We start from the raw sequence: 71,222 nt of genomic DNA, 5'->3' as shown, positions 1-71,222 counted from the left end.
CCAGTGGGGACAAACTTGCAGGGCTGAGCAGGCCAGGCGTGGCGAGGAGTGCTCAAAAGGAAGGCCCCCAGCCTGCAGACAAGTGGCCCAGGGAAGAGGAGGCCAGAAACATCTTAGGACTCTGGGAGGAGAAGTGCCAAAAAAAAAATGTGTACGTGTGTGTCAAAGTGTGTGAGTGAGAGAGAGAGAGAGAGAGAGAAATGAGGTGGAGAGGCGCTACCAATATTAAGCCCGTCTTTAGTGTTTAAGGATGTTAGATACTCTTCTTAGCACTTGACATGTATCATTTAATTCTCACAACAACCCAATGAAGCAGTTACTATAATTTCCATTTTACAGATGAGAACACTGAGACTCAGAAAGGTGAAGTGACTTACTCCAGAGTTACCCAGCTCATGAGTGTTTGGGGATTTAGCCCAGATCTGTGTGCTGTGTGTTTTTCAGCAGGTGTTGAGCTGCCTGCCTCCTAGAGAATTTGCCCACGAGGAAAACCAGGCTCAGGGAGATGACTTACCCAAGGTCACATAGGCAGTAAATGGCAGAGTCAGGATCAGAATCCAGTCTGTCTGCCTCCTAAAGCAAGTGTTTCCACAACACCAGGCCAAGATCTCCTTTCTAGCCCACTCCACACATCCCCCAACCCCGACACACGCAGCAGCAGACAGGCTCACAGTGCCAGCCGGGCTTCGGGGTGCTCCTGGGTGCTCCTCTCCCTCCTCTCAGCCTGGATCACGGGCAGTCGGGTCCTGGGAGAGCTGCTGTGGATGTTCCCAGCCAGCAGTGAATCACTAAGGGCAAGCCCCGTTCTGGAGACATGTGCAGCCCACGGGGGAATTAGACCTTAACCCAAAGGAATGTGTCTGTGATGGCGGAATTTCAGGCAGCTGAGGGTGGGGGTGGGGGTCCCTCACGTCCTACCACCCATGAAGAGGGCTGGCTGCGGAAACCCTAGGAGAGAGGTGGGTGCCTCACCCTCTGCACCCCTATAGATGGGCAGGCTATCTGGTGCGGTGGAATGGGAAGACCCACACACCCGCTCCCCCCCTCCCGCCCCCCGCCAGGGTTAGAGGGCAGTAGGAGACCAGAGACAAATCCTGAACTGCCCTTGACTAGCCTGTGTGTTCCCTAGGCAAGTCCCAGCCTTTCTGCGGTTGTTTTCCCATCTGTCAAATGGGAACGCCGGCCTCGCCCTGCCCTTAGCGGGAAAGATCCGCTGAGCTAGGAGCCTGGAGCCGAGGCAGGGTCAACCCTGGCCCCACGTACAAAGTACTGGTTGGGGTGGGGGGTGTATTGCTGAGGATCAGTGTCTCGATGAACCAGCCCCAGCACAGCTCCGCGCCGGGTGCTCGAGAGGGGCTCGGGACCGCCAGTTCCCCGAGGGGCCGGCCAGCCTCGCCCGCTGGGCGGCTCCTACCTGGCTCAGCGCGGCCGCCGCTCCTCTCCCGGGCAGCCCCGGCACATTTTGCGCAAACCTGCCCTCCCCGTCCCACCCCGCGCCAGACCCCGGGGTCACGGCCCGAGGAGGCGCACGGCCGCTCCACCGCCCCACGGGAGCCTGACCCACGAGAGGGCGACTGGGGCTCCAATTTAAATACCTCTCCCGCCGACCCGCCCCACCACGCCCCCCCTCGGCCCGGCCGCGGGGTCCTAGCGCCCGGCCGGCGCGCCCCCGCGTGACTCGGTTTATCCGGAACCCGAGAGGGGAGGAAACCGCGAGGCTAGGGAGCGGCGGGTCGAAGAGGGCAGGATGAAAGGACGGGGAGGGAGAGGGGTCGCTAAGGAAGCGCTGTGCCACCGAGGCCGTGCCGGGCCGCCGCACGTGCAGTTCGTGGCCCCGCGGGGTCCGGAGGGGCGGGTGGCTCGAGCAGCCGCCGCAGGTCCGCAGAGGAAATCCGGCCTGGCCCCGATTTCCCCCGCTGTTGGCGCCGCCGCACTTAGGGGAGGCAAACAGGAGAGGTTACGGCGGGGCTGAACACGGAAGGAAATGACCCTTCACTGACCCTGGGGTGGCTGGAAAGGGGGTTCCCCCACACCGCAGCCATCCCCTCTGGTGGGTCCACAGTCCCCCCTCTGGATTGTAGTGTGGTGTTCAGAGCCTCCTCCAGCGGCTCCTGGACCCTCAAGCAGCTGTGAAAAGGTACCATCTTAAGTCTCCAGAATTCGGGTGGAGAAACAAGTTAGGGATGGGGTCGTCGAGTATAAATCAAAATCACCTGTCTGGGACTAGTAAGGTCCCCATTTGGGGAAACTGCGTCTCAGAGAGGTTAAGTGGTACGTCCAAAGTCACACTGACTATAAGAGACAGGGATTTCAGCCCAGTCTTCACAAAGCTAGCTGTGCTGTGCTTAGCCACTCATCCATTGCCTATTTTTGCAACCCCAGAGACTGTAGCCCACCAGGCTCCTCTGTCCACGGGATCCTCCAGGCAAGAATACTGGAGTGGGTTGCTATGCTCTCCTCCAGGGGAACTTCCCAACCCAGGGCTAAGCCCTGGCCAAACTGGATCCCCGTTTCCAGCACCACCTTACTCAGGTTGTCTTCAAGTGCTATTCAAAAAGTAGCACTGTGGTATCATTGTCTTTTACACATCTTCCCCAAAGCCACCTCCTCTTCTGGATGCCTCGACCCTGCCAAATCACAGCTGCCCTGCCCTACTGAGTGTGGACCTGAGGGAGGAATGCCAAGCGGAAGAGGGTCACAGCTATCCTCCAGACCCCGGTTCTGAGGGTAGTAGAGAATTCCTCTTCCACAATGTTTCCCTTCCGTGATGGTCACCAGCCCTGAGAGTAGCACAGGGTGTCCCATTTTATAGATGGGGAAGGGACCACACAAAGCCTTGTGGTAAATCAGGGTGAAGCTGGACTTAACAAGCTGAGTTCCTTGAATTCACAATGGCAGCTGCCTTTCCTTCCTCCCATCTGACTTACTGTGGGTACAGGCCTGGGCAGATGGGGACAGCTCAGAGATGACAATCTGTAAGCAGTAGGGGAACAGGGTGGGGATGGGGCAGGGCCTAACACAGACTCAGAGGAGGAGATCGGCAAAGCTTTGCTAAGAGGGGACCTGAGCTGCTAGGAGAGCGTGGTATGAAAGGTCACAGGACCTGGGAAGGGTGTCCACACCTTCTCCTTTCTCGCCACCAGGAACCTCAGATCTATGCTGACGGAGAGCCCTGCTGGTCATCACTAATATTCCCCCCACCTACCCCCAGCGCTAGTCCTCATCTCATCCAGTGGAACCTCAGTTTCCCCATGAGTAGAGTGAGAAAGATAGTAGCTTCTTCTCAGGTTGGTGCCTAGACTAAGAATAACGGACCCAGCCTGGGGCCTGCACCCAGTAGTTGTTAGGCAACTTCTGGCTGTCTTTATTTTGCTGATTAATGATGCTTCCGCCACTCCCTGTGGGCTTCCTTTTCCAAATCCTTGTCCGAGGGGCCAAATGCCCAGAAAGTGCCTCACAGCAGCCCTACAGCATGGGCAGAACATGGCAGAGCTGGAATCAGAGAGTTCTCAGGCTCTCCCACCCAACCTGCTCCCCCCATGTTCAGTGCCACCTCACTTTTCTCTGAGCTGCTGCCAAGCAGAAACCGCTGGGCTGGCACAGAGCTTTGGCTGGGGCTGGGGTAGGGCGGGGCTGGGGCTGTGGCGGGCTGGGGGAGAGCCACTCTCCTCCTCCCACATACCTCCAAAGACTGTGTTTGTGGTTAGTCACTTCACAGGGGTCCACCTCACTCAGTGCCTAGATGGGGCTCCCCAGGAGTTGGAGACAGATGGGCAACCAAGCGAGCCTACCCGCTGCAGATGCCTCTGGGGACCAGGGCCTGAAAGTGGGAACCCCATGTGCTCAGCGCCCCTTCCTTCATCTCTTCACGTCTTCAGCGGTCACATTGCTGTGTGACTTTTGGCACATTGCTTGATCTTTCTGACCTCAGTTTGCTGATCTGCAACATGAGAATAATAGTAACACCTGATGTTCTGGCTTATTGTGAAGCCCAAATCGCAGAAACATGTGTAAACATCTGATGGGGGCCTGGCCTGTGATCCTAGCCCAGGAAATATAACCTCCCTTCTGTGGCAGGTCCCAGGGTCAAAATGTCCAGGACCTACCCTTGTAGAGCCCCCAGACCAGATGGGAGGCAAATGAGAATGTAGGATGATGGAGTCCAGAAGTCGTACAGGCCAAGTCCGGGAGTCGAAACTGGATCTGAAGGGGAAGGATAGGGCGGGAGTGAGCGGGGTCAGATTTTCGTGGCAGCCGTGTGGAGGGTGACTTTCTTTTAAAGGCCACCAAAGCCAACATTCCATCCAATGTTGCTTGGTACCTACTTGCGCCCCTCCAACAATTCTCCTTGACAGCCCTTCCAAGGGAGGCTCAACTTCAGTGTGTTGGTATTTTTGTGGAAATGCTTCTGTTCCCTCAAGCATCTGTCAGTGAAGATAGGAGACACATCTTTTCTTGTGTCTCTAGGACTACCATTCTTGAGATGAGAAAACCCTCCCAGGCACCAAGGCAGGCTCAAAGTTCCCTGGGAGGGTTTCTGAGACCAAGCTGATACCTGAGGATCCCAAGTAGGAGTGAATGGCCCAGGCAGGCAATCATGTGCACAACCTGTGTGACCTTGGACAAGTCGCTAAACCTCTCTGAGCCTTTCTGGCCTCATCTAACCATAGAAATGGGATGGGAAGGACTGTGGCACCCTGGACCCCCAACCTAGTTTCTGCTGCCCTTTTTACTGAACACCCGCTGCAGGTCAGTCCTTCATCTCCTGTGGCAAATGGGGGTAAAGATAACCACAGACAGCCTCAGGTATCTTTAGTCTCAACTACTGACTTGGAAACTGAGGCTTAAAGAGGTTAAATAACTGGCCCAAGTCACACAGCTTGGTAACGAGGAATTGAACCTGAATCTCCAGACTCCCAGACCAGATTTCAGTGCAAGAGGTTGGCTCTCCTCACTCTCGGCCCTGCCCAGCACCTCTGTGGGCCCTGGGGAGTCAGGGAGTTCCCTCATCAGCCCCTTTTGGGGCCTTGCCTTCTGTGGGAAAACCCTGGGTTCCCCAGTTCTTCTTTGCCCAGCACCCCCTTGCTCCCTAGGGCAGCTAGGCTTAGAGCATACCAGCTCTGGGCCACCCCATAGGGACACCCCATAGGCCACCCCCCAGAGGGACAGTAGAATAGGAGAGAAAATACTGGTGGGTGTCAGCTGTAGGGAGTTTGTGAGCCAAAAGACAACATAGGGTGCTTCAGAAACAAATCCTGATAAAGAGACAGCTGGAGTGTCCCGTCCTCCGAGAACTAGCCGACGTGTTTAACGGGAATAACGAGGGCTTGCAGGACCGGGCGAGGTGCCAGGTACTTTACTTGTGTCGTCTCCTCCTCACAGCCACCTGACGAAAGGAAGACAATGGTTGCTCCCTTTTTACAGAAGAGAGACCGAGGCTCAGAGAGATCCTGTGACTTGCCCATGGTCACACAACCAGTAGGGCGGGGCATGGCAGCCCTTCCCATCGAGTCCTCAGGCTCCAGGGCCCCTCTTGCGTGGCCTGCTTGTCTGCTTGGAGCCATCCATGCAGGGGAGACAGGCGCTGAGAGCACCCTGTATACCCCACGGCCACCACTCAGGAGGCTCCTGGCTCTGAGTCCGGTCAGTGAGAACCAAGGCTGAGGATCTGGAGGCTCCCAGAGACCCCGAGGAAGAAGGGGGGGTGTTAGGTGAGAAAATTTGAGAGTGAGTGAAGCCGGCAGGGCAGGATCAGAAGCGTCTCCACAGCTTGACTGTGCTGCTCTGTGGACCATGAAACCACAGCTTTCTGCAGGCCTCGGGCTGCTGGGAACCTGAGGGTTTGTCCCTTAAAGCCTCACAGCTTTTTCGTCTGTTTTAACCATTTGAAGGTTAAACCGCACGAATGCTTTTCTCAAGGGTCCAGAGTTACCAGGACAGGCCTTGGTTAGGGTCCATGAGGTCATAAAGTGTCATGTCCAGGTTAACACATCAGCGACAGAACCAAGCCCGGGTGAGACAGCGGCAAACACATGAGCACCCCGAAGGCAGCGTTAATTAGTAGCGAGGCTGCAACCGGGCAGCCCCCTCCCCCAGCAAGGGAACTGGGCAGTCATTCTCTCTCGGCAGTCTCGATTTCTCATCTGTCAAATGGGGACAGTCATTCTGCTCACTTCAAGGGGATGTTGAGAGGATGACTTGTAGAAAGCCATGGAGTGGGGGCCGGGTCAACGTGACTGACATGATCTTTCTCACATAAAAGTCTGTGGAAGATCGAAAGGACCTGTAGACAGATGGGGTACCCAGTGGTGGGAGACAATGACGGGGACGGCCTGTGTTGGAGGGACCACAGCACTGTGGGCTCAGGACCCAGGTGTGTCCCAGACCCTCAGGGGAAGGACTGTGGCCTGGAAAGGACAAGCCATAGTTGGGGGACCCTGCTTCTTGGGGTTCTCTGAAGGTCCCTTTCCAGATTCGCAGCTCTTTCAGACTTTGGGTTCCCCACTGTGCTGAACCCCTGAAGCCCCAGGTCCTGGCAGAACTCAGAAAGTGGCTCACCTGGACCCTGAGGATTCCCACAGATAATGGTCACCTCCCGAAGTTTCAGAGAATCATGCCTGCCTCCTGTACTATCACTCCTGGAAGGAGAGCAGATTCTAGGCCCAGAGAGTGTGAGGATGTGGCCTGAGGTCACACGTGAGCTGAGGGGGTGATTCCCCTCCCCCACTCCACTTTCCTTCACTTGCCTCATGTGAGGTATTTCTGGTTCAGCAATCTCTTCAGAGGCCTTGCCCAGTTCCTCCTAGAGTATCAGAATCTCTGAGGGCTTGTGAGGACAGATTGCCCCCGAGAGTTTGCTTCAGTGGGTCTGAGCTGGGGCCTGGAACCTACATCTTGAGCCTCCTCCCAGGGGTGCCGATGCTGCCAGTGTGCAGGCGTCCTTTGAAAAGCCCTGAGTGGGCATGGGGCAGACAGGCTGTCCCCTCACTGTGCTGCTAACTTCGCCTCTCTGTGAAATGAAGATAGCACCAGCCCCTCCCCACTGAGTTGCAGAAATGAAGGGTTGAAATATAAAGGTTATGGTTAACAGGATTTTGAAGCTTTCTCACCAGGAGTGAAATTCTGAGATGGGTGTGAAGCCTCTGTACTTTTGAGAAGGGGATGGGCTGGCCCAGGCAGCTTTCTCAGGCAACTTTCATATTGTAACCCATTTAATCCTACAACACTCAGTGAGATAGATATGGTTATTATTATTATTATTACCTCCATTTTACAGATGACATATGAGAAAACCCAGAGAGGTTAGGTAATTAACTCTATTTTGCACAGTCAGTTTTGGATGAGTCCACTCAGTGGGGCTCTAGGGTCCACCTACTTAATACTCTATTGTAATTGTCACCTGGTGGAGCATTCATTAGCCAAAAGAGCTTGTCATCTAGAATTCTTAAAATTTATCATGACATCCCCCATGTATGTCGAGTTGTATGTTCCCTCCTCTTGGGTGGGGCAAGGAGGGACGTGAAGAGCGCAAAACTGAGGAAGAGAAGCAGCCCAGGTTCCAGAGAGGGACTCATCTGTATTCCCGTCCTCCCTGTTCTGCGCACTGCTGTGGGACTTTGGGCTGGTGGCCTCACCACTGTGAACGCATTCCATGTCTGAAGTGGAGGAAACATGGATGGACAACGGGGGCTGTTGGGAGAGTGAGCCCCTTGGTGTCAAGTGCCCGCCCGCCCACGGCACTCGCCCATCTGTGGAACTACTCGTGATTCTTAACCAGGCATTGTTTTCCATTGAGGGCAGCAGCTCTATTTTCTTCAGGCTAGTTTAGTTCAGGGTGGGAGTCAAGTGGTTCAGGAAGCTTCTCCAATCTGTGCTTGAGGGATGTGAGGAGAAGACCTGCCTAAAATGTAGCTGTGGCTGCCCCTCTGGGGCAGTGAGACGAGGCAGCAGTCGCATCCTGCCAGGGCACAGGTGGGGCCCCCGGGGGCTGGGCAAGGGGCCGGAGGCCTGGCCACATCCTGGGCTTTCACCGGGAGTGTCTTCCTTCTCCTCAGTATAGCTCTCGGCGATCCTTTCTTGTCCTGTTCACATTGCTTTCCTCCTCAAGACCATAGGGGGAATTCTTTCCTAGAATTCACCAAGTACTGATCTTTAGTGGGAATCTTAGGCTTGCGGGGGCAGTAACTAGCTCAGGTCACCCAACCAGGAGATGGTGAACTGAGTGCTGGAACTCTGCGCCTTCTGCTGTGTGGGGCTGTCACATCTCCCCCCATGACATCCCTCCTCACACACGCTCCCTCCATAGACACAGACACCTGCAAAAGCACCCTCTCCCCTCAACACACACACACACACACACACACACACACACACACAACCTTCATAAATACCCTCAACGACAACATGGACGCCAAGGGCCACACCTCCTGAAAATAGGAAGCATGCATCCACCTCACACAAAAATGTCACATGGACACAAGTATTTCGAACATATATGTCCACAAATATTTCAGACATTTCAGAGACACCCTCAAAAGTCACACAGCCACCACACACAGGCACAACCCCCCACAAATTCAACACTCAGATGTCTACCATGCATGCTGCATCACAAGTCTGCACACCAAACCTCTACGATGTATACACAGTGCGTATATCTCCCATGCAAACACCAGTCACAAACTCTCCACACACGTCACCCACAAACATACTTCATATCCCAAGTATACAGTGAAGACTTCAACTACCCAGATTCCCAAACTCCCTGCACACACACACAGGACATAGTGCACAGATAAACACACCATATGTGTGTGTGGAGGTGCCCATACACAGACCCAAGCGCCCGCGTGTGCACACACTCATGGGGCAAGACTGTGATCTCAAATTGCTCACGACACTGATTTTCTCAGAAGCAGACCACACACAAGTCGAGTGGCTCCCAAGAGCGCTGATTCCCGGGGGTGTGAAAGGGAAGAAGGGGGAAAGGCACAGTGAGACTGCCGTGGCGCCCCAGGGGTCCTGTGACTCATCCCTGTGGGCTGCTGTGGCCTCAGGACTCTAGGAACTTGGAGGCTGGGCTGGGGCTCCAGCGTGCAGAAGGCTGGATCCTGTCTCCTGAGGAGGGAATGCCCGGCCCTGTTTCCAAATCCAGCCCGTCTCTCTAGGTCTGGAAACTTGGGAATGGGTGTTCAGCCTTACTGACTCCTGCTCTCTGGCCTTCCTCTGGGCTGTGTGGCTTCTTCCCGTTCGCCATCTCTACCCAGGGGGCAGGAGACTTGGGTTTGAGACCTGAACTAGACCCTAAAAATCAACCTCACTTCTCCTGCATCAGGGCCCACGTGGCCTCCTGGGGGATGGGCTGTGCTCTCTGCTGACGGAGGCTGACTCTTGGGAAATCTGAACAGCCCCTCTCCCTGCAGTTTCTCCCATCAGTATTGACACGCCCTTATTTCACAACTCCCTGTTCCAATTCAAAAGAGGGGCAATGCCAAAGAATGTTCAAACTTCCATATATAATTGTGCTTATTTCATATGCTAGCAAAGTAATGCTCAAAAATCCTTCAAGCTAGCCTTCAGCAGTACATGAATAGAGAACTTCCAGATGTATAAGCTGGATTTAGAAAAGGCAGAGGAACCAGAGGTCAAATTGCCAACAACTGTTGGATCATAGAAAAAGCAAGGGAATTCTGGAAAAACATCTACTTCTGCTTCAAAGGCTAAAGACTTTGACTGTATGGATCACAAGACACTGTGGAAAATTCTTAAAGAAATGGTAATACCAGACCACCTTATCTCTCTCCTGAGAAACCTGTATGCAGGTCAAGAAGCAATAGTTAGAACCAGACATGGGACAACAGACCGGTTCAAAATTGGGAAAAGAATACATCAAGGCTGTATGTTGTCACCTTGCTTATTTAACTGATATATAAAGTACATCATGCAAGATATCAGGCTGGATGAATCACAAGCTGGAATCAAGATTGCCAGGAGAAATATCAACAACCGCTGAAATACAAACGATACCACGCTAGTGGCAGAAAGAAAAGAGGAACTAAAGAGTCTCTTGATGAGGGTGAAAGAGGAGTGACAAAAAAGCTGGTTTAAAACTCAGCAGTTAAAAAACTAAGATCATGGCGTCCAGTCCCGTCACTTCAGGGCAAATAGAAGGGGGAAAAGTGGAAACAATGACAGATTTTATTTTCTTGGGCTCCAAAATCACTGCAAACAGTGACTGTAGCTATGAAGTTAAAAGATGCTTGCTCCTTGAAAGAAAACTTATGACAAACCTAGACAGCATATTGAAAAGCAGAGACATCACTTTGCCGATAAAGGTCCATATAGTCAAAGTTTTGTTTTTTTCCAGCTGTCATGTATGCATGTGAGAGTTGGACCATAAAGAAGGTTGAACTGTGGTGTTGGCGAAGACTCTTGAGAGTCCCTTGGACAGCAAGGAGATCAAACCAGTCAATACTAAAGGAAATAAACCCTGAATATTCATTGGAAGAACTGGTGATGAAGTTGAATCTCCAATACTTTGGGCACTTGATGCAAAGAACGGACTCATTAGAAAAGACTCTGATGCCGGGAAGATTGAAGACAAGAGGTGAAGGAGACAACAGAGGATGAGATGGTTGGATGGCATCATCGACTCAGTGGACACGAGTTTGAGCAAACTCCAATAGATAGTGAAGGACAGGGAAGCCTGGCATGCTGCAGTTCATGGGATGGCAGAGTCGGACTCAACTTAGCAACTAAACAACAACAACTACAGGCCTCCCAGATCCCCGCCAGCCCCTGCCCACCCTTCCTCTAGTCTTCTCCTGGCTGAACCTATCAAGGCTGTTTTCTACTCTTGTGACCTCCATTTCCCCCACTCACCTCACTGCTTTCTCCACTGTCTCCAGCCCTATCATTCCACCCAGCTTACCCCCAGCCTCCACATCTGGAACTGATATGGACAGACACTCTTCCATCCCTAGCTCCTTTGGTCACTTGACTGCATTCTTCTCTGCTGCCTGCTAGAGTGGCTCCTTGTAACACCCTCTCCTGGTCCTCTTCCCGCCTCCCCATCACCACCTCCTGTATCCTTTTGTGGCAACTCATCCCCACCCCCTCCTCCTTGGCCTCGCTCATTTCTCTTCTCACCCTTCTCTCAGGAGAGCTTCCTGCCCCAGGGTCTCCTTTTCCTGTTCATCCAGCCAGCCGTTCACCCGCCACATGGCGGCCAGATGGAGTCTCTCTAAAACACAGGTTTGACCAGGTCACTCTGCTGCTTGAAACTCTTTGATGGCCCTGGGGGTCCAAGCATATGTCACATTTCCCGTTTTCCTGTCTCTTTCACTACTCATGAGGCCAGAGTCCCTATCAAGCGGCCACATACATCCTCCGTTGTCCTCTCTCTCCTTTCCGGTTTTCCCAACTGTGTGCAGTCATCTGTCAAACTCGCCTCTGTCTTCTCCCTTCTTCCTCCCACTTCCATCTCTCCCCTCTGTCTCTGTCTCTATTGAAGAGCTGGCAGAGGGGAGGACTGTAAGAACTAGCTAAGGGGCTCCCATACAAGAAGAAGGGACTTCCCAGGGGGACAGTGGTAAAGAATCTGCCTGTCAGTAAAGGAGACATGGATTCGATCCCTGGGTTGGGAAGATCCCCTGGAGTAGGAAATGGCAACCCACTCCAGTATTCTCACCTGGAAATTCCATAGACAGAGGAGGAGACTGGCGGGCTACAGTCCATGGGGTCACAAAGAGTCAGACACGAACGAGCATGCACACATGCATACAGAAAAAAAGGGGGGGAAAAAAAAGCTAAGCCTTCTAACTGAAAGGGTGCTTCATGTCCATGAAATACAAGTCCAGGGGCCAAGAGAGGAGATATTGTGGCTGCAGACGTGAGAAACCCATGCTCTCTTGGGTTGCTCACAAGGGGAGCCTTGAAGACAACCTGTCCAGTTCCCAAACTGGCTCTTTAAAAAGCTTCTGGACAGTCAGAGTTAATTCAATCTCCCTCTGCCCCACTCACACTGCAGATTCCAACCTTGACCCCTGTCCACAAAACACTCAGCTCCTCCATCCACCATCCAGACCCCTGGCTGTTGGTCTTGGCTTCACCCGGGTCCCCAACCTCAATGCCTGCCCCTCTGGACCTCACCCCAGGACTCACACCACTTCCTTTGGTTGGTCTCACCCTGCGGCTGGTGACTGAGACTGTCACTGTGTGTGCGTCACTTTTTTCCATGTAGTGTGTGGCTGCGGCTGACAAGGAAATCAGGATGGTGTGTGTTCCGGGGGCTTTGGAGTTAAGGTCCAGTCCCACCACTGACTTGCTGGATGACCTTGGGCTGATTTCAGTAACTTCATTGAAAATATGAGGGGAATGTGTCTACCTTGCATGACTGCCTCAGGTCCTTCTTTACAGTGAAGCATGGCATATTAAAAAGCAGAGACATTACTTTGCCAACAAAGGTCCATCTAGTCAAAGCTATGGTTTTTCCGGTAGTCATGTCTGGATGTGAGAGTTGGACTATAAAGAAAGCTAAGCGCTGAAGAACTGATGCTTTTGAACTGTGGTGTTAGAGAAGACACTTAAGAATCCCTTGGACAGTAAGGAGATCCAACTAGTCCATTCTAAAGTAAATCAATCCTGAATATTCATTGGAAGGACTGATGCTGAAGCTGAAACTCCGATACTTTGGCCACCTGATGCAAAGAACTGGCTCATTGGAAAAGACCCTGATGCTGGGAATGATTGAAGGCGGGAGGAGAAGGGGACGACAGAGGATGAGATGGTTGGATGGCATCACTGACTCAATGGACATGAGTTTGAGTAAGCTCTGGGAGTTGGTGATGGACATGGTGTGCTGCAGTCCATGGGGGTCACAAATAGTCAGACACTGAGAGACTTAACTGAACTGAACTGAACTTAAAGACCCTCCTATGGGCTGCCTACAGGGGAGCCTTGAAGACCTGCCCAGTGTTTAGAAGGCCTGAATCAACCCTTCAAAAAGGCTCCAGGCTCTGGTCCTTTGATCAATCTTGCAGTTGCTCTTTGGGTAATTACCAGTGGAGCAGGAAGCTGAGACTAGCTGCTGGTTGACTGGGAGCAACAGAGGATTACAGGGAGGGACAGCGGGAAGAGCTGGCAGCTGCCAAGGAGGGGCCTGGGAGAGAGAACTGAGGTTCAGAGGAGTTCATGAAGCTTGGCTGCATGAAGGGTAAGGACATACTCTCTTCTCTGGCTCCCAGGAAATCTCCAGCAAACTCCACATGTCTCATTGCTGCACTGGGAGGTTGGGCCTGATTTTAGGGCTGTATCAAGTACTGAGTGTGGGCTCAAGGTGGACAAGCGGAAGAATAGAGCCTATGCCCATGACTTAGCTCCCCCCAGGCCAGGCACCTAAAGACAACTCTGGAAATGGGCCAAGTGGTTGTTGCGATGTTCCTCAGACTGGAAGGGTTTTGCCCCTGGACACAGTGGTGACAGGGCAAGGTTACAGAGTTTCCAAACTATTGATCCCTGGTCTTAGGGGCATTATCATAATGACTAATAGGAATGCATTTACAGTAAAGATCCTCTAGGTTGAAACTGGGGGTCTGAGCAGTTTAAGGGGACAAGACAGGACTGGGCACGGGGGTGGGAAAGTCTGGGCGTTGGGGGAGATGGTGGGAGGGTCCCCTGGCAGGAGTGCTAGGAAGGGCCCTGGTCATCAGCAGTGGAGGGCATGCTAAGTAGGAAAGCGACATGGTGAGGGCTGCCCAGGGGGTCAACTGGGGTCGGCACGGGCTAGTGGGAATGGAGGCCAGAGGCTGACGGGGAGGCTGCGGCAGTTGCCAAGGACCCAGATGATGGGGCCTAGACTAAGGCAGACTTCATCATGGTAGGTGGGACAGACTTGAGGATTGATTATGGGGGGTGAGGCAAAGGGTCATGGGAAGGACAGGAAAGCAAGGGTGGTCACCTATGGTCCTGGGCAGGTAACAGGGAAGGGTATAGTCAGGGTGATCTGCAGCTCACTGGGGAGATGCCTGACAGGTGGCCAGGCACTAAGCTGAAGCCCAGAAGGAAGGCCTAAGTCAGCAGTGGAAGAGAACTGCCAGAATTACCACTCACTCTCATCTGAGGGCGTGGTAAGCTGCATGAGGCCGTGTCCAACAGAGCCCTGGATGAGGTTAGCATCAGCTTTGTGTTATTTAACAAGAAATTCAAATGGCTAGAGACTAGACAAACCTCCGACACATGCCGACGTGGGCCGGGCCTTTCTGATGGTGACAGATGCTGAGTTCTGTTGTCCTGTCCATCCGTCATCAGGGAGATCCTCTAGCACGGCTTCTCCGTGTGGTGGGGTCCTGCCCATCACTCCCTCCTGGGCTGGAGGGCTGAGCCCAGAGACCCTGGGCTTGGGGAAGGGTTAGGGATCTTGGGGTTGCAGCAGGGGCTCTGGTTCTTTTGGGAACAGCTTGCCTGCCCCCTAGTGGACTTCTGAAGAGTCTCGAGGACTCAGGGAAACTGGGAAAGGAGTCCACCATCCATGTCTTGACTGGGAGACTGGAGCCCCAAGTAGGAGTGACTTCTACAAGCAAGTCTGGAGACAGAACCGGGACAAGAGGCAGCATGGCCGGCCCGCCAGAAAGCACCCGGGCTTTGTCGTCTCACAGCCCCAGATGAACTCAACAGCCACTGTGGTGAAGGCACCCATTTCCTAGGACTGCAAGGACAGCTCCCTGAGACAGTACACACACAACATGCCAAGTACACGTGAGGCCCTTCCCTCCGCTCTTGTCACTTCATTCCCCACCCCCTTGTAAGAGTGTAGACTCATCTCTAGTCTTTGAATGAATATGAATTTCCAGGCAGGTGTATTTCCTTAAAGCAATGCTCACCTGCCATCACTGTGGCCTTCTTTACCTCCCCTGCCCTGTTATATTTCTTCTTCTGCTGAAGTCACAGAAAGGGGGCTTCAACCCAGCCATGCCCTCAGGAAGCCCCCAGTGTGCAAGGACAGGGCTGGTGACTTGGGGGATGCTAAGAGGGCAGAGGAGGTGCCCTTCCTGCAGTACACAGGGGTGGAAGGGAGGGTTTCAGGGAAGGCTTCCTGGAGGAAGTGGCAGAGGAGCAGAGGCATGGAGGGTACAGAGGAGCTGGCCAGAAGGGGTGGGAAGCAGAGGGGCTGGGGAAGAGCACCCAGGCCAGAACAGAAGCTGGAGGTAGGGAAGAGAGACAGGGCAGCCAGGGAAGCCACGGGCTGACACACTGCCCATACCTACACAGTGGGGAGGATCCTGCCTGAACATTAGACTCAGCAAGCCCAGATGCAGACAGAGCAGAGGAGAAACTAGGCAGGAGACTCAGGAGCTGGTATTGCAGGAACAGAGATTGTTCATTGAAACCTCTGGGCTAGCTAGTTCATCAGTTTATTCATTCATCAATTCAGCCTCCCAATGTGCACCTCTGCCTGGGCATTAGAGGAAAGCAATGAACTAGATAAGGTTCCTACTGACGTGAAGGTCAGGCAAGGCAACTACTAATTACATACAGAGGGAAGTTAGGAAAAGGTTCTAGTTTTTTTTTTTTTTTTGTCAGGCCTATGGAATCTTAGTTCCCCCACCAAGGATTGAACCTGGGCCATCAACAGTGCGAGCATGGATTCTAACCACTGGATAGCCAGGGGATTCCCAGGAGGTAGCTTTTTAGGTGGACACTGAAGGATGTGTTCACCAAATGTTGAAAAAGAGATAAAGTCATTTAGGTAGAGGAAACAACAAGAGGTGGCATCATAAAGGGTTTGGGGAAGAGTCAGAGGCCTGACATGGCCAGAGTGTCAGAGTACAGGGAGCTGATGCGGCAAAGACAGCGTGAGGAGAGCCTTGAATGCCAGGCTAAAGCATTTGTTGTTTCCAAGGAGACCATCCCAAATTGTGCCTGCCTGAAGGACCACGAACTGAACCACTCCAGACCAGGCCCCGCAAGGACCTTCCAGAGCCCCGTGGCCCCATTTGTCATATCAAGAACCCCAGTCCCCAGAGAGGCCAGGGGTGTCCCATTGCTGGGAACTGACCCTGAGGGACAGGAGGATGGCCCCAGGCTGGTGGGGGAGAGGAGGGGACTTCAGGGGGACCAGCTGGCACTGATTCATCATGAAAGTCATGACTTGGGGCCCCATCTCTGGGGTTCCATCTGAGCTTATGCACGGAAGCCCCATGCAAATGCTAGGCCAGCTCCTCAAGAGGGGAGGGCCAGTTCTGAGCACCTCCTCAGCCTCACCTCATCCACAGAGAAGACAATCACTTGCCCCTGAGGCCACCCCTTCTGCATGTTCTCCAAGGACCGTTGCTATCTCTCCTGGCTTCTGTAGCAGCCAGAATGTGCCGACGCCTTGAATCAGGAGACAGAGGTGGCATGGACAGGTCCTTTGACCCCTCTGAGCCTCTGTTTTTACTTCTAGAAAGTGGGTAAACACCTCCTATCCCAAGAGTGGCTGTGGTTAAGATAATGTGTGTGGAAGCTCCAGGCATAGGGGCTGGCCCACAGCAGGCAGCTCGTGACTATAAAGTAAATAAGCCCCAAAGCCTCTGGGACAGAGGAAACCAGCTCAGCCCAGGAGGGATCACAGTGCAGGAGCCAGGTGGGTACTGGCTGTCCCTCTGGGTGACCGCATCCTCTACTAATGGGGGGAGGCTAGGGAGAGATGAGGACCCCAGAGTCGCGGGGGCTATTCATAGCACCAGAGTTTCTCCCTGGAGCCCCCAGGTTCTACCCTGGAGGGTCTGAGTAGAGGCCTTTGAGAACAGAGCCACCTTAGCCCTCCTCAGCACGGGCAGCTCTGCTCTCCCCACACTACCATCCTGGAGGGCCCAAGAGCAAGGACACCCACCCATGGCCGGATCCAGACACCCCCCAGACATATACCCACATACACAAGGCAACACACACCAGCAGACCCACTTTATAGGCATGGACACAAATATTGGAAGTTTAGCTGCCATTCCCAGACTTTGGTGCCCAGACAGACACACCTGGACACGTGATGCACACAGCGAAGGCAGCATGCATGCAGACACACCAAGGCACACACATTATCAGTGCACATGAACACAGATGCACAGCTCACACACAGACATCCGTAGACAGGCACACACATGCAGACACAGTCACGTGCATGGAAACACGATCACCTGCCTGCTCGGGGCCCCCGAGTGCTGACATCCACACAACGTACATGAAACCACCAGGTCTGTTTGCACACGTGCACCCTGAGTCACGGCTGCAGCACCCTCCCGGGGACCCCAAGCTTTCACTGCTGCCTCCTTTGACCTTTAGCAGCCCCATAAGGCAGGTGGGGTGATCCCCAATGTGCAGTGAGGAGCTAAGGGCATAGAGGTGCCCCCACAGACCAGCTTCTGGGAGGAAAGTGGAATGGAATCCTGGTTTGAATTCTGGTCTTGTGTCTCCCCACTGCTAGCCCTCCACTGACCACCTGTGTGCCCAGGGGTACGCACAGAGGTTCACACCAAGGGGCCTCATGGCGATTAGGCCAGAAGCTTTTTACAGATGAAGAAGCCGAGGCCTGGAGAGAAAACCCATAGGCCTTCTGTGGGCTCTGGAGAGTTCAGTGGAGGAACCCGGGCCATGCTTCTGGCCAGGCCACAGGGGCACGGCACGCGGAGACACCGTCATGCACAGAGCCCTGGGCACGTCCCAGGATGGGCAGGTGGACACCCTCCCTTCTCAGCCCTCCCGCAGGCTTGCTGGGGCCCAGTTGTGGCGTTTCCAGTCCTTTCCATGAATTCTCACAACAACATGGGAGGTGAGGGTGACCCATCCCGTCTGGCATTTGAGGAAATTGAGGAGTAAAAAGATTAGGCCCAAAGTCGTGCAGGTCAGGATGGCAGGGGCATCTCGCAAAGCGGAGTCTAATACTTTCCACCACACAGCAGCTCATGGCTCCACACACATCACCCACATCCCTCTCACATCTACACACACACACACACTCACACACACTCGGCACAGCCCCCAGCAGAACATTCTCCCCACTACTCCCAGTTCAGTTTTAGTACCAGCTCCGCCCTCCCAAGGGGTCTCTTGAAGAAGGACAAGTTTGTTCAGGGCTTAACCTGTCCCCTGGCCGCCCCCCCTCCCCTCAGTCAAGGAAATGAAGTCCATGTGTGTCTGGTCCGGCTGCTCTGAAATCAGCCTTGGGGGTTTGGAAAGTAACCCTTTGATGTTGGAAGCCAGTTTAATGACCTAGTTGTGGTTTGGTTTGTTTTTTTTTTTTCTTCTGTAAGACAGAAGTCTCATTTTCCTAAGAGCCCAGGAATTATCACTCTCCTCCTTACCCTTCCCTGAGATCTTGGGAGCCCAAAACCTGGACTCCCAACACAGTGCTCACAGAGGTTAGGCCAGCTAGGGAGGAGAGGCGGGGAAAGAGGCAGCTCGCTCTGAACATTTGCTGTGCACGGAGCCCTGTGTTAGGAACGAGCCTCGTGTGGGCCTTCTCCAAACCCATTTTAGAGATGACAAAGCAGAGGCTCTGAGAAGTGATGTGACAGGAGCGGGATGACCTCCTCTCTCTGGGCCTGGGCACCGCGACTGTACGATGGTGACAGCATTCTCGATGGAAGGAAAAGTGAGCTCCATAATGAGCTCTGAGAGTCAGAACCCTTTGTCAAGAACAAGGCACAGCATGAAAGGAAGGGACTGTTTCTATTTTTTATTGTTTCTGTGTCAAGAGGCAAGCTTACCCATAGGATTCACAGAGGAAAGCATCAGTGGCTATCGCCCTAGGGCACATATTAATGAGAGCCTGTTGGCTGCCGGAGAACTCAGCAAGGGCGTTCGTTGCAGGGAGTGGAGGAGGGAGAGGGCCTGGGGGTGTCCAAGCACGGGAGTCTCTGGGCTGGCACCGGCCCCTGCCCCGCTCCATCCTGCCACTCAGGGCCAGGTCGAGGCCCTCCCCGCACCCCAGGGTCCCGCTGCGCTCTGGCGGGCTTTGGCAAAGGCCACCTTGATCTCTTGGTGTATGAGCTCCTGCCAGGCATCCCTAGGGGAAAAGGATAGACAGGAATAATAAACCCACCACCCAGAACAACAGTAGTGGGCATTCAGAGCCCACAGCCGATTACAGGAAGCTCCCTCACTGTCCTTGGCGCCTCCTGATCCCTGCAGCAGCCCAGCCACGGGCACACCACTGCCGTCCACACTTCACACTGTAGGGGACGGGGCCCAGGGAGGTGAAGAGCCGCTCACTCATTTACACGTGGGTCCAGAGGCCTCCCAGGAGTTGGGCGGCTCGTCCCAGCTCTGTGCCCTAATGCTTTGGGGTGAGGAGCTCTGTGGTCTGGGGTTATAACACAAGTCAGAGCGGGGACACTGGCTCCCCAGCCTGCTCACACTTTCATTTTCTCACCTGCTTCCCAATGCCCAGAGGAGTGTGGAATGGGGTCATTGGCTGTGCACAGAGAAGGGAGCAAGGTGGTGAGTGACAGCCAGGGCCTCACAGCAGCTTGGCAGAGCTAGTTCTGAGCACAGTTGTCAGGGGTAGAGCAGAAAACGGGTCCCGGTGTGGAGTGTCTCTGTGGCAGGTGACAGGAGGCCCTTCTGTGGCTCTGCTGTCTAGATCATGGCTATATCAAATCATGAGGTGGGGGGTTCCCCATCCCCTGATCTTGACCAGCTTCCCCAAACAGCCCTCAAAATAAAGATAAGTAACTTAAGCCGATACAGCAAATACAGAAAGTAAGGATAAAAGCATTGTTAGAAAACTTGACTTAAAAATCAAACTATTAAAAAAAAATCAAGTTATAGCATACAGTTCAAGCAAAGATTTGGTAACTGCCTCATACACACAAGTCCAAGACAAGTTCTCACCCAGCTGGTCCTTCCTGCAGAGATTCTGTGTGGCTGTCTAAGCATCTCTCCGTGTGTCTGTGGGTCTATCTGTCTGTGATCTCACCCCCCAGTAAACGGAGGGGTACGTGTGGTGTTTCCGCGTGTATACGTGTCTGATGCTCGCACAGGGTGGAGGGTGTGTGTGCCCAGGCGGGTGCACTTGTGTGCTTAGACTCCCGTTCCCCCACCTGCTGTATCCGAATCTGTGGGCCTAAGTGGTGTGGGATTCTTCCCTGTCTCCAAGAGGCCTGGAAGGTTCCCAGGTCAGGTCGAGCTCACTGGGCCTAATCTCCGCTCTCTTTCCTCCCTGAGCCAAGAAAATGAAAACATTGCTGGCACTTTCTAAAGTTTCTGGCCTGGAGTGGAAAAGTCATCAGCTGAGAGAGCTCGGGGTGACACATAGCTGCCAGACCTGCTGGCTCCCACTCCCAGGATGAGGCGGCAGGGTCGGGAGGGAGAGATGAGAACTCACCTCCCTGGGAGTCTGTCACCTGCAGACCCGCAGGCGGATCGGCCAGCCAGCCAGACCCTCCTGGGGGAAGTTCCATAAATGCATCAGCAAGGAAAGTCAAGGAGTAACAAGTGCTTCAGGGACACAAGGCTGGGAGATGGGGATGGGACGGCAGCAGGGCCCTGATAGAGTGTGTGGTGAGAGCCTCTTCGTGAAGGAGGCAGCAACAGAGCTGAGGCCTGCAGCAGAGGGAGGGACCAGGCACAGGGCCCAGCGAGAGTGAAGGCCCTGAGGTGGGAAGCTCGGTCAGTGAGTCTTAAGGGGCCTGAGGGAGGCCCCGAGGTGGTAACTCACAGACAAGGTGCTAGAAACCTGAGCCCACGGGGCAGGCGCAGGCCCGACAGAGCAGGGCCTCAGAGGCAGCATGAAAGAGTTCAGGTAGGAAGACCCGGAGGGTGTTAAACAGGGAAACGCCACATGAATCATATGTGTGTTGTTATTCAACGATCACTCTGGCTACTGGGCAAAGATGGATAAGGGTGAAAGTTGAGAAGCCCCTGCAGCGGCCAAGAGAGGAGGTGATGGAGAAGGCGTCAGCTTGGGGCTGCGATGGAGGCAGGGCGGCAGAACTGGCTGACGTCTCCGGGACAGGGTCTGGCTTTCTGACTGTGGATGGCGAGGCCACCCACCAGAAGAGAACTCTGGGGGAGACCAGGCCTCCGGTGGACCTGGCGGGTCTCAGGTCCTGTGACAGCTCTAGAAGGAACTGTTGAGGGGGCAGTGAGAGCTCCATGGGCCTGGAGCTCAGGGAAGTTTGGGGGCTGAGGCCCGGAGGGAATAGGGGTGTCATCAGTGTCAGGAGAGGAAGGGCCACCTTGGGGAGGAGCTCTGTGCAGCCCCAGCGAGGAAGGGCTGGGGAGAGGAGAGGAGTAGCGAGGAGCCCAGGGAGGAGGAGATGGAGATCGGGGCGCACAGACGAGGGGCCGAGGAGGCCTTGGAGAACCTTTCTAGTAAGAGGGAGGTGGGGGAAATGCTACTGCGCAGTCAGGTTGGGAACTAAAACTGCCCACGGAGCTGGTGACATGGGTGCAGGTCACCAGTGACCTCACAGAGCCTTCTGGGCAGGTGGGTAGAAGTCAGGCTGCGGGGGCCGGGCTGGAGTGGGCGATGAGGAAGTGAGGTCAGCATCAGCAGACGGGCCTTCTGAGAAAAGTGTCTGCCCGTGGAGGCAGAAGCAGGGCCGGCACTGAGGATAGTAAGCTCAGAGGATGGTGGCTCTTGGAGGCTGGAGAGGCGGCTGGAGTAGAGGGCCAGGGTGCTGCAGCCCTGGCCCAGGGGAAGGCCCTGGGAGGTCAAGAGCCTACTCCAGGTCCCAGAGCCTGGCCGGAGCCTGGTCCTCACCCAGCAAGCCTCTGCCAAGTTGAAGGACCCAGGGCTCTATGGAAGTTTCTGTGAACACAAGCTGGTTTTGCACCCAGCAGTCTGGAGTGTCCTCTTTTTTTTTTTTTTTGAGGTGCACCTGTGTGTGTTCTGGACCCTGAGGGCTTCTCTATAGGTCAGTGTGTGTGTTCCCTTCTTCCTTCCTCGCTGGACCACAGGGATGGAGATGAATGGGGCGCTGCCTGCCCCCGGGCACGGCTCTGCCTGGGCTCCCTGGGGTCCCAAGGCCTGGGGCACCCCAACAGCGAGGGTAGGAAATGGCCACTCTGACTGCCCTCAGCCTCTGTCCACACCAGCCCTTCCACTGGAGGATGTGCCGCCGAGGCTGCTTCAGCACTGATCTTTTTCCAGGAAGCCCGTGTCTGTCCCATATGGGGTTTCTCATCTTTGAGAGATAGCTGGGGGGCACAGCCTGGGGTGGGGCCTGTCCTGGAAATGCTGAGAGGAGCCAGTTGGAAGATCTAATGAAGGGAAGGGCCTGCTCAGGAAGCTCTAATGTGGTTGTGCTGTGGGCCCCTGATGGGGCTTTGTCCATCCCCAGGCCAGCCGCCCACTGGTGGAATGAGCCCATGGGCCCCTGTGGTCCCTAGGTCCTCCTCATTTCTAGGAAACTAATTCTCAACAAGAGGCAGCACCTGTGCCCTTTGGCCTATGCAAACTGCCTGTGGCTCCAGTGGAAGGGAGTGAGGAACAGCATGTCGCTGTAAAATGTACTTGCTACCCCCCTACCAGGCATCCTTGGTAGCTCAGCAGTAAAGAATCTGCCTGCAAAGAAGGAGACTGAAGAGATCCAGGTTCAATCCCTGGGCCGGGAAGATCCCCTGGAGGAGGGCATGGCAACCAACTCCAGTATCCTTGCCTGAAGAATCCCATGGACAGAGGAGCCTAGCGGGCTATAGTCCCTGGGGTTTCAAAGAGTCAGACATGACTGAAGCGACTTATCACTCACTCACTATCATTTATAGGAAGTGGTGGGGGCTTCCCTGGTGACTCAGATGGTAAAGAATCTGTCTACAGTGCAGGAGACCCAGGTTCAATCCTTGGGTGGGAGAGATCCCCTGGAGGAGGGCATGGCAACCCACTCCAGTATTCTTGCCTGGAGAACCCCATGCACAGAGGAGCCTGGCGCAGTCCATAGGGCTGCCAAGAGTCGGACGTGATCGAAGCGACTGAGCACAGCACAGCACCCTCCTACCTCACCCGCGTTGCCCTCAGAGAGGGACGTGGGGTCACAGAGGGCAGAGGACAAAGGGAAGAGCCCAACTGCAAGGCAAGCACCAGCTGTCCGAGAATCTGCTTCTTTTGACCTCCTAAAACGTGAGGACCTTTGATCTGTAAATTCCTCATCTGCAGAAATAGTCTGAATGGTGACAAACGCCCAGTGATATCTATCGACGTGTCACCTTGGGCTTCCTTGGTGGCTCAGATGGTAAAGAGTCTGCCTGCAATGCAGGAGACCCAGGTTTGATCCCTGGGTTGGGAAGATCCTCTGGAGAAAGAAATGGCAACCCACTCCAGTATTCTTGCCTGGAGAACTCCATGGCAGAGGAGCCTGGCCGGCTACAGTCCATGGGGTCGCAAAGAGTGGGACACTGAGCAACTAACACTTTCACTTTCACCTCTAACCGGCTCAGAATGGGAAGAGTCTCCATGCTCAGCGACAAGAGGGAGGTTGAGCCAATCGTGATGCCCATATGCTGCAATCCGGATGCTATAAGTAGAAGTGTGTGTGTAAAGTGCTCTGAATAATACAGGAGGGCGCTCAGGATGCTGAGCAGAGAACACAGACCAGAATGAGAAGTTATGGAGACAGAATGATCTCATTCATGAAAAACCTCCCAGAAACAGGCTGGCAGGAACCATGCTGAAGTACTAACAGCGGCTGTCTCTCAGGAGCGGAAAGATGGAGATTATTTAGTCATGAAACAATCCTGTGTTTTCCAAGTTTGGCACACTAGGCAGGTAATACCTTTATAATTAGAAAAATAACAAGTATCAAATTTCAAACAAAAGAGGCCAAGCTTTGGGGGGAAATTCCTCTTACTCACCCTGGTTTGATGTCCAGAGGTATGGGGAGGGGTCTGGGGAAGCCCGCCTTCCCTAGCAGCCAGTAGGTCTCCTCGAAGCCCTCCCCCTGGAAGAGAGAGGAAAGGAGCTTAGCAAACCTCCTCAAGCAGAGAGCAAGGACAGAGGCGTGATCCCCACCCCTGGGAGGAGAGCAGCCTAGAGCCTGGAGGCAGACTGTCTGGGTCCAAATCCTAGCTCCGCCACCTGCTAGCCGTGTGAATTTGACCAACTTACATTGCCTCTCTGTGCCTCCATTTCCTAAATACTTCAGAGAGTTGTTGTGAGGATTAAATGAATTTATGTTTATCCATTAGAGAAGTAAATAAATAGTGAATCTTGAATTCTATGACCAGCAGACATGGAACGCTAAGATCCCAGGATTCTGTGATCTGTGAGTCTCCCAAACAGCCAAAGGTTCCACTGGTCTTCCCTGGGATGGGGATGCAGCTTCCTGGAGGTTAGGAGTGGAGGGGCCGCGAGGGGTACAGGGATCATGGCTGGCTGTCCTAGAAGTTTCATGTCCCACCTGGCCCAGGGATGGGTATAGCCCCTTGGATCCCTCAGTTCAGGCCAAAGAACCTGAGGTTGGCATGCTGCCCTCCCCACTCCCACTCTGCATCCCCACATGTCATCAGAATCCTCTGCTCCTTGGGACTTCTAGCACCCACTCCCCTGAACAAGACATGCCTGCCCTTCCTCCAGCTCGCTCTCTCATAACCTCAGCCTCCAGAGCAAAGTGACCCATTTACACTGGCCCTCTCAGGCTAGGTGACCCTGGGCAAGTTACTGCTCATCTCTGAGCGGCACTCTTCTGCTCTGACATCTCACTGTGTAATGAAGTCAGTCCTGTGGGGCACCCAGTTGGTGGGGCCCAGTCACAGCCCTGGGCCGTTAAATACCTTGGCTGCTTCAGTCACTCGGTAGGCCTACCTGAGGAATTGGGGAAACAAAAGCGGGTAGGGTAAGAAGAAAAGTCATTCATAGAATGGCACCATTATTGAATGTGAATAAAAAAAAAAAAGAATACAGAGGTGACAGACCAATCTCTGCCTTTTCAGGACTGAGGGGCAGGGATAACCCAACATCACTCTGTAACAGCAGAGGGTCAGCCATGGGACTAGTGGGTGCACAGAGAAGACAGGATACTTACTGTTGGGGGGAAGGAAGAAGAGTATTCTGGGTCAGGGCAGGCTTCAGTGAGAGCTGAGGTCTGTGCTAAGGTTCTGAAGGATGAGTAGGAGCCCAACAGTGCTATGGAGAAGGCACAGGCTTTGGAGCCACCAGGTCTAAGATCAACTCTGTGACTTTGGACAGCTATCTTTGCATCTCAAATTTAATTTCCTCAACTATACAGTAGGGACATGGATCCTCCTTTCATTTCTGTGGTAATAAATATGTTAATATCTGTTGGACATCAGTATGCTGCCCGGGTGGACCTTCAGTAGAAGTGACTTCTCTGCCCTGGCACTTCTCCTCATGAGGAGCCAAATGAGGGTGAGTCTCCCAGGGAGAAACGTTTCCACGGAACAAGGGGAGTAAGAAGGACACGGAAGGTGATCAGCTCCCGGGTCGGCCTTGCTTCAGCGACATCAGTCAGGTGAGAATCTCTCCCACTGCCCACAGAAACTAGACCCCTGGAGACATTTCCAATCAATCCCAGGAAAGAAAGTCTCTCACCTTTATCTCAGTCTGGCCCCTGATGTCAATTTTGTAGCCTTCATCCAGGCTGAGCAGTGTGTGGACTGTGCTTCTGCTGACACGAATTCTGTATGCTGAGGAGAAAGGCAATAGTCAAGTTACTACCTGGTGACTGCGTACCTAGTGTTTGGTAAAATCATTGAGCGTCTGTAACAGTCCCCAGTTCCAGCCAGCAAGGCACACAGTTCTGATTCTTGCAATGCCCTTTGCCTGGCCCTCTTGTCCCCCAGTAGACTGTTGGGCACTGAAGCAGCAGTCTCAAAGAAAAGTAAATTACATGGATTGAGTGTTAAGAAGAACACAAGATGAAGTCAGAACTGCAGGGACATAATCTCTACTTGTAGGAAAGTCTTTGAAGGCTGATGAGTGCAGATAAGCAGTTATTTTACTTTTAAGGGCAGGACTCCCCACTAAGGCCACCACATCTGGTTAAGCAAGATGTGTATGAAGTGACATCAGAGAGCACACGGTCTCTGCAGCCAGAGCGGAGGCTCAGCTTTTGCACTTCTGTAATCAAGCCATCAGAGTGGCTCCTGCTGCCAGCAAGTGGCTAAAATGGCATTTTAGAAAATCAAAAGGGGTCCACTCACTCTGTGTGTGTGTGTGTGTGTATGTGTGTATGCTCAGTCGTTTTTGATTCTATGCGACCCTATGGACTGTAGCCCACCTGGTTCCTCTGTCCATGGGATTTCCCAGGTAAGAATCCTGGAGTGGGTTACCATTTCCTTCTCCAGGGGATCTTCTCCTGCGCTGCAGGCAAATTGTTTACCACTGAGCTACCTGGGAAGCCCATTCATTTTAAAGATGGGGAAACCAAGACCTAGAGGAAGAGCATTTTGGCTCAAGGACACTGTGCACCCTGGGTCCAGCTGAGGACCCAGGTTTCCTGCCCCTCAAGTCATTGTTTTTCCTGCTAATTCTCTCATGAGATCATCACAAAAGCCCTGTGCTAAGTTATATTAAAAAAAAAAAAAAAAAAAAAACACCACACACTTCGTCTCCTTATACTGTAGTGGCTTTACTGGTAACTAGAGTACGCTGCCACCAGCTGGTGGCTTGGTTACTAAGCACTGTTTCAAACAGCCAGGCTGTAGTAGGAGTTATTGAGTCCCTCCCTGTGCAGGATAGAAGTATGAGACACTCACGCGGTCCTGTAAACTCCATCCGGGATGCGGTGTTAACAGTGTCCCCAGAGAGGCAATACTGAGGCATGGTGAGACCTGCGACCCCCGCACACAGGGCCCTGAAACTCACATGTGCCCAGTGAGCTCCTGGATCCAAGAGAAGTCCCTACAACAGCCTTGTCCTTCTCGCCCTTCCCCCTAAACTTCTGTCCCCACCTTACATTTGGGGCTCCAGCTAGAGGGTAAGGATGAAGCTGTATGGCATCTCCAACAACACCCAGAGAGGAGATGACATCTGTTCCTGGCTCTGGCCTGGGGGTAGGAGGGCACAGAAAAATCTAGGCTCTGCTTTTAGGGAGCCCTCAGCCTGGTAGGGAGAGACGTGTAAACTATAATCAATGTCATGAAGAGGGAAGCACCAGACCTGTGCCAGTCCAGAAAGGTGACTCTGACCCAGCCCTGAGGACTTCCTGGAGGAGGCAGTATATAAACTGTGTCTTGAAGGATAAGAAAATGAGTGGGCAGGGAACAGCAGGTGCAAAAGCCACAGAAGCACAGAGCCCACAGGCCCGTGGGAAACTGCAAGTGGCTGAGTATGGATGGAATACCAAGTGGGAGATGAGGCTGCAGAGATTAGCAAGTGTCTTGGAGGCCATGTTGGGCTGGGAAGTTTGGACTTTATGGGGTAGGGGCATGAAAAGGATATACTATAGCTCCAACTCTACCTTCTGAACTCATGCCACAAACCTTTCCTATTCTCAAGCTCATTCTCTATTCTGAAGACACCGTTCCAGTTCCTGGGGACACAGATATGTGTCATGGCCTTCTCCCGTGTCACAGGCCAAGCTAGCCAAGGTTGAATATAGTAACTCTACTTCTCGAGTCTTCCCATTTGCAGGTTAAAGAGCCCTACTTCTGCACTGCCCCTCCTTCAGCAGGCACCTGCCAGCATCACTGGACCTGAAGAGCAGACCAAGCATGTGCACTCTCCCTTAGCACCTGGGAATGGAACAAGAGACTGGTTCCAAATTGGGAAAGGAGTACATCAAGGCTGTACAGTGTCACCCTACTTATTTAACTTATATGCAGAGTACATCATGTGAAATGCTGGGCTGGATGAAGCACAAGCTGGAATCAAGATTGCCGGAGAAATGTCAATAACCCCAGATATGTAGATGACACCACTCTTATGGCAGAAAGTGAAGAAGAACTAAAGAGCCGCTTGATGAAAGTGAAAGAGGAGAGTGAAAAAGTTGGCTTAAAACTCAACATTCCTAAAACTAAGATCATGGCATCCAGTCCCATCACTTCATGGCAAATAGATGGGGAAACAATGGAAACAGTGAGAGGCTTTATTTTGGAGGGTTCCAAAATCACTGCAGATGGTGATTGCAGCCATGAAATTAAAAGACACTCCTTGGAAGGAAAGTTATGACCAACCTAGACAGCATATTAAAAAGCAGAGACATTACTTTGTCAACAAAGGTCCACCTAATCAAAGCTGTGGTTTTTCCAGTAGTCATGTATGGATATGAGAGTTGGACTATAAAGAAAGCTGAGCGCCAAAGAATTGATGCCTTTGAACTGTGGTGTTGGAGAAGATTCTTGAGAGTCCCTTGGATTGCAAGGAGATCCAACCAGTCCATCCTAAAGGAAATCAGTCCTGAATATTCTTTGGAAGGACAGATGTTGAAGCTGAAACTCTAATACTTTGGGCACCTGATGCAAAGAACTGACTCATCTGAAAAGACCCTGATGCTGGGAAAGAGTGAAGGCGGGAGGAGAAGGGGATGACAGAGGATGAGATGGTTGGATGGCATCACCGACTCAATGGACAAGAGTTTGAGTAAGATCCATGAGTTGGTGATGGACAGGGAGGCCTGGTGTGCTGCAGTCCATGGAGTCACAAAGAGTCTGACAAGACTGAGCGACTGAAGTGAACTGAACTGAGACAGTGATAATAATGATGCTGCTTCTCTTGTCCACAGGGAGTGCTGTAACTGAATACATCTCCTTCCCCGTCATTAGCTGTGGACTGTGCCCTCCTAGCTCTATCCCCCAACTCTCCCTCTCCCTCACTCGGGATATCCCTGCCCCAGTACCCAGAAGTGATCTGGCCTAATCACACCCTATTGAGCTCAGATACTTAAATTTGCTCCCTATAGCCAATGGCTTAAAATTCACTCCCCATGGAGCTAGCGATCAGGGGACTCCCATGATTTGTAGAATTTCCTGACTTACTCCTAACAATTGCTCCAGGTTTTCCACGCTTCAGCCAAATGGGAACCTTTCTGCTCTCCACGGAGACACTCAGCGCTTGCTCACCTCCAGGCCCCTGGTCGCCCCTGAAATGTTCTCTATCTGTTGAGATCTTTATCTGCTGAGATTTGGGCCCTCCATCAGCCAAGTTCACATCATATTGAGACCATAAAATCTCCCTCATCACCAGCTGGGAAACACGTTTCCTTCCTCAGGGCTGTGTCCTCCACCTCCCTTCCATCATTCACTGTTACCCACCCAGCACTCACTTGAGGGCTGGCGTGAATGTGGCAGGGACAGGACACAGCTGTCCTCCTACTGTGTACATTTCCACAGAGGAGAGACCGCCCACCACACAGCCCAGAGGGAAGAATATGAGCAAGTCCTGGCTTTCCCTCTGCCCACACTCTTCTTCCTCGCAAGAAGACGAATGCATTATCTGACTGGCAAGATGGGAAGACTTACTAAGTAAGTGCTCCTTTAAATACTTATATAGAAGTCATTACATGCCAGACACAATCCCAAACCCTTTACAGATATTAATGCTTTCAATCTTCACAAGAATTATGTGAGGCAGATACTATTGCCAGTTTGCATACAGAAAACTGGACCAGAGAGGTTAAGTCACTTGCCAACATCACACAGCACAGATGTGAACTTCTTCAGTGCAAGTTCTCCAGAGCCCATATGCTATGCTGCCTCTTGATGCACATGGCTTGGGCCCTTTCTCTCTCTCTTGTGGGGAGAATCTGCCTGCTATGTGGGGTTCCCTCTTTCCTGCCCTGCACGTTGTTAGCACATATGTCTGGGCCAAGTCCTGCCTCCCAGAGGCAGCCCAAGAGTCCTACTGCTCGTTGGCCCCACTCCCAGCCCGCCAGTTGTGCAGGTACAGTTCAGGAACAGTACACTGGGACCCAGCACTGCCTCAGAAGGGTGACCCAAGGTCCAAACTGGCACAGAGGAGCCATAGAAAGCCCCGAGGTGACCACACATCCAAACTACATTCTCTAAGCCGCTAAGCTGAATTCTAGCCCTCCACCTGCCTGCCACCTGAGCGAGAAGGGAGAGTTTGATGTAATTAATAGCCATCCTACAACTCTAGCAGCAGAAAGGTGACCAGGCACAGGCTCTGCTCTCTAGGAGCTCAGACTCCCAAAGACGATCACCAGAGACTTCTGTCGCAGGGGGCGCTCAGCTGCAACTGAGAGCTGCAGCTCCTCGTACACAGGTGTGGTCCTTTAGCAGAAGAGAGAACGCAGCAGCGAGAGGAGAGGTGGGTGCAAAGGCTTCCATACTAACAGACACAGAGGTGAATTGCTATGTGACCTTGGATGAGTCACCTACCTCTCTGAGCCTGTATCCTCATCTGTACAGTAGAGATGATAATCCATCCCTCTGAGGGACACTTCAGACGTTAAATGAGATATCCTGTGACAATCCCGAAGCCAGATCAGTCCTCTGTAGACGCTTAACTGGTGCGTCTGCGTGAGTTCAGTTGCTCAGTCATGTCTGACTCTTTGCGACTCCATGGATTGTAGTCCACCTATCTCCTCTGCCCATGGAATTTTCCAGGCAAGAATACTGGAGTGGGTTACCATGCCCTCCTCCACAAGATCTTCCCAATCCGGGGATAGAACCCGCTTCTCTTGCATGCCCTGCATCGGCAGGCAGATTCTTTACCACTAGCGCCACCTCCCCCTATTCTGTACTTTCAGGACAAGGCCTCAATGCCAGTACTTTCTGTGCCCATCATCCTTTTGGTGTGAACGACAGCACTTCCTCTCACATTCTGCTCAATCTGCAGGACCACCTGAAGCCAGAGTCACTGTCACCTCTGTTTTACAAATGGAAGTTTGAGGCTCAGAGAGGTGAAGTGATGGGCCCAGAGTGGCTCAGCCATGTGGGTGGGGCCAGGCTCACCCTCTGGGCTGAGGACTGGAGTAGAAGTCCTCTCCTCCCCACCCCGCCTCCATACCTCCACACGCAATCCCCCACCACCCCCCAGCACCCCCCCAACCCGGCAGTCCACACGGCCCTGCTGTGGAGTTCTGTCCATGAGACTGCTCTCTCAGTACCTGCTGGGAGGGAATCGCAGACCCCTGGGGAACCAGGAAATGATCGCCTGGCTGCCTCCCAGCCCAGACCGGATTAAAGAGCAGTAATCAGATCCTGCTGGAATGGAGGGGAACCCAAGGCGGCTGAGTGAGCGATGAGAGACGCGCCTGCACTTGGGAAGGACCCGGCCTCCCGTCTCCCCACATCTGGACGGGTGTGCAGGCCTTGTTTTATTTCATTCCGCTCTGCCAGAAAGATGCAGACCTCCTGGCCAGAGTTCAGAGCAGATCAGAAAGCGTGATTCAGAGCTGAGAGGGACACATGTGTGAGAAAAGACTAGCAGGAAAGGAAGAGACAAGGCCAGGGGTGACTCAGGGCACATCAAAGCTGCAGGGCTCAGCAAGACGAGATGAGGAATCTTTTCCTAAGCTCTGGAGGCAAGAGGGGAACACAGCCAGCACGACAGAGAATGCCTCAGGCTGTGGGCTAGGGCAGGAACATGGGGTCCTGAATGGGAAACGGGAGGGAAGCTGTGTGCTAGGAATGTCAGCGGCTCAGGTCTCTGCTGGTCACTGTGGGGCAGTGAACAAATCTGGGCATTGGTGGTGGACTTGCAGGCTCCTGTCCTGGCTCTGTCACCTATCAGCTGTGTGATCTCGGGCAAGTCATTTTCCTTTCTGGGCCTTAGTGAGCTCCTCATTTAGTCAACACATATTTTCTGAGAACCCACCACATGTTGGACATTGCCAAGCACTGGGGACAGAGTGGTTTAAGTTGGAACCAACATGTCCAGGGGTTGTTATGAGAGCATCACACAAGAGCTCCTAACCATGTGTGGGAGGGCAGGCAAGCTAACCTGACACCAGGAGGGTGACCAGGAGGGAGCAGAAGAGGAGGTTGAGCAGGGTTTCAGGAGGGAACAGCATGTGTGAAGACCTCGTGGCTAGAGAGAGCAAGAGAGCAAAGCCTGTGTGAAGAATGCAGAAGGCGCAGAGGCAGAGCAAGAGAATCACTGGGGAGGGAGGCGGGGCCCACTCCTGGAGGGCCGGCTGTGAACCTGTGGCTTTATCCTGAGGAGGTCTGGGTCCTGGGAGGACCATGAGCCCTGAGGAAGCTGGGTTTCAGGACCAGAATGTCCAAGTTCAAGTCTCAGCTGCACGTCCTGCTGAGACCAGCTGCTCAACCCCTTGTTTCTTCATCTGTGAATTAGGAGCGCTAGTACCTACCTCACAGCTTGTTATGTTGTTATGATGACCAAATGGTACAATACATATAAGGCATCTAAATACCAGTGTGTGGTATACAGTAAGCACTCAATAAATACTGGTGAATACTACTGTCTGGATACTGTGTGTAGTACTATCAGCAGGTTACCTGGCACCTCAGAAACTCACCTCTGAAGCTTCCCGCCCATGCACCCTTCCCTTCCTGGCTTCAGCCCAGCCCAGGGCCTAGCCATCTCCAGCCCCAGTCTTCCTGGAGGGCTGTGGCAGGAAGGGGGCTGAAGGTCACAAATGAAGGCGAAGGGCAGGGGAGCCAGGGTATGGCTGTCTCCTGGGAGCTCCTCCGCACCTCCTCCACCATGTCTGAGGCTGATCTGGGACTCCCAACAATGGGATCAGAATAGGGGCAGGGTTGGGGTGGGAAGGCCCTCATGGCAGGCAGAGAGGGCAGAAGGCCATTCACTTTCACAGGCTCACAGCTTTACACAGAATTCCTACCAGGAGGAGACAATCTGCCCATCGTCTATGAACCCACTGGGACAGGAACCATTATTCCTGTTTTATATCAACAGGTAAGGAAACAGAGGCCCAGAGAGTGGAAACCAAAAGGACACAGAAGCTGGTGTCTAGGGTGGGACTCAAACCCAGGATTGAGAGGTACACAGGGACTGGCTCATGGAGAGGGTTGATGGCTCTGCCAAGGCCCCTGCTGCCCCCCACCCAGTATCTCCCACCCACTTCCACTGATGGCCCACTTCATGTCCAGCCATCAAAGCCCATTTAGCATTTCTCACACTTCTCGGGCCACCCTCTCAAGCCTCAAAGTTTAGTACATTATTACCCCATTGCTTGTCCGGGGCAACCACATCAAGGATGGACAATACTAGGAAGACAGCACCTCTTCCAGGAAGCCTTCCTTGCTCTTTACACATGTACTCCTAGCTGGATTAGAGGCCCTCTCAGCCTCCTCTGCCTCCCCAGATCATCAATTTCATAGTGGGTTGTCTTCCTCTTTTACCGACAGCACTGAGAGCTCCCTGTGGGCAGACACAGAAGCTGATTCATCTGTCGACCCTCACCTGGAACAAGTAGAATTTATTTTCCTACCTCTTGAATCTGGGCTGGGCTTTTGACTTACTTTGACCAATAGAATATGTCAGAAATAATAATGTGCCCAATTTCAGCTTAGACTTCAAGAGACTTCTGTCTTCTCTCTCAGAACTCTGGCACACCTTTTAAATAATACCAACTCGCCTGCTAGAGGGTGAGGTACCATATGGACCAGAACTGAGTTGTCTCAGCCAAGGCTCCAGAGTCCAGCCAAAATCAGCAGAGCTTCCTCTCACCTACACTGACCACAGATGTATGAGTGAGCCCAGTCAAATCCAGAGAATTTTCTAGCTGGACCTATAGGCTTGTGAGCAAGAAGAGATGTGTATTGTTTTACACTATTGGGTTTGGGAGTTGTTTGTTACACAGCAATAGCTTACTGATAAAAGGTGCATAAGTAAATGACTGGAAATATAGGTATGATGCAAACACAGTGTAGGAGAGAGAGAGATGGAATGCCTGCCTCCTAGTCCTCTTACCTTATTCACGTCATGGTTGCCCAGAACCTCATCAGACAGTGTGTAGAGGTCATTGAGCAAGCCTACCATCTCAATGGGCTCACTCAGGGCTGCAACAGTGGTAAAGCCCAAAATGTCACTGAAGTATGTGGTAACCTAATCAAAGTACTCTGGCTCCACGGCTGCCCCCATTTTCAGAGCTTCAGTCACAGACCTGAAGGGATAGGAAGAGCCAGAGTCACAAGGTGCAAGGATCCTCTTTCCACAGTTGGAAGTGAGTGAGGGATATCTGTGGGAAAGTCCTGGGATGAGTGTCAGGGGTCTGGGATAGGTCTACTGTGTGCTGGTTCCCCTCCAGCAAATACCTTCCCCTCTCTGGACATTACTTCCTCTGAAGTCAGATGGGGGACACTGCACCTTGCCCTTGTTCCCAAAAGAAATAGGCAGCAGAAATTCAATACTCATGTGGACAGCACAGTGCCTAATGCATGCAAGGGCTCTATGAAAATATGATGGATAAATAAACAACAAGTGAATTGAATCAATTCATGGAACCCAGCTTTACTGAGTACCTGCTATGTCCCAGCTCCCAGGTCCCATGCTCAGCGGCACTAAGGCTAGAGGCGCAATCAAGTCCACTCACAGGGGGAGCATCTGAGAGAGCAACCTTTCTGTCCTCTGTCTCTCCAGCTCTAGCTCCTCAGTTCGCTCCTGGATCAGGTCCTCCAGGGTTTGGGAATACCTCTCCAGCATCCATAGCATAGAGTCAGCAACTCTGGTCTTCTTGCCTTGGTTGATGCTTTTGAACAGAAAATGGAATGAAAATCCCAATTTATCCATAAAGATCAGCATAGCACTTGGCCCTCAAGTTGAGAATCTAGGCCACAGGAATGAACCAGATATAGTTCCTGCCAGGAAGAGTTGGATGGTGGGGAGCAGGTAGGTAATAGGCAAGGGGTGGCAGCTCTGACAAGGGAAAGCAGAGACAGCAGGGAGGAAAAATGGGTTAGTTCTCTGTGAGGCAGACAGGCATGGGGAGGACTTTGCAAAGGAACCCATGCCCAGCGTTGTATCACCATAAACAAACACTTTGGTTCTTACAAAAACACTGTGGAATAGGCATTTTTTGTTCTCAAAGATAAGTTGATTGGGTGAATGGATAGATGGGTAGATACACAGAAGCATTTTATGTAGATTGTTCTTGTATATAATCTATTTCTACCTCTTTATTCCTCTCTTTGTTCAAAAAAATTTTTTACAAAAAAAATTATAAATATGTAAGGGCACTGAGACCAAAAGAAAGTAAAAGCTAAAGAAGTTAATCCAGGAGTGAGGTCTATATGTAAAATGCAGGCTACGATTTGGTCACAATTTTGGATATGAGCTCCCTAGCAACAAAGCAAAGAGGGAAACAGCGATTACACAGTATATGGAGTCCATGAGACATTGGAGCATTAAACTAGTTTCCCAGAAGGAACACAATTACTGCTGGTGCTGAACAGAGATAAGTACCTCTCCTAGGTCTTTGTAAGATGATGTTATAAATTGTACCTTCAACAACAATCTTAGAGGAAACCTTGTTTCCTAAGGAGACTTACTAGTGTGGCTTGTACCTTACCAAAGTGCAGTTAGTAGGAAAACCAAATTAATGATGATCAAAGTGGAGGAGTTTATTCCTGTCTAAATCCAGCATCTTGACCTCTGTGTGTGTGTGTGTGTGTGTGTGTGTGTGTGTATGTGTGTGTGTGTGTAGGTGTTTATATCCAACCTTCATTAATACTGCTCTTCTCAGGCAAATGTCTGTAAGGTGGGGAGTGTCAGCAGCCCCTGAAGAGCACATATTTTGTACTGTGCATTAGAAGCAGAGGCACAAGCTTTAGGTCAGTTGCCATGGGTGTGACAGCTGCTGACCCTGAGACAGCAACATGGACAAGAAGCTGACTGTAAGATCAACTCTGCAAGGAGGGCTCCCACTTTATAATGAAGAAACAAAGGATCTGAGAAGTACAACTTGCTGAAGACAACATAATGGTGGAACTGAGTTTCAAACAGAGGTCTATTATATACTAATTGTATCACCAGCCACCCCACAGAATTATTTTATCATTTGGAGTGTGTTTTCCATTGTTTCCCTTGCATTGCCCAGGAACAAAATCATAGGATATGCAAACACAATTATTTTTCTTTGTTGTTGTCATTTAGTTTCTCAGTCATGTTGGGTTCTTGCAACCCCATGGACTGTAAACTGGCAGGCTCCTCTGTCCATGGGACTTCCCAGGCAAGAATACTGGAGTGGGTTGCCATTTCCTTCTCCAAGGGATCTTCTTCACCCAGGGATTGAACCAGAGTCTCCTGCATTGGCAGGCGGATTCTTTACCACTAAATCACCAGCAAAGCTCATTTTCTTCTTCTTTTACAACATCCATTTTCTTGCTTAATTGCATTGACTGATACTCCCAGAACAATCTCATATGAACACAGTTTCAGTCTTTCAACTTCAGGGTCAGTGCTCTTTCTCCTCATTCTCTCCTCAGAAAAATACTTTTTTTTTTTTTTTTTTGCTTAGTTATTTCACTTGATGGTCACACCAGTGTGTCCAGTTGGGTCAGAGTTAGTCCTTTTAGACATTACCTAAGGAGATCTGAGGCTCAACAGTGGAACTGATTTGGCCAAGTTCAAGTAGTAGGTAAGTGGAAGTATAGATCTGAATGCAGGCTCTCTGACCCTTGGCCTCCCCACAGTGTGATACAGTTCTCATCTTCTGCATGTGGAGTACATCATGTGCCAGTCTCTGCCTTCTCTGTCACTGAACCTGAGGCAGGCTTTCTCCACAGTCACCCCTCACTCAGGGTAAGATCCTTCTTCCTCATCTTGCTAGCCATGGCAATCTCTAACCCCTGGAAAGATTCTAGGCTGGTGTTTTAAGAACTGTCTTTCTGGCCTAGCTCTGCCACCCACCCTCACAGTGGCCGCTGAGAGCTCATTCACTCTGAGATCCAGATTTCCCATAGGATGCCTGTATTTTTCTCCTGTCTTCCTACCTCTCGTTCCCTCATCACCTGTCTGGATGCCCCTCTGTCTCACTGAAGCTCTCCTTGGCAAAATTCCACTGTGACTGGGGAGTGGAGGGCAGGAAACAGGAGGCACAAAAGCTGTCACCTCAGGCTTGATGAGTTGGCCCTGTGAGAGCCATTAGCTGGCTCAGTCAGGTCCACACACACAACCTCCGCCCAGCAAACTCGTCCAGGCCTGCCTCACCCCTCCCGGTGCAGTCCCCAAGGCCGGCTGGGGGTGGGAGGGGCAGTCCCCCTCATACCTTCCACTCCCTGATGCAAGAACCAGGGCTGCCTCCATGACCACAAATTGCCCCTCTGCTCTGGTGCCAGGAGGCCTGGCACGGGGTCAGGGTTCCTAGTATCAATGCTGCAGAGGCAAACCTGGGTCTGTGTTCCAGTCCCACCTTTCACTTCCTTGGTTACCTTTGGCAAGTCCCATCACCTTGCCGTGCCTCAGTTTCTCTCTTGTAAAGCCCATATAATAGCAATGCTTCCTTGGAGGGCTATCAGGAGGGTTAAATATAAGCACAGGCCTTAGCATGGAGCTTGGCACTCAGGAATGCAGTGTCTATGAACCCGGAGTTCTGAGAAAGATTCCCTCAGATGGTAGACCTCAGGTTCCACCCTCAGGGGTGATGATTCTGGCCCATTGCCCCCTCTATGCACAGGATTTCCAGGCCCCCGGGATAGGGGGGCCCCCACTGGGCAAAGTGAGGTGAACTGATTCACTGTTTCTTGTGAGCAGCCAGCTCCTCTGGTGGCACTGACCTGGCTGTAGATCTTGTCCAGATTGGGTCTGTCCTCTGGAGCCTCCTCCCAGCACTGCTTCATCAGCTGGATGCACTTGGGTGGCCCATGGTCAGGGGATACCAGGGGCTGGCATGGGGGGAGGGGAGATACCACCTTCCTGATGATTTCTGCCATAAACACAGACCAGCCAGTGGGGCTGAGGTCCCAAGGACAGTTGGAGGTCAGGCATGGGCCTGGGATCCTGAGATGGAGAGTAGGATGGGCTGTGGGGTGTGGACACCAGGCCGTGAGAGTGTTCCTCGGGCCCTTGTTCTCTGCCCCAGGGCATGCTGGCCAGTGGTCCAGGATTGCTGTTTTCCTGGGCCCATTCCACAGTGTGGCGGGGGAAAGGGTCTCAGCTTGGAGAACGGAGCTTGAATTCTGGATCCACCACCACCTCTTTATGAGATGGTGAACAACACAGCCATCTCTCTGAGCCTTGGTCTCCCCATCTATGAAGTGAGCCTAATAAACTGCCTTCCTGAGATGAGTGCTATGGAAGGAAATGACAGATGCTAGATATTGGGGTGCTAGGGTGACCCCAGCCCGTGAACCCTGCACAACTTGCCGCTGCGCTGTTGCCAGCAGTGTCTAAGAATATGCTCACGACCTGGGCACTGCAGCTGTCTGGCAGCCCCACCACCCGGAGGCCGTCTGGTGTCGACTCTGCACAACTGTGAGGCAAGACTCTCTGCTTTGCCTGTTCGCCATCGTCACGACTCTTTTCCCAGGACAATCCCTGCTGTGAATCTTCCTGTCCCTGTTCCACATGATAAAGACCACAGACTAAGTCAAGCTCTCACGGCTCAGCGATCCAGCTCTGTCTCTGCCACTTGCCATCACTCCGTGCCTTGATTTTCCCACCTCGGGCAGCCCTGGGGTGCCTCGGGGAGCTGAGAGATTCATGGGCACCCCGAGAGAAGGTGAGGCTGGGTACAAAGCTCAGGCCTTCAGCAGCACCGGAGGAGATGTCAAGATTATCCTTCTAATCCTCTGCAAGCTATGCTATGTCTCTGAACCTCAGTCTCCCTCACCGGGCTGTTAGGGGTGGAACAGGGTCATTTCTGAGGAGGGTTGGGACCCTGCTCAGAGGGGGCAAACAGGTGGGTTCCTTGAAGAGAAAGTTCCTTGGAGAGTGAAGAGAAGCTTCTCTCTGGATTTCTCTTTGCTGGCCTCCTTGTTGGGGGAAGCCCATGATTCATTGTCCCATTGTACAGACAGGGAAACTGAGGTTCCGAGGAGGTGTAACATCGGTCAGCTGAGCCACAGGGCCAGTAAAAAGTAGATGCTAGAACTGGGCCTAATAGCCTCCCGGCCTGCACTTTTTTCCCTGCCCAGAGGCGCCCAGTCTGCAGGCGTCAGACCCTGAGGGCCTCTGAGTAGAGGATCAAGGAAGCTGTATGTGCTCATAAAGGAGTGTGCACAGATGGAACCCATAATGTATCACACACACACACGTCCAGCTCTTTTTCAAAAGCATCTGAATGGTGTTGTGATGAATAAAATACAGATCCATTTCAAAGTGTTGCTGATTTCAGAGCAGATTTTTGTCTCTGGGCATTTTCTCAGTCACCAGATATTAAAAGTCGGATAGTAGCATGTGAGGCTCCAAACTATTTAAAGTTTGGACTGATTAAAGTAGAGTTCTTACAGGCAGTCACGTTGGGAACCCCTAGCCCAGGCCAGACCAGATCTCGTGTTTCCTTCCCAGGCTGAGCCCACTGTCCACATCCAGCCCATCACTGGGATGGATCAGTCCTGCTGGCTGCTGGCCAAAAGGCCGTACATCCAGCTCCATGGAGAAGATGCTCCCTGGATGACTCCAGGAGATTTTAGGGCAACACCACGGAGCCCACTGGGATCCCAGACCCACAGCTTCCCGCTGGGGAGTCCTGCCCCTCTCTGAGCCTCACACATTCTTCTCTGAAAAGAGTGCACTAACCACCTCACGGCATTGTCCAATGACATAACACATATGAGAGTGCTTAGGAAACCACAAGTGACCCCACACACACAGGATCTTAAAAAGATGCTATTTCTGGGACTTCCTTGGTGGTCCAGTGGTTAAGAATCTGCCTGTCAATGCAGGGGACAGGGGTTCCATCCCTGGTCAGGGAAGATTCCACGTGCTGCAGAGCAACTAAGCCCAAGCGCCATGACTGCTAAGTCCGAATTCTAGAGCCCATGAGTCACAATTACTGAGCCCATGCTCTGCCACAAGAGAAGCCACTGCAATTAGAAGCCCGTGCACCACCACAAAGAGTAGTCGCCCACTCACTGCAGCTAGAGACAAGCCCATTCACAGCAATGAAGATCCAGCACAGCCAAAAATAAATAAAATTTAAAAATTAATTAAATTTTTTTCAAAGATGCTTTTTCTAAGAGCAAGGAGGTCCCCTTCTAAGTAGGAGACTGGAAAGAACCTGGGATATTCCCCACTCTCACACCCCTAAAACCACCCAGGGTCTAGCGTGTGCCAGGCTCTTGTCTAAAGCATTTCACTGAATCCTCACAAATACTCTTGGAGCCAGACATCATGGTCCCTATTTTACAAATGAAAAAAAAACTGAAGCTCAGAGTCTGAAAGATTTACTCAGACTCATGAGGTGAATTGGTTTAGAGCTGTGCTCAAGTCCATGTCCCCCAAAGGCTGTGCTCTGGATGTTTCACTCCCTGAGACCAGGAAAAGTGAGCCAAGAAGTAGCAGGTCCGGGATTGACAGCCCAATGCAGGGGCGACCCTGGGGTCCCTGAAGTCTGAAGAGCACTGGCCTGAAGGCCCCTTCATGGCGACATGACTCACAGACCCCATCTGGCCGTTTGCCTCTGCCACCCCCGCAGCAGGCAGATGTCCGCAAGTTGAGGAGGGGGGCAGCCAAGGAGAGTTGAACAAATGGTGTGACCTAGCCCTCCCCCTTCCCACTCCTCCACCCCATAAATTTGGGGCCTGGAATGCTCATGATTCATGGAGCCATACTTTGGTGGAGAAAGGAAGTGAGGCCAGGCCTCCCTGTGAGTTACGATTCTCCACCTGGGGTGGGAGGGAAGTGGGCTCCTTCACTGCATACTGCCTGCGCTGTGGGCTGAAATGCAGGGTATCCGCGGGACAGGTCCCCGGGATTGGACAGAGGCAGCTGGGGGTGGAGGGGCAAGGCACAGGCTACTGAAAGAGCAGCGCAGAGTCCAGGGAGCCCTGACAGAGAACACAGAAGCAGAGGTGTTGTTTCTGAAGTTGGGCCTGGCACTGGGGTCCGAAGAGAAAAAAATGTGTAAGACCAGGTGATGATGGGGAAGGTGTGAGTGATTACCCCAGAAGCACCAAGATGTGCTTCAAGGAGCCCCACTCAGGCAGAAGACCAAGTCCCCAAACACCCAGCAGACTGGTGACATCAGACAGGGTTTGGATGCCTGACACATTTTAAAATTTGATCCCCACTCTAAAGGTGGGAAAACTGAGGCTGAGATAGGGTAAGCAATTAGTGTAAGGTCATGCAGTAAGTGATCCAGGGGAAGAACTGAGGTCTCCATAGACACAAAGTTTGTGCTGGGCAGCCGGATGGTTTAGGGCATAACCACCTCTGGACATGGCAATAACGTTGGGAGAGGAAGAAAGAGGTTGGGCTTTTACCCAGAAACCAATGTTTTTAGTTCTAGAGATGGTGAGCTGCCATTTTGGTAGTTGCTAAAGGCTGCTCGGCTTAAGCCAAAGAAACCCATTTCTCGTCATCAAATCAGGCATGTGTGTCTCTGTGGTTATTTTCAGGCCCTGATTTCCTCATGCTCACAGAGCTACCCAACTACGTGGGGACTCTGCCAGAGGCTGAGGCTGAGGAAGGCTGAGGAAGGAGGAGGAGGATGATGTACCTTCTGTTGGGAGCCCCGGGGAAGCATAGGGCGGGCCTCGAGTCAGCACCTCCTGCAGGATAATGCCGATGCTGAAGGTGTCTCCTCTGAGGGTGCTCCAGGCCCCCACAGCAGCTCCGGAGCCGTCCGCAGCAGCTCTGCAATCACAAGGCAGGGCCACATGGCCGTCACTGGCAGACCACCCAAGCTGGCCAAGCTGGGTGGGCACTTCATACAGGTTGTGTCATTGCCTGTTGCTACAGTCCTGGAAGAGAGAGGTGCTTCTGCCCTCCCCCATTCACAGGTAAGGGTCCTGGGGCTCAGAGAGAAAAAGCCACCCACTCCAGGTCACACCACAGGAAGTGCTGGAGGACTCGACATTTCCCCCTCTCCTCTTCCCTCCAAGAGTCTGGTTTAAACAGAGGCCTCAGCGCCTACTGGCAGCCCCCTGCCCACCCCTGAGCTGACCTTCCGGGGCTGGCTGGGGGCGGGGAGCCCTCTGAGCATCCAGGAGCTCGGAGAAACCGTGGTCAGCGACCTTCAGCACAAAGCTCCCATCCACCACGCAGTTTTGGGACTTGAGGCAGCCATGAGGGAAACACCGATGGTGTAGATACTGCACCCCCAGTAGAGTGGAATCATGAGGGCCTGTGGTGAATGAGAAGGACTCCTTCTTCTCTCAGAATTCCCATAGACCCCAGGAAATCTCCCTGCCTCCCTTCACCCTTTGCCGCACTGTTCAGATTTTTCTCAATAAGACAAAGTGGAAAATGAGGCCTGGGAAATGAGCCTCTCTTGTCTCCCTTCCCTCCCTGTTGCCCCCATAGCTCCAGGCCTGGGAAGAGTTCTCACATGGATCAAATCCAGCAGCAGGGAGGCCTTGAAGGTCCAGTCTAGCCACAGAGCCTCATTCCTTAGCAGGTCTTCCAGGCTGCTCCTAGCACAGTGCTCCAACACCAGAGCACTAACCCCACGGGCCACGAAGAAGCCCAGGAAGGTGGCGATGTTCTTATGCCGCAGCTCCCGCATCTGCCAGCACAAGGGCACCTTCGCAGCCCCTGGGGACTCTCAAAGGTTGGACATCTGGCCCCCTGTACTTAGAATCCAGCACAGGGCTGAACACAGAGAGGCATCAGAAACATTGGATGGATGTGATGGGTGGACGGATGGATGAATGGATGGGGTAGATAAAGGATGAGTGGATGGATGGATATATGAGTGGATGGATGGATGGATGGATGATGGATGAATGACAAATGTGTGGATGGATGATGGATGTGTGGATGGATGATGGATATGTGGATGGATGATGGATGGAGAGATGGACAGATGGATGAGTCAGTGAAATGAGGGCATGGAAGCATCATGGATGAATAAGTCACTACAGTGTAGCCAACACCACAGAATATGCATCTATGCCTATTCTCCACCTAAGTGACACCATGGATGCAGAAACTGTAAAATCTCTCCCCAAGACTCAGAGACAGATGAGGAGAAGATCAGAAGGGATCAGGGACAAGCAGAAAGCAGCCCAGCAAGTCAGAGAGCTTGGACCCCACCAGCGAGGCTGGAATTTGCCCAAGCAGGAAAGAGGGGAACATTGTCTGGCATGGCTTTCCTCTGAAATACAGTTCAGGGGTCAACTAAGTGAGGGAAACCTACATACTCTCCCTATTTCCTTAGAGATCTGCATGCTTATTAGTATATGTGGTGAGGTAAGAATGGCCTCAAATCCTTTAACCCTGCTGCCATCAAGAGGTTGGGCTAGTGACCCCACCCTTTGAATCTGAGAAGGCCAGTAGACATGGCAGAAGTGAACTTGTGTGTTTTGGGTCCAAGTCTTAAGAGACTGACAGCTTCCATTTCCTGTTTCTCGGAGCCCTCTTTGTTGGAGGCCTGAATGGTCATAAGAATTCCCTCCATCCCAAGTCACCACACTGGTGAGATCACATGGAGGGGCCCTGAGACTATACTGAGTGGAAAAGCAGGTTCTGTTGAGTACACTTTTCCAACCGCCCAGCCAAGGCATCAAGCAGGCAAGTAAAGTCATTTCAGGCCCTCTGGACAAGGGGTCAGCAAACTTTTCTGTTAAAGTCCAGATAGTAAATATTTAGGTTTTGAAGGCCTAGCAGTTTCTGTTTCAAATACTTCTGGCATTGCAGTGTAAAGGCAGTCACAGACGGTTACATACACGAACTTGTGTTCCAATCAAATTTTTTCTACACAAACAAGAAGTGGGCTTGTTTGACCTGAGAACCAACTACTGACAGTCCATTTAAAGCTGAAAACCACTGAGTAACCCCCAATCAAGCCCAGTGGAACAGAAGAACTGCTTGGCTGAGCCCTGTTCAAATTTCCTACCACAAAATTGTAAGATATTATAAAATGGTTGTTTTAAGCCACTAATTTTGGGATAAGTTTTTACACAGTCATAGATAACCAAAACAGAATATTAAATGTTCTGAGAAGTCCTGTGCCTAAGCCAAGCAATTTCTAAACTCATTTGACCACATATAGGACCTTCTCTTTTAAGAAACATCTACACGCCTCAGTTGTAAGACGCCCACTGCGGAATGTCTAACCTAATCGCTCATCACTTAATCTTTCTGAATCTGATTTCAGATGACATGATGTTGAAAGTAATAATAAAATTTACCATTTATTAAAGGCACTCTTCTTGCCAGAGACAGTTCTAGGTTATTTTATATACTCTCTCTGTGTATGCTAATTTGCTTCAGTTGTGTCCAACTCTTTGTGACCCCAAGGACTGTAGCCTGACAGGCTCCACTGTCCATGGATTCTCCAGGCAAGAATATTGGAGTGGGTTGCCATTCCCTTCTCCAGGGGATATTCTCGACCCAGGGATTGAACCCAGGTCTCCTACATTGCAGACAGATTCTTTACTGTCTGAATCAGCAGGGAAGCCCTCCTAATTCCCATTTCATTAGCTCCATTTTACGGGAAAACTAAGTGTCCTAGGGAGGCAGAATTCCATCTGGGATCTTCCTGACTCAAATCTTAATGCTCTGCCCTCCATCCCACAGTGCTTCTCAAGATGGTGATAATCTCAGAGGTGAAGGGGCTTATGTGAGTGGTGATGACAAGTGGCTGGAAGTTCCCCGAGAGAAGGGATCCTGTCTCTCTTCTCCACTGCTGTGTTCCCAAAACCCAGAGCACAGAAGTTGCTCAGAAAACAGTGGACAAATGAATGGGTGTGTGGAGGGATGAAGGGTACATGATGAGGTCTTTCAGCGGTGCTGATCATACCCTGTGATGATAGTGGTGGAGATGTCTGTGCCCTTGGTAGTCACGGTGATGATCATATGGGCTGGGGGTGTGACATGGGGGATGCTGGTGTGGGATGGTGACAGTGATGGTGCATATCTGTCATGACAATGAGCCAGTGATCATGATAATAATAAGCCCTTCCTTTCTGGAGTCTAGAAGCTTCTGCATTGAGTAAGGACCAATCCAGATTGGTAGGGGTCTCCTGATAGCACCCCTCCACAGCCCACCCTCCATGCCCTCTGCCCTACCTTTCTCAGGACACTAAGGCAGCTTGGCCACAGCTCAGGAGCTGTTTCACCTTCAAATCTCTTCAGCCACATCCACTCTCCCTGTTTAAGAAAAGACGGCAAGAGTTTACCCGCTGCTGGTCCCCAGCTGGAGTCAACCCCTCCACCTCTCTCAGCCTCAGCTTCTTCCCCATACGTTGTTCTTTCTGTGTGCTACAAGCCAGGAAGAACCTGGCCATTGGAAACAAAGAGTTAGACTTTGTCTCCTTTGGCTGACAGACCTGAGATCCACCACTTTCTAACTCTGTGAACTTGGACAAGAGACTTCATTTCTCTGAGCCTCATGTCCCAGTTCTGTAAAGCCAGGATGATATCCTCACCCACATGGAGAAGGCTAACAAGATTGTGGATAGAAAGTATGTTAGCTCCTGACCTCAGGCACCTACAACATCCCAAACCCAGCGAAGTGAGGGGGGCTCTGTGACTCAGAGACCCTAGGGGAGGAGAGAGGGAAGGGTGAGAGAGGCAGAGGCCTCAAGCTGGGGCTCAGCCCTTGCCCAGAGCTTTCTGTAACCTTCGCCCTCTCTCCTCTTATCACTGGTGGATTCCTGCCTCCTCAGCCTGGCCCGAAGTGCTTTTGGTAGAGCAGATAAAGCATGTTTTGTACATCCTTAAAGCCTCCTTTCAGCAGAAGAGAAAAAAGATGGGATTCTCCAAGGGAGAAGGTAGAAAGGAGCGCGAGCCTCATGTGGCTTCCCATAGAAACCATTAACCTGGTACATCGACCATGAGACCCACAACAGGAGAGTCAGAGATCAGTCAGTTGCTGGATTTGAGATGCCAGCTCTGGAGACATCACAGTGTCCTCAGCAACTTTAGTATCTGACTGGTCTCACCTCTGTCCTGTCAGCCAGTGACCCAGGCTCTGTCCAGAAGCCGTCCTGGGCCTGGGTGCTGCCCCACACTCAGGGCCTCGGGTACTCCGGACCTCACCACTCCTTTCCAAATCCAACAATAGAGTGACCTAGGTTGGCCCAGCGCTGAGAGGTCCCAGGCTGGACTCACACCAGCAATGCCCGGGTCCAAGTGGCCGGGGACCAGTTTTCTCCCTAGTCAGGTCACAAAACATGGGTGACTGGGAGTTGGGAGTCCTGCTTCCCACTTCTAGCCCTGCCACTGACTTGCTGTGGGGCCCAGAAAAGTCACTGTCTGTCCCTCAGCCTCGGTTTCCTCCGCCATAGCAGGAGGGGGGCATACAGAGACGCTTTGGGTTCCCTCAGCTTCTCCCAAACTGACAAGAGCTCTCAAAACCTGGGCCTGGGGGTGGCAGGGGCCCTCACCTGGTACAGAGCCATGTTAGCGGGCTCCTGGGGGGCCGGTAGGCTCCTTGCTGACCCCTGGGCCACAGACCTCAGGCTCCCGCCATCTGCCACACTTCTTGATTCGCTCACACTGTCCACGTGCAGCTTCTGGAGGTGGTAGGTGAGGTCAAGAGCTAGACCAGCTCTGTCCACGCTCTGCCCACCCCCCCAGCCTGGTACCTGTCCCCCTACCAAGCCTGGTGCCTGCCCCCTCCAGCATGGCATCTGCCTCCCCCCAAATCCTGTGCCTGCTGTCGCAGCCTGGTGGTTGCCCACCCACCCATCTGCTTAGGGACCGCTGGATGAAGGTGAGCTCCTAGGCCATCAGCAGGATCTGGTGAGGGCTCCGCACCAGCTGCAGCTGCCGGATGCTCCATTTGGAGGTGAGCAAAGTGCAGGATAGAGAAAATGGAGTTGTCACCACCCCCCACACACACCTGGCTCCTCAGAGCTGCCTCTGACCCAGAGCCGCCTCTGACCCAGAGCCCTCCTGGCCCTCCCCGTTTCCCTGCCTGTCTCCCCCATTAGTCCCCGCTGGGCCGAGAGGGCACCACTGAGCCCTGCCCCTCAGAGCCCCTCGGTCTGGCTCAGGGCTGGATGGACCCCAGGCCTGATGCGTCTTCTGGTCCCCAGTCTCGGTGTTTCCAACCCACCTGGGGGCAGAGGGCTGTCCCTCTTGGATGTCGCTGAGGCTCAGAGCACAGAGGACTTCAGACCCAGGAATGATTGTTTTCAAAGATGAAGAGCTCTGGGGTCATCCTGACCAAGCCCTCAATGCACAGGTGTGTAGCCTGAGCTTCAGGAAGGACGGGGTCTTGTCCGAGGTCCGGGCTTCTTCCTCAGGTCTCTAAGGACCTCCCAAGAGGCATGCCCACCTTGACAGGGCCCTGACCCAGGCTCTAGGATGGACAGGAGGGCAGATGGGCAGTCTTGAGGTTGGGATGGAGGGTGGGAAAGCTCCCTGCAAATGCCAGGGCTGTATACAGAGCAGGGAGGCCCAGCGGGCTGGGGGGCACAGAGGGCAGAGCAAGGCTCAGGAGACCAGGATCTCACCTGATGAGGCAAGTGAGGGCCCCGCCGGCCAGCACCAGGACACAGGCCAGGGCCAGAGCGAGGAGGCCTCGGAGGGCTGCTCACCCGTGCGGGAAGCAGGGGCGGCATGAGTCCCAGCGGTAATTAACAACCACACAGGAGCTCAGCCCCTGCACTCAGCTCCTGCACCTACTGGCACATGGGGACACAAAGTCCTTCCCAGTGCCACCGCTCCCAGGGGAAGGCACAGAATGGCCCCAGACTGTGGACTGGTCATCATACACACATCTGGTTCCCAGCACTGCTCTTAGGGTTCTCACTTCAGGCTCCTGGTCTCAAAGGCCCCACAGACCCTGCACAGACCCCGTGACTGTCCTAACCACAGTCTGGCCCTTATCTGCCAGCATGTCGGGCTCTTCCCACTAGACTGAGAGCAGCTGGACAGCAAGACCTGTTTCTTATTCAACTCGGGGCCCCTGGGCACCTTAAACAGGGGCTAGACAGGCAAGATGCTGAATAAAAATGGTAGATCCCTATCAATGATTATTCTGCTTCTTACATAACCCCCACCATGGGCTGCTCATTACCTATTTCAGCAGTCAATTTCAGTGTCATTCACTTTGACCGTTAGAAGAGCCTGAATCTTACACTGAATCTTAATCTCTCTAGCTGTCATATCAGGATTGGTTGTGTAAAATCTTCTTGGGACTGCTGGGCAAGGGGTGGGGGAGGGCCATTTGGGCAACTCCAGCATCAGCCTGGGCTGGCAAGGTGGCAAAATGCCAGGGCCTATTCTGGAGAGAGGACAATGATCTCCTCTGTCATACAAGTTGGGGGACCATCTCTTCTTCCTTCCTTGCCTCCCTCCCTTCCTTCCTTTTGCTGAAGGACAGCACTGTCCATCTGCCCTCTGATGAGCCCCCTCCAATTATAGTCCGGATAATAATAACAGCAGCAAATAGCTTGTAGCACTTATTATTCTGTTGTTTAGTCGCTAAGTTTTGTCCAACACTTTTACAACCCAATGGACGGTAGCCTGTCAGGCTCTTCTGTCCATGGGATTCTCCAGGCAAGAATACCGAAGTGGGTTGCCATTTCCTTGTCCAGGAGAATCTTCCTGACCCAGGGATTGAACCCAAGTCTCCAGTATTAACAGGTGGATTCTTTACCCCTGAGCCACCAGGGAAGTCCATTTATGGTACTCCTGTTTATCATATTGCACTAAACACCTGTTCTAAGGATGTCACATATTTCAACCCAGTTATTCTGCACAATGACCTCTGGAAGTAGGTATGATCATGATCACGATTCCATGGAAGAGGAAACAGAAAGACAGGCAACTGTCTCTGAGTGGCAGAGACTAGGTTCCCAACCACCGCCCGCCCTGCCCCTCACCCAGGAAGGAAACTTGACTCCTGATCTGGAGGAGATAAGAGAGGAAGCATAGACAGGAAAGCAGTCCAGGTCCAGGGAGCAGCAAACACAAAGAAACAGGAGTGTGGCTGGTGTGTTCAATGGGAGGAAGATGGAGGGAGCTGAGGGTGGCAAGGGTTCTGGCCATACTCTAGGCGAGGCGAGCCTCTGCAGGCTCTGAGCAGGGGAAAGCCAGATCTATTAAAATATGTTCCAAGGATCCTCCAACTGCCATGGTGAGGTCCAGCGACAAGGGTAGAAGCACAGAGGCCTGTCGGGAAGCTACTGTGGTAATCCAGCAAGAGATAACGGAGCCTGGACCAGGGAGGAGGCAGGGGAGTGGTGAGCAGGGCTCTGCTTCTGGGCAAATTCTAAAGATGGAGTCCCCAGGGTGTTCTGATAGGTTGGGCCTTGGGTGTGGGGAGACAAGGGTACCTGAGCCTTAGGGAGGATGGGGTTGCCATTACCTGCAGTGGGAAATGCTGGGGAGGAAAATGGGAGGAGGCTGGGGGCAGATCAGGAGTCTGGTTTCAGACAATGTCAAGTTGAAGACGCCATCTAGGCATCCAGGCAAGAGGGGCTGTTGAGCGGTGACAGAAGCCTGAATGAAGCATCGAGCTTCATTCAGAAGCTGATAGAGCTTTTATCATAGAACCGATGTTCTTGAAGACCTGCCCCAGGTTACACTCTCCGGGGTCTTCTGTCTGGTGGCAGAGACAAGGACAGCAGAGATAACACCACACAATGTGGTCAAAACTGTGACAGGGGCAGCCAGAGGCTGATGGAGATCTTCATAAACACCTCCACCAGCTCTGGCTCACAGACTTTACCCTCTGACAAGAGTTTGCCCATTCATTCAATAAATCCCTCAGCAAACATTTCTAGAGCACTGTGTGATGAGTTCAGTGCTGAGAACTGAAGATGCAACCGCAGATAGGATTCAGAGTCGCTGCCAGCACCGTGATGGAGTTCACCGTGTACTGGGGTTGGAGGGCAGGTGCTCTAAGCCAGTGCAAGGACAATGTTTCCTTCATTCCTCCTTCCCCAGGGCTGAGCACAGTGCCTGACGCCCAGTAAATCCTCAGTCAATATTTGTAGAAGAAAAGAGAGCCAGAGAAACAACTGGGTGAAAGTTCCTTTGTATGACCTCCTATTATTAGTCTGGGCACAGGTGGCACTGGTCTTGCCCAACACAGGACACATACCCTAAGAAGATATGCCCCCAGAGACTGTGGGGAGCACAGTGGTAGCACCACCCTGCCATGGTTCAGACTGGAGAGTTATTCTGGAAGGAAAAAAGGATTTAGCCAGGCAAGGCCAGAGCACTCCAGGATGAGGAAAACATACGTGCTCAGGGAGGCTAGAAAGGGTGGCATGGGTTTGGGGAAAGACAAAGAGGAACAGTATCAGGAGATGGGGCAGAAAGGACAGCAGGGTCTGGGTCATGGGGCAGGAGAGTGGCTGCTGAAGGTGTGGGGCAGGCAGGGATGTAAGCAAGCCTGGCCAGATCTGAATTTACCCCCAACAGCAGTCACTGCAAGTAGGTGTGCATCAGGAAATGTGGGTGCACTTGGTATACATGTAGGAGTGAGCTCATCTCTACGTACATGCTTGTATGTCAGTGAAATTTCATCAGGGATCAAAGTCTGGGTGGATGAATGTCAGAAATGAGAATGTGTGGGTCTCATGTCTCATACTCCCCAGTGGGCATAAGGTAAAGGGAATCTTGCCCTTGCAGTAGATAGACTTGGGGCCCCCTGTGTAACCGTAGGCAAGTTACCTAAACTTTCTAAGCTTCAGTTCTCCATTGGGGCCCATAGAGGATAGTATCCTTATCACAAAGCTGTTTAGGAAGTTTAGCAAAGTTCAGGAGAGCTGAGAGGTGGAAATGTGCTCTACAAATGCATTTGCTTGCTGGGCTGAGGGAAGGCCTTCCTAGGCTTCCCTGGAGCTTCACAACCCTTGGTGCAGTCTAGTGAAGGGTCAAGTCTCTTCCTTGCTCTGCTCCTCACATAATTGCCCACATGGAGGGCCTTAATGAATGATGGATGGGTGGATGAGTGAATGAATGACGGATGGATAAATTGATGAATGGAGAGATGGATGGATGAATGAATGGATGGATGGGTGGGTGGATGGACAGATGAATCGATAAATGATGAATTACCTCTTATGCATAGTGTATTAGGGTCAAACCAGCAGTTGGAGTCGCAAGCTGGAGGGGCTCTTCCTGGAAAGTGGATAGCCCTTTTCAGGGGCTGTACTTGCCATGTGTCTGTGTCCAGGATGTAGGTGGGAACCAGCTGGCTTCCCTGACCATCTGTGTCCAAAATGACCTACTAAGCCAGCCTCCTCCCCTTCTTACCTGTCCGGATCCTCTGGTTAAAGCCAGCCACATCCAGAGACCCTGTGTGGTCCCCCAAGTGGGCCCCTGAGAGTCCTGCCCCATGGCTCTCAGAGAGGTTCAGGGCATGGGCCAGCAGGACAACAGCATCATAGATGGTTCCAAGGAGCGGGGACACCTGAGGAAGAGAGGGTCTTTTAGCTCCATAACCCCATCATAGGCTCCCAGACATTTCTGAGTCCTGGCCCTCCTGCCCTCAGCAATTATTTGAATTACCATCCCCTTTCCCCATCTACAACACAGTCCTCTCTTTAGTCCCACCATTACCTCAGTCCCCACTCAGAAGCCTCACCGTCTCCATGGCTACCACCATCATGCCGGCCACCACCACCACCCTCACCACTTACCTAATACTTCTAAAACAAAACTCCCAATTCTGTAAGGTTCTTCATGGTTCTAGTGCACCAAACCCCATTCCTCCCAAATCTGAAGAACTGGAACTACCACCTGTCCAGTCTCAAGCCTAGGCTTGATTCCCAATTCCTGTCTCTCTCCAGTTCACCATCAAATCTTTTTCGGTTTATGTCAGAATTTGTTCCCAATCTAACTGACTTTTCATCACCTCTTCTCCTGCCACCTGGGTCCAAACCCCCTTCACTGTTTACCTGAACCATACAGGAGCCTCCTAAGGGCCTCCCAAGGCCTCCCTGCTTCATCCAGCCCTCTTTAGACCACTTGCCACAAAGCAACCAAACCATGTTTTTAAAACAACATAAATCATTTCTTATTAAAACCTTGCTGGTTGTCTCCCATTTCACTTATGATAACTTCAGATGCCTTACCCAGTTTTCAAAGCCTCACATGATTGGGCCCCAAGCTCACCTCGGAGCCCTCGCCCCATCAACTCATGACAGTTCTGCCACCCCACACTCCCACAGCTGTTCCTCTGGCCACTGATGCTCACTCTGCCTCTGGGCCTTTGCACTTGCTGTTTCCCCTGCTTGGTTGCTCGCCATTCATATCTTCACCTGACTGCCTCCTTATCATTCAAAACTCAGCTCGAGTGCCACCTCCTCCAAGTGAACTTCTCTGCCTGTCCAGTCTCTTTTTGGCACTACTCCATCCCAATTACTCTCTGTCGCTTTATCCTGTTTTACTTTTTTGATGACACAATCACTACTTGAATTTGCTTATTAAGTTACTTGGTTATTGTCAGTCTCACCCTAATAGAATGGAAGCTTCTTGAAGGCTAAGTCTGTCTACCCATCCCCATATCCTTGATGCCTGGCACAGAGCTAAGTGAAAGGGACTCAACGCACATTTGTCAGATGAATGACTAGTTGAATGACCCTCCATCATAATGATGGAGGTTCCATGATGGTTCCATGATGATGATTCCATCATCATCCACACTCCCATCACCAGCTCCAGACACTACTGTCTTCTTACCACCAGGAAGTAGCCATCCTGGGAGAGACTCAGGCAGCTGAGTCCTATGAAGCAAAACTGAGCCGGCAGCCGCATCCCCAACCACCCATACTCTTCTGATCCACACAGCAGTGACTTCAGAAAACCTTCCCACTCTCCATCACTCCCTCTTTCTGACCTCCAGTGTGTTAGAGAAATGTGGGGAAAGGAGAGGAAGAATGTGTGTGAGAGAAAGAGCAGATGGGCTGGAGATGGGAATCAGAGGAACTCAGTTGAAGACAGAAAAATGGAGGCAAAAGAGACACAAGAGAAGGAGAATCAACAAAGTGGCCAAGAGAGTGAGAAACATGAGAAAGAAGTGGATTGGACAAACAGACACACACACACACACACACACACACATGCTCACACACACACACGCACTCACACACACGTGCTCACACACACACATGCTCACACACAGTCACACACACACGCTCACACACACACATGCTCACACACATGTGCTCACACACACACATGCTCACACACATGCTAACACATATTCACACACACATATGCTCTCACACACATACATGCTCACACACACTGCTCATATACACAAACATGCTCATACACACATGCTCACACACAGACATGCTCACACACACACTGCTGACACACACACACACATGCTCACACACACACATGCTTCACACACACATACTCATACACACACTGCTGACACACACACATGCTCACACACATGCATGCTCTCACACACACATGCTCACACACAGACTCACACACACACTGCTCATACACACATACACGCTCACACACACATACATGCTCTCACACACACATGCTCACACACACACACTTGTATAAGGGATAGAAAGAGACAGACAGACCAAGACACTTTGTCAGATAAGGGACAGGCCATGTGCCCACAGTGGAGAAGGAACCGGTTGCCAGGTGGGTGAGGAACGTTTACACCTGCCTGCACCCTTGCCCCTTGGGTCCCGTGAGGGTCTGCGCTGACCTATCTGCTCTGGCTCCAGGTGCAGTCACCTCTCCATCAGCCCTGGCAGCTTCAAAGGCCATGTCTCTGAGGCTGAACTCCAAGCTGATGGTCAGCGCTGCATCGTATGCCTCCCACAGGGGCCCGCCAGGCCTGATAGGAGCAGTTACGGTAGGGCAAGGCAAAGAGCAGCATGTCGTAAGGCAGGAAGACCAGCCTCCCATCTGTCAGGCCCTGGACCCATGCCCTGCTCCGCAGGGCAGTCTGCTCGGAGCCGCCCAGGAGCGCTGAGGGCATGCACAGCACCACGACTGGGGGAGAGGCCGGGGCTCACCCTCCAGGCCTTCCCCAGGCTTCTGCGGCCTTGGAGAGCAACTGCAACTCGCGGGTCCACCCGGCCCCCCTTGCTGTCCCTCTGTTCCTCCCACCCCCTGTCTGGTGCTCAGTTGCACAGTCATGAACGACTCTGCGACTTTATGGACTGCAGCCCACCAGGCTCTTCTGTCCATGGGACTCTCCAAGCAACAATACTGGATTGGGTTGCCATGCCCTCCTTCAGGGGATCGTCCCAACCCAGGGATCGAACCCAGGTCTCCTACATTGCAGGCAGATTCTTTACCCTCTGAGCTACCAGGGAAGCCTCAGTCTGGGGGAAAGAGGAATTTCCCCTTTATCTGATGCTTCTGCAACAATCACAGCCAAGGCTGATAAATCCGGGTTTAATCTGGTGAAAAAAATCCCCTCAACTGAGGACAAATTTATATTAATATGTCCCTTCCAATCTTCCCGCCAAGTAATTCTGACCAAATTTTCACCCTTCCTGTGCCCCACTGGCTCTGAAAATTGCTAATATTTACTGACATCTTGTTATGTGTTGTCCTAAAGTACTTTAGCAAACATTTACTCATTCAATTAACAACAATATGAAGAAGTATGTTCAGGACTACCCTGTCGGTCCAGTGCCTAAGACTCTGTGGTCCCAGTGCAGGCGACCCAAGTTCTCTTAGGCCACAACTAAAGATCCTGCATGCCACAACTAAAACCCAGCACAGCCAAATAAATAAATAAGAATAAATAGTAAAAAAAGAAGTATGTTCATCATTATCTCTACTTTCAGATGAGTAAACCAAGGCACAGAGAGGTTAAGGAGTTTCCCCAGGATACACAGCTACCAGGGTTAGAGAACCAGTACTGGAACTCAGGAAAACTGGCTCCCAACTTGTAATCTTTTTATAGTTTAACATTAAAAAAATTTTTAGATAATTCATATATCATAAAATTCATCTTTTTAAAAGGGTATAACTCAGTAGTTTTATATACAAGGTTATGAAACTACTACCACTATTTAACTCCAGAACCTTTCCATCACCCCAGAAAGAAATCCTATACCCATACTGGTCACTCCCTATTTCTCTTTCCTCCTAACCCCAAGCAACCACTAACCTACTTCCTATCTCTATGAATATGCCTCTTCTGGACATTTCATGTAAATAGAATTGTACAATATGCCGCCTTTTAAGTCTGGCCTCTTTCAGTTAGCATAATGTTTTCTAGGCTCACCCATGTAATAGCCTATGTCAGTACTTTATTCATTTTTACCATTGCACAATATTCCATTGTATAAACAGTTTGTTTATCCATTTATCATTGGCTTGTAATCTCAACTGTGGTTCTGAGAGGCATCCTCAAGGTTTGAGCAGACATGAATACATTCCCCTTGGCCTGTGTAACAGAAACGAAGCCCATGATCATAAAGCAGGTAATTCCATCCCCAAGCACCCAGGACAGAAGAGAATCCTGCCCAAAATAAGGGCCCCATGTAGCTGCCCAAGTAAAGGTTTTTGCATCTTGGGTTCCTGACAAGGGTTGCAACCCCTGCCAAAAATGGGGCCACCACTTGTTTTGGTTGGGGCCAGGTTCCTACTGAAATTGCTTCTCCAGAAAAATCCAGGAGTATGGAGCCATCAAGAAAGGCCAAGGGTCTCCATGCTAAGGAGGGATTCTTATCCAGGAATAGGGGGCCTTCGTGTAGAAGATGGAGCCAGGAACCCTGGACTCTGCTGACTCCTGGGTGGCCATGATATGTGGGCTATGGCCTCGAGCCACCCCTCTCTGCCCTCCAAATAGTGGCTAGGGCCCTGGGAGAAAGATCCACCAGGACTGAATGGAAACAAAACCGGAACTATCTTGGTCCCCTCTTCCCTGCTTCTCCTTTCAGCTTCTCCTTTCTCTTTAGGCGCTTTTCTTCATGTGGCCACAAGGGAGAGCTACTCCACACAACAGGGGAGGTTAAAAAGATCAGAGTCCACATTGATTACAGTCAAACCCTTTATCTGCAATAGTTCATCTCATTTTCACAACCCTATGAAGTACGGGCTTTCATTAAAGTCATGTCCCTGACAAGGAAACTACTGCACAGAGAGGTTTAGTGACTTGCCTGAGGCCACACAGCTGGTAGGAAACGGGTCCAGGAGAGGGATCTCGGTAATCTGATTTCAGAGAATGTGCCCCTAACCACTCTGCCTTCTGGTTACCACCATGGCAGGAACTCAACCCCTACAACAGGAGTGGAGCGAGAGTCTACTGAGGCTTCCCCCATCCACTTCCACCATGCTCCAGCCACACAGAAAAGAACATGTCATAATCCCGCTACCAGGCTCCCTCCATTCTTTTGCTTTAGCTGACCTCTCTGTCAGTAGCTCCTCCCCCTGGTTTCCATCTGCCATCAACTTCCATTTTCAGGCCCTGCCCTGGCATCGCCTCCTCCGGGAAGCCCTGCCCACACCCCTGCAGATCATGCCCTGCAGGCTCTGGGCCGTATCCGCTCCATCTCCTGCCAGACTCAGCTCACCGTGCTGGTGCCCTGCCAGCTCCTCTCTGTGTCCCCAGAGCCAAGCAAGGATTACGCACAGGATAGTGCTCAGTGACTGTGTTTGAGTGAAGTGGGTACAGAGCCCTCGAGCCTGCGAAATAGGTCTCATTGGCCCATTTCCCCTCTTGTCAAACTGGGCTCAGAGAAGCCTGTCTTGAGGGGCGGCGGGCACATCTGGGCCAGGCCTCCCCCTCCACTCAGCTCTAACTCACTACAGGTCTCAGGAGCTCAGAGGCTGCCTACCTTGGCCCTCCTGGCTGGCACCGGCCTCACATTCCAAAAAGATAGAACACAGCACCTGGTCTTTGTGGCCCTCAAACTGTTGCCAGCCACAGAGAGAAGCATATTTTAGCTTGGTGTGCTCTCAAAGCTGGGAATAGGAAAGGAGTAGCTCAGGAAACTGGAAGTTTCACAGAGTGACACTTGCCCCAGCTGTCTGCCCTCCATCCTCATGTTCACCACTTTATCCTGTCCTAGTCAGTTCCATTCTTGTTCCTCTCTTTCCATTTCAGTCGCTTCCTCTTTTTTTTTTTTTTTTTTTGGTAACCTTTGTCTTTTTTTTTTTTTTTTTAGATTTTAATTAATTTCTATTAGATTCATTTTGTACAATATATTTTTTAAAATTCTTTTTTTATTTTTCAGTGATGCCACATGACCTGTGGTACTAGGGATCAATCCCTCATCCCCTGCATTGGAAGCACAATTCTTAACCACTGGACCACATGGGAAGTCTCCTGCAGTGCTAGGCTTGATTCACTAAACTGGTTTCTTGACCAAATGGGCCATGACCCACAGTTTGGAAAAGCTCTAGTTAAGATGAACACTAAGCATCTTCTGTCTTCCAGAGGCCACCACTCCCCTACACCCCACCCCACCATGACTCTCTGTGCCCAGCTACTTAAAGACAGGCCAAGTGCCACCTCCTCCAAGAAGCCTCCTTAGATTCCCCCAGGGCCCAGCCCCATATTCCTGTTGCTCTCCAAGCCTCCACTCCCTGGGGTGATCATGACCTCTATCATAATCTCCTGCTTATACACCTGTGTCTTCATCACTCGGTCGTCCCTTAGAGAAGGCACTGTCTATCCCGTTCATCAGGCAACCCAGCTCCCAGCAGAGCAGGGACTTAATGAATGCAAGAAGTCTTCCATCAGTCAACAAATCTATGAAGGTTCTGACTCTAATTTCAAGAAACTAAGAATGGCTCTAACACCCTTCCTGGAGCTCAGGTCCTACTACACTCTTTTTCTTTGCTCTACCAGGGAAGAACCAAGAAAGCCCTTGGCTCCCACTCCACAATTGACACATACACTGGAACTCAAAATCCAGCTGTGCTGCCTGCGAACTGTGTGACTTGGGTCTGCTACATACCTTTTCTGAGCTGTAAAGTGCAGACAGCAGCAGAACTTTTAATAGCTCACAGGGCTGCTCTGGGGTTAAATGTGAGCTTGTTGTCAAGGGCTCAGCCTAGTGTCTGATACAAGAAAACTCCCCATCACCAGCCATGTGAAGTCTGGGCTAGGGTAGGAGTAAGGCACCCACTTACTTTTCAGGCCATCCACACTGCAAAGCAGCTTCAGGACCTCCGTGGCCCCCTGCTCCCCAGGTCCCAGAGAGGTCACCAGCCCCAGAGGCAGCCCGTGTGTCCTGAGAGTCATGGCCGGGCAGTAGCCAGCCAGATGTCCTGGTGGGAAGACACGATGGCCATGTGAGCCCAGCCAAAGTGTCTCATGACAGAGAGTAGCACGCAGACAGCCGAAGGCAAGGTGGGCACCAACTCACCTCCTCCCCCTGCATCCCCACATGCCCAGGAGAAGAGGGTCTTGCCCCAGCCTTGGGCCAGCACAGCTGCAGCTGGGCAGTAACCAGGATTGACAGGGCCCGCGAAGGCAGCCACGGTGTACTTGTGGGCCAGGAATGTGGCCAGGGCACACGGGCTGTCACAGCCCATGGGAAGAACCACGGAAGCCAGGCGTGAGCCCAGCATCAGTGAGGGGTCCTGGTTGGCTCGGTCCACAGCCAGCTGGGCAGCCACACTGGGGCGGGCCTGGGCAAAGATGGAGCCACAGTCCCAGGGACCCAGCACCCCAGAGTGAAGGTCTCTGTGCCCCAGGCCAGATCAAGGAGGGAGCCAGCCCACAGGAGAGCACCCCAAAACAGCAGAGAGAGAAGTGGCGGGGAAGGGACTGTGCTCGGATGGCTGAGCATGCACCCCCACAGGCCTGGGCAGGGTTGGTAGGCCTTTCCTTGCAGCAGTGTCTGGGACCGATCTTCAGGATACAAGCCCTTCCACAGTCCTGGGAAACAGGGGTAAAGACAAGGCTTGCTTTCCAGCATTCCAGGTCGGTGCTTCCTGCATGACTTTGAGGCAGACACCCCTCCTGCCCCCAGAACCTCAGCCTCTTCATTGATTAAAAAAATGAGGGATTCAGATCCTTGATGCCCAAAGACCCCCAGATCTGGGGACCTAAACCTCCTTCCCAGAACTGGCTCACAGCCTGCGATGCTCCCACTCAGTCCTAGACTGGAGTGTGGACTCTGGAGTCAGAGCCAGCCAGACCCGCTCACTGCTTCCCATCCTTGTGGCCCTAGGCCAATCTCTGAAGTTCCTGAGCTTCATTTTTCTCTTCTGTAGAATGCAGATGATGAAACCTACCTTGTGGCATTATTGGGATGGTTAAATGACACAAGGTGAAGCACTTAGCACAGTCCCTGGTACTTCTATGTTCAATAAATCTTACCTCTTTCAACCTATTATTATTTCTTCCTTCACCCATCCTCCAAAGTGGGCCAAGTTCTCCCTCTGAACCTCCCCTGCCTCTTACTTCTCAAACCCCGCACCATCCAGAGCACTTAACTCTGCAGGACTCTGAGGGCCCCGCAGCACAAGCAGCGCCTGAGTCTGGGTAGCATCCCCTTGTGTGTTTGTGGCTCGAGGGGCTACAGTGGGGATGGTCATTGCAGTGAGTAGGCACTTATTAGATGGAATAGTTGTCATTATCACCACAACTGTCATCACCGTCGTTGGATCTCTGAGGGGAGGCAAATGTACCATGGGGTAGAGAGAGATGGACAGGGGAGTGAAGGCCTGCGTTGCAGTCCTGCCCCTGCCCCATTCAAAACCTCAGCCTCCCCATCTGTAGAAGACAGCTTGCCAGGCTGGCCAGCTCTGAGCCCTTCTGGCTTGTGATGCTACATTTCTTCATCTCAGAGGCTGGTGACTCGGGGAGGGCTGCTCATCTACCAGTCTCTCAGGGACCCTCTGTATACTCCCTCCTCTTCTGCTGTGATGCTCTAAGTGGTCTCTCTCCTAGCATCCCGCCCCAAGGGATGAACCCCTCGGAGCAGCTGGGTTTGTCCTGGGCTCACAAACAGTGAATCATTTCCGGGTGGGAACATAGGCATATGCATCCAATACCGATGACAGGCACCTCTCCCTTCAATCTCTACCTCCTGAAGCACCTGTGATCCACTGCTTTACCTGGTGCTTCTAGAGGCCCTGAGGAGAGATCACTTATCTTCCTTTTGGGGTGAGGGGCGGGGGGACTGACTCTGGGCAAGGCAGCAACTTGCCCAAGTTCTCACCAAAAGTTAAGGCTGAGTTGAGACTGGAGCCAGGCTCCCACCTCCCAGTCAAAGACAAAAATCACCTCTCTTATTGAACACTTAGAACATCAGAGCTGAAGAATCCTGGAGATCTAAGCATCTGAAGCAGCTCCTCTGTGCACAGACAGGAAACTGGCTACAGAAGGGGTGTGGACTTCTCCATCCCATAAAGCAGCAGCAGGCTCCCCTGGCCGCTCAGCCCTGCCAGTCCTGCTCAGTGTCATGGAAATCCTGCAGCCAGTGGCCTGCAGGGGGTCACTGAAGGCTCAGGTCCTTAGCAAGCCCAGCCTCTGACCAAGGCAGAAGCTGAATTTAGCCCCAGCTCTGCCTCTGACTCATGAGACAGAATTCACATCCTTTTCTGTACCATCTGTACAGGGAGGGCTTAGTTAAATATTTAGGTCTCCAAAGATCCTTCATCTCCAGTGTTTTAGTTGTCAATAGAAACCAGGAAACAGGTGACTTTCATCTCTGAAGGTGTCCGCATCCCCCTCCAGCCCTTCCCCCTGGAGTGTGTGAGCTGCCAGTGCTCCCACCTCTAACACAATAGGTTCATATGCCACCCTCCTAGGGGAGACCATTTGTAGTTTTAGTCTCAAGGAGGTGGACACCAAGGATTAGCCACAGACAGTGTGGCTCATAGGGCCAAGCGTATGAAGCTAGTCAACTCCATACTACCATAACCTAAAAAGATGAAGATGCCTTTAGCTACATTAACAGACAAGTAACCAAGTGACCAAGATATTCCAGGGAATGGGGGTGGATGATTCCTGTCAGAGCCAGGGCTTCTTAGACCCCAATATCCAAAGGTCACCTTCCTGCCTCCCAACCTGGCCTTTCTTGCCCTCATTCAGGGAAACTTCCCCAAAGACCCACCTGCCGTGCTCTGCTGTTGGGGATGGCTCACTCTCTCTTTGCAGATCCTAAGGCCTTTGCATGAGGTTCTCAGATGTCAAGCTCTCCAAGAGGCTCTGCCCTAGGACACCTCCCCCCAGTCCCCTCCATTCCCACCTTGGCCTACACGGTCACACAGTCACCACTCCTGCTTCATGTCATCTTTCCAAGACTTCTGCCGGTGGAGAGGGCCTCGTATATGGTTCATTCCCTCCTGTCCCCTGAGGAAGAAGCCTTGAAGAAGCCACTTGGAAAATTCGATCTGTTCAGACCCTGGGGTTCTGGGGAGCCAAGCACAGACAGGAAGGAGGGAATGCAGGAGAGAGGACCTGAGGGAGGGAGGCAAGGAGGGAGGGAGGATGTCTTCAGCACTCCGGACAGCTCCACACCTGGCCTGGACTCCCAGGAGGGAAAAAGGATGGGCGAGCACTACAGAAACTGGTCTTATTGAGCATCTACCATGTGACAAACTCTGTACTGGGCATTACTTATACAACCCACTCAGACAGGTATTGTCATTATTATTCCCACTTTGTATATAAAGAAAGGACAGCCTGGAGAGATTAAGTAATTTGATCAAGGGCACAGAGCCAGTAAGTGGTAGGGTTGCCTATGGGTCCAGATTTCTGCTTATCACACCACATGGATTCTTTGTAAATTATAATAGAAGTTTTTCTATCTTCCCTTTTAATGTAGACCTTATGAGGAGATTCTTTACCAGCTGAGCTATCAGAGAAGTCCTTGAGAATCTCCAAATAAGCTCTACATTAAAAGAGAAGATAGAAAAACCTCTATTATAATTCGGGGCTTCCTTCATAGCTCAGTTGGTAAAGAATCCACCTGCAAGGCAGGAGACCTGGGTTCGATTCCTGGGTGGGGATGATCCCCTGGAGAAGGGAAAAGCTACCCACTCCAGTATTCTGGCCTGGAGCATTCCATGGACTGTATAGTCCATGGGGTCTCAAAGAGTTGGACACGACTGAACGATTTTCACTTTCACTTATGTGGAGATAGACACCAGAGTCCAATGGACTTTTAGCCCTTCCTCTGCCACCTGCTTTCTCCTACCAAGGCAAAGTTGACCTTTATTAAGTACACCAAGTATCTACCTCATGCTAGGAATTGAACATATCCCATAAAATCTCTCTGGGCTGTATATGATGGGATGCTCAGTAGTGTTGATTTTCCTGGTGCTCATCCGCCAGGGTTCAGTCTCAGCAGGATCCAGGGGGTACCCTCAGGATGAACGGCGTCGGAGAGAGAAGACACGTGAGACCAGCCTTGATAGGGCCAAGTCTGTGTTTTACTTTTTGACAACAGTTATTATACCCTCACTCAGAACGTATCCAAGGTACAAGATGTTTACTCATGCTTACACAGGATTAGTATTACATCAGTTTGTTTTTTAGGAAGAGCAGGATGTTTTTGGCTTTCTAATTCTATAGTAAATCTTAGCACATTATCTTTTGGCCTTGGGGCCCATTAACATTTTATGCAGGTCAGGTGAGTGTAAACCTATTTTCCGTTTCTGTGGTGACCTTAACTGAAAGGTAGCAGTCTCATAGGGCAACAGTACAGAGTAGAAGTATAACCTTGTTAACACAAAAATTAATCCTTCTGCAGAAGTTGTCAGTTGCATTTATCTAAGAAGTTTACCCCACATTGACTCTGCGACTTTGGTGAGGCAGCCCCTGCCTAGCTCTCCTGGCTAATAATTAACAACCGTTTCCGTGTTACCACACTAGGGCTAAGCTCTTATATTTCTAGATCTATAACTATATTAACAATGGTTTCTATAACACAACCTTAGCACATTAAGAGCAAAAATACAGCAAGCAAATGTTAACCCAATAACCACCTTTAAAATAATTTTTTTATGTTTTCTAATAGGACTCCTTCACCCCCCAAAAAGGCTTTATGTCATTAGGGCCTTTATATGATCAGGTTCTTTATGCTGTTTTATGATTAGGGTATTATGAGCAGTCATGCATATTAGTACCAAGGGCATAAATGCATTTGCCAAACAAACTAAAATACCAGCAAAGGAGTTTAAATTAAAACACTCCTTTCACCCTGGATAATCTCATAAAATACCACCACCTGGGAAACTTATTGATTAAAGTTCTAAATTGATTCTTATTTGGGAGGAGATCGAGGAAGGCCTTCTGCCTGTGTCACAGAAATTAGGGAGTTGTCTATTGAAGCAAGCATCAGAAAGACAGATATCATCTTTAAGGTGAGCGCCGGGGGCAGCTTTTCGGAATCCCTGAAAACCTGATCCGCCTTGCCTGTCAGGTTTTCTCCTCCTGACCTTGTCATGGGTGGGATCTCGTGAGCTGGCCTTTTCAAAACCCCTGAAAACCTGATCCGCCTTGCCCATCAAGTTTTCTCCCTCATGACCTTGTCATGGGTAGGATCTCGTGTGTTGGCTCCCGGCACTCATCCATTCTTTTCTCCTCTCGAGAGTCCCAGAAATCATTGTCTCTGTGCTTACATGGTGCCATCTACCTGGCCTCCCGTTATCCATCCCCCCACCCCATGGCCATCTCTGGCCTACAAAGGAAAACCAACATAGAGGTCTTCAAGGATGGGGAGGTCCCCACTCCTGTGAATGCATTCCTTAATTCTTGAGTAAAGAGAGTGTCCTCCATGAAGAAGAATGACAATCCACTCCAGTATTCTTGCCTGGGAAATCCCATGGACAGAGGAGCTGGCGAGCTACAGTCCATGGGGTCACAAAAGAGTTGGACACAACTTAGCGACTAAACAACAGCAATGCTGAAATATTTAGGAGTGATGTGTACTGATAATGAAAATTTCTTTGAAATGTATTAGAAAATTAAATGGACTAGTAGAAAGATGGATGATTAGTGATAAAGAATAGTAAAGAATAGAACAGTAAAATGATCATGGATAGAATCTCAATGATAAGCATATCGATGTTCACTGAAAAATTCTTTCAAAGTGATATCTGAAAACTTTAAAAGTAAAATCTTGGGAGGAAACAAGAAAGAGAAGCAAGCTGGATATTGCCTAGATAAAACATGATTAACCATTTTAACATATACAATTAGATGGCATTTAGTGTCCCAGAAATTCAAAATGTACAGCCATCCCCTCTCTCTAGTTTCAAAACTTCATCACCAGTGGGATTTTGATAGAGTTACATTTATTCCTAAGTATTTTAACCTTTTTAATGCTATTGTAAATGGAATTGTTTTCTCAATTATCTTTCTGGTTTGTTCATTGCTAGTATATAGAAATGCAACTGAATTTTGTTTGTTGATTTTGCCTTGGAACTTCGCTGAATCATTTATTAGCTCTAACTTTGTGTGTGCGGGGGTAATCTTTAGGGTTTTCTAGATATGAGATCATAACATCTCTGAATAGAGATAATCTTACTTCTTCCTTTCTAATTTGAATGTCTTATTTCTTTTTCTTGCCTACGTGCTCTGGCTAGAACCGCCAAGATATTATTGACTAGAAGTGGCAAAATGGGCATTGTTCCTAATTCTAGGGGGAAAGTTTTCAGTCTTTCACCATTGAATATGCTTGCTGTTAGTTATGGGCTTTTTATACATGGCCTTTATCATAGTAAGCTTCCTTCTATTTCTAGCATTAAGTGTTTTTATCATGAAAGGATGTGGGATTTTGTCAAATTCTTTTATTGCATCAACTGAGATGATTTTGGTTTTATTTTTCCCCTTAATTCTATGGTGATATATCATGATGAATAATTTTTGTCTGTTGACCCATTCTTTAATACCAGGAATAAATTCCACTTGGTCATAGTGTATAACAATTTTAAAGGGTTTGCTTTTAATACAAGCCTTGGGTTGCTCATATTTTGTTCAGGATTATGATGTCAATATTCATAAAGGTATTTGTAATTGTCTTGTAGTGTTGTTGCCTGACTTTGGTATCAGTGTAAAAGTTTTCAAAATATATTCGGGATGCAAATTCCTACTCAGATCTATGAATTGCAAATATTTCTCCCATTTTGTGGATTGTTTTCTCACTGTCTTCACAGTGTCCTTTGAAGCACAAAGTGGTTTTTAGTATTTTTTTGGCCAAGCCGCCTGGCATGTGGGATCTTAGTTCCCCAAACAGGGACAGAACCCAGGCCACAGCAGTGAAAGCACAAGTCCTAGCCACTGGCCCACCAGAAAACTCCTCCAAAAGTTTTGATTCTGATGGAATCAATTTATCAATTTTTTTCTTGTATCAATTTTTTTTCTTTTTTCACTTGTGCTTTTGGCATCATAGCTTAGTCAGTTCAGTTCAGTTGCTCAGTCGTGTCCGACTCTTTGCAACCCCATGAATCACAGCATGCCAGGCCTCCCTGTCCATCACCAACTCCCAGAGTTTACTCAAACTCATGTTCATCGAGGGTGATGCCATCCAGCCATCTCATCCTCTGTCATCCCCTTCTCCTCCTGCCCCCAATCCCTCCCAGCATCAGGGTCTTTTCCAATGAGTCAACTCTTTGCATGAGGTCGTCAAAGTATTGGAGTTTCAGCTTCAGCATCAGTCCTTCTAATGAACACCCAGGACTGATCTCCTTTAGGGTGGACTGGTTGGATCTCCTTGCAGTCCAAGGGACTCTCAAGAGTCTTCTCCAATACCACAGTTCAAAAGCATCAATTCTTCAGCATTCAGCTTTCTTCACAGTCCAACTCTCACATCCATACATGACCACTGGAAAAACCATAGCCTTGACAAGACGGACCTTTGTTGACAAAGTCATGTCTCTGCTTTTTAATATGCTGTCTAGGTTGGTCATAACTTTCCTTCCAAGGAGTAAGCGTCTTTTAATTTCATGGCTGCAATCACCATCTGCAGTGATTTTGGAGCCCCCAAAAAATAGTCATAGCTTAGTAACCATTGCCTAATCCAAGATCACAAACAATTATGCTTATGTTTTAAGTTTTATAGCTTTAGATTTTACATTTAGTTCTGTAGTTCATTTTGAATTAATTTTTTATATAATTAAAGGTAGAGGTCCAACTTCTTTCTTAAAAAAAAGAGAGAGAGTGTGTCCTCTGGCTTCTCCTAGGTGTATAAGCAGGTTGCATATAATAGATCTACTCCAACGTGCCCACTTTCCTGAGGCCTCAGACTTTCCTACACAGTACTCCAAGGAAGTTCTGGCTTCCTTCAGTGAGGCCATCATTGTTTCCAGGCTTCAGTTAGTCAAATGACTAAAACCACTCCTGGGTGATAAAGTCAAAATATTAAATTCCATATCCTAGGCTAGGGCACCCATGTCCGTGAGTGTGGCCCAGTCAAATCCTAAACTTCCCCTTGGTCTAATGCCTTTGGAATCCACTCCTGCAGGCTCTGGCTGATACAGACTGACAGAATCTTAGAAGTATTTCACTATCTAGATGATCTTCTCATAGTTCAGGTTTCGCACTTCACCTCCAGGCTATACTGGAACTGAGCACTGGTCATGGGCTTGTAGGCAAAGAAGCTGATGAGTGTTCTGTAGAGCATAGATATTAACTTACAGAGTTACTGCTCCCAGGGTGACCACCTAAAGGTTGCTGGTGAAGGAGGTTTAGGGGAGTCAGCAGATCAAAATTCTCAGCCCCATCCATGTCTCCCCAAGTCTCCACCATCTGTCTTGGAGTCCCAACCCTTCCCTATTAGTGTCCCTCCTTCAATATAAGAGATTTGGGGCAGAGATTCAGCAACCTTGCAACTTTTGCCCTCAGACCCCAAGTTTGGTTCTCAGTTAGACCTTCCCAGCATTCAAAGGACATGAGGGACTCCTTCAAGTTCTCGTGGACAGCCTCTATTGTTCACACACGTTTTTCAATTTTATGATCATAATTTTTAATTTATTGCACATATGTGTGTGTGTGTGTGTATATATATATACATACACATACATTCTCTCTCTCTCTCTCTCTTCCTCTCGCGGGCTATAGGAAGAAGCCAAGTGCCTCCACTGTCTTTATAACTATTACTGTTGCCACCGAGCAAAGCACCGCAGCCGCTTGATATGCCAGACTGTGGCCTTCCATCCTGCCCTGCATCCCACGCTGCTACCCTTGATCAACTGAGTAACTGCTAACTGTGCTACTACTAGATGCCATGAATTACTTGCATCCCGTTTCCCCCGGCAGGAGATTATCCCCATGTTGCTCAAATACAGGACCAACCCAATTCCAGAATCCTATTTGGAGGATCAGGTTCCTAAGGCCACTCCTCGTAGCAGACAGAGTCCCAGCAGGAAACTGAGGGCAGACTCAAATTACGGTAAATCTGGGGGGTGGGGGGGAGGTTGGGAAGGTTGAGGGGGTTGTTTACAAAGACCTGTCCTAAAGTTGGGAGCAGCGGTATCTAAAAATATTGTAGCAACTTGAGAGTAATGATAGCAGAACTATTGCCTCCCCAGGCCCAAAGAGATGAGGAAAAGAGTATTCTGGAGCCTAGAAGGCAGCTGGCTGTCTAGAAAGGTGAAAGGATACATCCAGACTATGGGGTCCCTACAAGGAGGAATCCAGGGAAGAAGAAACCTCATCCCATGTGTCTTACTCTCTGACTGCTTCTAGGGCTTCTCTGGGGCCAAATCCAACCAGAATTCAGGCTCTCTCCAGGGATGCTAGATGTTTCTCTACCCCCCAGAGAAACAGAATCTCTTAGTGAAGAAGGAGATTTAAGTTGGTTCTGTGCCACCTCTCAGCCAGGACAGGAACTCCACGTACCTCCAACCACGTTTGCACACCTCCAGTCATTATTGGCCGCTCACTGCTCCCTGGGCCGCTGCTATGAGCCACTCAGCTGCTAAATCTCCTGTCCTGTTAAATTGAGAAACCCATGTCCCTCTGACTTCCACTTCCCTGTTCTACACTCTCTGCCAACAGGGCAAGCCTGCCCCCTCTGGTGGTCATCAAACCCATGCAGTCAAGTTGTTCAGTAGATAAGTTCTGTCTGACTCTTTGTGATCCCTTGGACTGCAGCATAACAGTCTTCCTTGTCCTTCACTATCTCCTGGAGACAGTCAAGGGGCATCATCAAACACAAAATACTGGTAAATATCATCCACAGAGCTTTTGCAACAACTTGAGTTAGTCATAATAGCAAGCACTTATGCTCAGGACCATTATAGGTGTCTGGCATGTAATGAGTCATTTCATCATCATGTTCCTATGAAATAGGACAGGCCTTCCCTGTCTTGTTCATTTCTGGGTCCTTAAGACCCTCCCCAGCACTTATTAGACACACAATAAGTATGTGTTGTATTACTATATCCATTTTGCTGCTGCAGATCACAAAGCTCAAAGGGGCAGAGCTGGGATTTAGAACCAGGTGATGAAGCTCCAGACCTTCTGCCCTCAACCCTAGTATGTGCAGATTTTTTTTTTTTTAAATATAATGTCAAGGATTTCCTCATTACTTTTCCCAAGAAAACATCTCCAAATCCTTTCACGTTTCTCCCGTAGGCAATGACAAGAAATGACATAAAGGGCACTTAGATGGCACTGTGGTATATTCTCACCTCATTTAAACCTCTTTATAACTCCACAGTGTAAAGCTTGAAGGGGCAGATGCCCCTTCAGTCTAATTCATTGCTGCAGCCCCAAAGCCAAGACTGGCATAGAACATATGCACATTGAATATCAGTTGGGTGAGTTAACTTTACAGAGAAGGAATTGAGGTTCATAAAGCTTAATATACCTTCTGAGGGTGATGCTTCCAGACATTGGTGAAACTGAGATGGTTGGGGGTGGGTACGTGGGTGGATGGGTGAATGAAAAAAATAAATGCCATTTTGGAAAAGATGTTAATATAACAATGTGGACTTGGGCTGGTCTTCTGTTCTTTACCCAGCAGAGGGCACCAAGGCTCCAATAACTGGCCTAGACAATACTTGGGCCACCTGATGCGAAGAACTGACTCATTGGAAAAGACCCTGATGCTGGGAAAGATTGAAGGCAAGAGAAGGGGACAACAGAGGATGAGGTGGTTGGATGACATCACTGACTCCATGGACATGAATTTGAGCAAGCTCCAGGAGTTGGTGATGGACAGGGAAGCCTGGCGTGCTGCAGTCCATGAGGTCGCAAAGAGTCGGACACGACTGAACGACTGGACTGAACTGAACTGAGAGCTTCCTGGCAATAAAGAGCCTCTTGTTGGGTCGGCGGGGGTGGACTGTAGCCAACCTTGGTCGTGGTCTGTACATCTTGGCAGCTCTGCCAGGTGAAAGAATAGAGACACAGAAGACCAGGTCAGAGACCATGGGGTTCAGGGTGAGGCACTAGGCGCTCAGGCTTAGAGACAAACGCTCATACCTGCAGCCGGTAATAGCGGGCTTGGGGAGAACACTACACAAAGAGCCCAGTTGCCTTTTGTGGGAAATAAGTGTACCTTTCAGATTTGTCATGAGGATTAAATGAGGTATAGCAGAGAGCGCTCAGTATGTTGGATGCCCTCAACACTTACAAAGCATGTATTCATTGCCCAGAGTGGTTGTTTCACTTACCCAAGTCCACCCAGCAGGGAAACAAACATGATCTTTAAAGACCTTGGGCTTCCCTGGTGGCTCAGAGAGTAGAAAATGTGCCTGCGGTGCAGGAGACCCAGATTCAATCCTAGGTCAGGAAGATCCCCTGGAGGAGGACATGCCAACCCACTCCAGTATTCTTGCCTGGAGAATCCCACGGACAGTGGAGACCGGCAGACTATAGCCCGTGGGTTCACAAAGAGTCTGATATGACTGAGCAACTAACACCAAGGACCCTAATGTGACTAGAGAAATTTCTGTTAGGATCAATGTGGTTCTGGGGGATGGAGACAGTTCTAGTTGAGAGTGGAAGTCTTGAGGGCGGAAGCAGCTCTGAGACTGAGGAAGATTCTCAGAGAGAGACAAGGGCTGAGTTAAGTGAACTCAGACTCCCACCTGGGGTGGATCCCAAATAACCACTTACCAGCCTGCCCAGGAACTCCTGGTGCACCTCTGTCATGTAGGAAATTAGCATTTTAATGTGGAACTTGACTTGCATCTCCTCAGGCTGCTGGGTGTAAATGTGCCATCTGTTTCAGAAGGCTGAATTTTTCCCTAGGCATTTATTTTATGTGCTGTTGTCATCTGTGATCCTTGCCAGGGATTTATCGCAGGGGCCAGGCCTGGCTTGAATTACCCTGGAATGAGCTTGTCGGCTGGCGGCAACCTGCAGAAAGCCAAGACCTTCAAAAAATGAACAGAAAACCAATGTCGTGTTTCATTGGAGCAAGTGGAGAGTCCTGCATGGAGCACAAAAGAGTGAGAGGTCTTTGATCATGAACTGGTCCCCTGACCCTGACCCTGACCCTGAGGAGGAAGGTCTAAAGCAGTGCTCCTGTTTTAGAAAGTGACTTGTAAAGGGTGGGGCTTCCTTGAGACTGGGCAAGGACCCCAAGGAAAAGACGGGGTGCTTTATTTGCCCTCTTCCTTCCCATAAAGCAGTATCTAGAACCTGCCAAGCTGCTGCAGGCTAGTGTAGACTTGAGTGGGGCCATACTGAGACAGTCAATTCCTAGGTAGGTTGATAAGAAGTCCGGAGTCCCAAGGAGGAAAGGGGGGTCTGGAATTCTTAAGGAGGAGAAAAAGACAAATATTTGTTTCTACATTGCTTTGTCTTAGTCAGTATAGGAATGTGTCTTGCTATACATTGAGGACATGTTTCCCCTTCTTAAAACCCTTCTGACTAATCCTATCATCTTAAAATGTAAATTGTGGGAGTGAGGCTGGTAAGATCTTTCTATTGTTAGTTCTAACCCTGTGATCTTAAAATGTAAATTGTGGGAGTGGGTCTGGTGAGACCTTTACAACCTTTTGATTTACTGTACTAACCAATTGAAAAAGTATATAATGCCCTGGCTAAGACTAGCAAGGGGGTCACTCTTCGTCCCCCTTCTGATGTCTATGTCAGAAACTTTCTCTGTCCTATTTTACTTTAATAAAACTCTGCTACACAAAAACTCTTGAGTGATCAAGACTGCTCCCTAGTCCCAAAGCTAAATCTTCTTCAGAGATCACGAATCCAACATCATTCACTGTAAGCTGTCAATACCCACCCTGATCTAAACCCACTTCTGCAGCCTCCATAGCTGCTCGCCAGGATAAGTGACAGACTCTGCCACCTGATGGTCTGCCTCTTCCACCAGCAACTCATGGCCCCACTCCTTGTCCTGGCTCACGCAGGATCTTTTGCATTTGTTCTTGATGAAACTCCTCCCATTCATGAATCCATCTTGTTCAGATTCACCCCTTCATCCTCTGTGACTTCAACTTTTTCTGAGCCCTT

At 51.0% G+C, this 71,222-nt stretch overlaps 2 protein-coding genes across 4 annotated transcripts in view; both read right to left on the bottom strand.

The window, feature by feature from the left end:
• LRRC32 (leucine rich repeat containing 32) overlaps positions 1-1,550 on the bottom strand; it is a 20,191-nt gene extending 18,641 nt beyond the window's left edge. Inside the window, exons 1-2 of one of the 3 annotated variants that reach the window (XM_065944032.1) lie at positions 1,415-1,550; positions 672-840 (exon numbers count right to left, since the gene is read on the bottom strand). The gene's annotated coding sequence lies outside the window, so the exon portion shown is untranslated. The other 2 variants (XM_065944031.1, XM_065944033.1) reach the window with 2 other exon arrangements.
• Positions 1,551-18,906: 17,356 nt separating this feature from the next.
• Positions 18,907-58,632, bottom strand: LOC136175740 (guanylate cyclase D-like). Its single transcript, XM_065945975.1, is given in 23 exon segments — positions 18,907-19,039; positions 23,827-23,912; positions 25,523-25,617; positions 26,689-26,786; positions 32,376-32,482; positions 33,794-33,986; positions 34,416-34,580; positions 37,598-37,745; positions 41,481-41,576; positions 41,579-41,617; positions 41,928-42,086; positions 42,314-42,488; positions 44,996-45,076; positions 46,315-46,443; positions 46,616-46,706; positions 47,389-47,464; positions 50,948-51,302; positions 51,986-52,015; positions 53,606-53,705; positions 53,707-53,866; positions 57,971-58,087; positions 58,090-58,515; positions 58,518-58,632. Coding segments are annotated over 23 exon segments (3,150 nt in total). The 3' UTR covers positions 18,907-18,930.
• Positions 58,633-71,222: the final 12,590 nt, after the last annotated feature.

Source organism: Muntiacus reevesi, chromosome 9 (genome assembly GCF_963930625.1).
Source record: "Muntiacus reevesi chromosome 9, mMunRee1.1, whole genome shotgun sequence".
In the NCBI taxonomy this organism is placed as follows: Eukaryota; Metazoa; Chordata; class Mammalia; order Artiodactyla; family Cervidae; genus Muntiacus; species Muntiacus reevesi.
The sequence above is the reverse complement of the archived record's forward strand: the minus strand, read 5'-3'. Positions and strand labels throughout refer to the sequence as shown.